Genomic DNA, 72,089 nt, shown 5'->3' on the forward strand with positions numbered 1-72,089 from the left:
GTTTCCAAGTATGGAAGAAATATATATGATTAGATAAATTAAAGCTGATGTTGAACAAGAAAAACATTCTATTTTTAAAAGACATTTTCCAAGCAACATATTCTAGATTATTAGATGGCTAGGAGAATATGTCCTATGTTTTACATGAATAGGTTTTTTTAAGCCCTATTATGCAGAATGTAATTATATTTAATTGGGGATGGGGGAAGAGGGATACCAGTGAAAAGGTGTGATTATGTGACCAAAAAAAGGATAATGATAGCAGTGAATTTAAAGAAAAAATGGAAGGAAAGCTTGCCTGCAAATGAAAGTACATCACAATGTAGGAAGACTTCAAGAGCTCATTTAGTCCATCAGCCTATGACTGACAAGGTAACCCAGCAGTGCTACAGAGCATGTGAGCTACTTACCAAATAATTACATTGCCTATTTTTTCTGTGCAGGAAGTATTTAACTGACGTATTTAAGAAGGATAGGATTTAAGACCAGTACCAATCTTGTTTTGTTTGGGTTTATCAGTGGAAAGAGAAACTGACCCAAGTAAGCTTGTAACAAATAAGAAATGGTGCTGTTATAGATATGTGAGTATCTTCCTGGGTGGGAATCTACCCTGTATTCTGGCAACATGCTGATCCACTGGGAAGGTAGACAAGAGAGCAACTGTGGTACATCTGTATCTATTACCCCCCTCCTCAGACCCCAGCCCCAAAAGACAGCTCAAGTAGTGGGGGTTAAAAAGGTATGTTTGTAATAACAAGTTGATGCATATACGACTCAGGTTATATAATGGATCAGAAAACTGTTCTGAGGCTGCTCCATTACCCCACTCAAACTAACCCACGGGTGAGTTGGAGAGCTATAGATGTTACATCCAACTTTAAGTGAGACTGAATTCAAACCATCCCATAAAGATAGATTTTTAATTTGCTTAAAATCCCTATAGAGTCATATCCTAATTAGTGATGCTATCTAAGACAAATGTTTAGAACATAAATCCTACAATATTCAATACCTTAAGCATTTATAATTTCCATTTTCAGTTCAAAACATACTCTGTTAGAATTATTTAAAAATAATTTGAAGATTAAAGAATAGTGTTCTGTTAAAATAGAATAATAAATAGGAGACTAGCCAAGGTAGCAGAGTAAAACAAAGAACAACGAAGTTGTCCACTATGACGACTCCATAGAGTTCTAACAAGTGCACCAACCCAAATCTTCAGCAGTAAATCCAAGAAAAAAAATCATAAGAGTCATTTTTCCAACCCTGGTCAGCACAGGGAGACAAAAGTCTGTGGACAGAGTCTGGCCAGGGGCATGTTGCACGGTTTTCCTGAATGGAAGCTGAATGAGTGCCTTCCCATTGCTGTACCCAGGAGGAAGAGGTCCCGGATCTCAGAAAGCAGCTGGACCCTGTACAAGAACAGAAACAGGTGCCCGGTGCTGACTTACAGATCCAGAGCAGATCAAGGAGGGGAAATGCACCTAGGAGTGCCAGTCCAAGGTGTGTGGGATAGAGACCATCTGCCCAAATTAAAACTGGAGTCTTGACAAAAGTTTGCAAAAAGGAGAAATCTCTTTATTGACTTTCTCGAGAAAGGACACTCACATCAGCCCAAGAGAGTGCAAGAGCTCTTTGTTTAAGGCAAGAATATATAGACCCTAATGCAGCAGCCCACCCTAACCCCCTTCCCGTCAGCTCATTGGCTGAGCCTCAGGGGTACAATCTTTGCACATAAATCTACCCCCAGCAACAGAGAGGACAAAGAGGTATAGAAATTATGTTAGCATGTTCCCCTTTTCAGGGCCTCACAGTTTAGGCAGCCTTTTACCCAAGGTCATATAACTAGCTAGAGGATGAGATAGACAGGATGTTCTTACGGCTCAGGAATCTCTGCTAACACTATCTAAGAGTAGGGGAGGGGATCTTGTGTTCTGAGGGGTCTTCACTTAGTGCTGGTACGCATGTACCACCCAAAGGCAATTGGGGGGAGGGAGGGTCAGAGGCCCTAAGCTGTGTACTGAGTAAGGAGTAAGTACCCAAGAAAGTAACAGCTGTGTAGCTCTGACCTAGGGAGCAGAACGAGATCCCAGATCCAGTCCCCAGGTCATTTTAAATCTTGAAGAATAACCCAGACATGAAGCCCAGACTAAAAGGAACCCCCAGTTCTGCCACTCTGGACCTGCTAAGTCTGCCATCTAGGTGAGAGTGGCTTAGTCCAGCAACAGTATGCTAGAGCTCCAACCAGGTATGAGACCACAGTTGTGGTGTTCAATCCCAAATTTAGGTCAGGAGTTAGCAGAGCTCAGACTAGAGGAGACAATGCTCAGACCACCTCAGATCTGACAACTTTGGGTATCCTGAAAGCTTTCGGGTCACTATTATGAGCTAACTCTGAGATCCTTGAATAACACAGTACTCAAAGCTCTGAAAAAGCAGTAGCGGGCTCCAAGAGGAAAAAAAAACCAGAACCAAATACAACCCAGATATTTGCCCTAGAAGTGCTCAGAGTTTGGCCCCGAAACAGTCTGAAGCCAGGAAGTAAGACGAGAAGAATGAGCAAATAACAACAAAAAGTATCCCACCATTAAAAGCTATTATGGGGAGAAGTCAAAATGGAAGAGTGAGAAGTATCAACTTTGCCACAGCTCCCTCAAAATCTCTTACACAATGACCACAGAAAGTGTGCCAAACTGAATTCTGAACAGGAAAGCCAAGAAAAAAGACACCATGGATCATTTTTACCAGCCCAGGGCAGGTTAGGAAGAAAGAGAGAGAGGTCTGTGGACAAGGGGATGGGGGATAGCCAGGAGCACAGAGCAACAGCAGAAGCAGCACCAGGGGCAGCAGCAGTGGAGAATAGCTCAGCATCCACTGACCATAAGAGTACTGAACACCTGGCCAAAAAGAGATCCCAGGTGACCTGTGTACTGGAATTGAATGTAGGATAAGGTGCCATTTGGCAGCTCTGTCACCTATTACCTAGTTTCAGGTCACAGCTCCACAGTGGAGAGGAAAGTACATAAGCAACAGAGCTTGGACTAGGAGGGCAGGGGATGGACTTCTCCTCAAATCACAACATGTCTGAAGTACTGAAAATTTACAAGCCCTTAAGTGAGCTGTGAAAGCAGCAGCATGGCATGAAAGACAATTTCAGACCAGACACCCCTTCCCTACCCCCTTCAAAAGACTTTTATGAACTAATGCAAAGTGAAAGGAATAGAACTAGAATACTATACCCAGTAACAACAATATCATAAAGATAATCAATTGTGAAAGCCTTAGTAACTCTGATCAATACAACAATTTACCACAGTTCCAAATGACTCATGATGAAAAATGCTTTTCCATCTCCAGAGAGAAAACTGATGAACTCTGAGTACAGATTAAAGCATATTTTTTCACTTTCTTTGTTTTTCTTGCTTTTTTTTTCTTAACATGGCTAATGTGGAAATCTGTTTTGCATGACTCCATATGTATAATATTATTGTATTTCTCACCTTCTCAATGGATGCAGGCAGAGTGGAGGGAGGGAGAAAATTTGGAACTTAAAATAAAAAATTTAAAATATAAATGAAGGGGATGGTTTCAGAAAAACCAGGGAAGACAAGTGAACATAACCAGGAATACAATTTATACAGTAATAGTAATATTATAAAGATAACCAGTTGTGAAAGATATAGTTACTCTGATCAATTCAATGATCCATTACAAAGTAGACTCATGATGAAAAATTCTCCCCACCTACAAAACGGAGAACTGATGGACTCTGAGTGCAGAATGAAGCATATTTTTTTCCTCTTTCTTTTTTTTTCTTCCAGAAAATGGCTAATGAGGAAATACGTTTTGCACAACTTCATAAGTATAACAGCTACTGTATTTCTTGCCTTCTCAATGACATGGGTAAGGGATGGAGGGAGAGAAAGAATTTGAAACTAAAAGTAAAAGTGAAATTGAATTTAAGAAAAAGCTATTATGGTTACACAGACATTCAAGACACAATCCTAGAAGAGGAAAATGACTCAAAATCTTCTATAAGCAAAGGTTCAGAGAAAAGCACAGCTTAGGCACAAATTCAACTAGAATTCCTGGAAAAGATGAATTAAGAGTTTTAAATTTTGTAGATGAAATGAGTGTGCTAGATGGAAAAAAAAGAAAACTAAAAGAAAGTGCTGGAGAAAAAAATGGTAAAAGAAATGATAGTTATGAAAGAAATAATTGGAAAAGTGATTAACAGCTTGAAAGAACAAATACAAACCCTTACTCAAGCAAAAGACTCCTTGAAAATTAGAATGGACCTACTAGATGTTAATGAATCAATGGCATAGCAGAAATATTAAAATAAAGTCAAAAGACTTTTAAAAATAGAAGAAGATTTAAGGCAACTCACAAAAAACTGACCCAGAAAACAGGTCAAAGAAAGATAATTTAAGAATCATTGGACTATCAGGAAAACATCATCAAAAAAGAGCCTAGACGTACTATTTCAGGCAATCATAAAAGAAAACTGTACAAATTTCTTAGGACTAGAAAGAAAAGAGAAAAAAGGTATAATCCACCAGTCACCTCCTAAAAAAAACTCCAAACTAAAAATTCCCAGGAACATTATAACAAAGACCCAGAGCTTCCAGGTCAGTGAAAAACTATTTCAATCACCTAGAAAGCAAGAATTCAAGTACTATGGAGCCACAGTAAGAATCACACAGGATGACAAGGAATTGGAAATTGAAGGGATGACCATCAATTGGGGAATGGCTGAACAAGTTGTGGTATATGAATGCAATGGAAAACCACTATGCTGTAAGAAATGATGAACAGGCTGACTTCAGAAAAACCTGGAAAGACTTGTGAAGTGAGAAGAACCAGGAGAACACTGTACACAGTAACAGCCATGCTGTGAGATGACTAATTTTTATAGACTTAGCTCTTCTCAGCAATGCAAGGATCTAAGACATCTCCAAAAGACTCATGATGGAGAATGCTATCCACATCCAGAGAAAGAACTATAGTCTGAATGCAGATCAAAGCATACTATTTGCTCTTTTTTTTCTTCTGTTTTGTTTCATTTCTTCTTTCCTGTGGTTCCTCCTAATAGTTCTAATTCTTTTTTACAACATGACTGATGTGAAAATATATTTAATAGGAATGTATATGTAGAGCCTATATCAGATTGCACACCATCTTAGAGAGGAAGAAGGGGAGGGAGGGGGAGAAAATTTGAAACTCAAAAGCTTACGGAAGTGAATGTTGAAAACTAAAAATTAATTAATTAAAAAAGAGAGAATCACATATGATTTAACAGCCAGCACTATAAAGGAGTGGAGACCCTGGACTACAATATTTCAGAAGACAAATGATATAGGCTTATAACCAAATATAACTAACCCAGCAATACTGACTATACTTCTACAGTGAGAAAAACAGTCTTTTAATGAATGAGGACTTCCTAGCATTCCTGATAAAAATAACAGAGCTGCATAAAAACTTCAAAATATAAATATAGGAGTCCAGAGAAACATTAAAAAGTCAATCACAAGAGACTAAATAAAGATGAACTGATTATATTGTAATATAGAGAGATGATATGTGTGTCTCCTGAGAGCCCTATTGTCAAAAGTCATTAGAGAAGATTAGAAGACCTTGGAGTACTTTTTAACCCAACTCTCAGCTATGGCTCCAAGAAGCTGTAGCTTTTGCAGTGGCCACACCCCAGTAAACTGTCTCAGCAGATGCGCTAAACCAAGTTAAAGGTAACCTACAGGCCTCAAACCTGGCAGTGAGTTGGGGGAGGGGGAGGTCTCTACCCCAAGCACATGAAGACTTCCCCAGTGGAATGGGCACATGAGAACAATTTGTCCCAATGGCCATGAAGGTGGCTGAAGCAGACCCTGTGGTGAGCTTAGAGTTTTGTTAGACATCAAGGATGTCAAGTTCATTCATTGCATCTGAGGCCATCACCATTCATCCTGTCTCTGCACAAGTCAATACATCACCCTGTGATGTCACTGATCCTCTTTGAAAGTGAAGGACAAACAACAACAACAATAATATTTTGATCTTAAAACAAGAAAGGAAAATGAGGAGAAAAGGAATGGGAGGGTAATGAAAAGGAATGGGGAAATAATATATATTTGAGGTGTGAAAGTCATAGACTACATAAACAAGAAGGAAGGGGAGGTAATGTGTAAGAACAATAGAAATCACATTATTATATCAATAGATGCAGAAAAAGTTTTTGACAAGATAAAACATTTATTCCTACTAAAACACTATAAACCATAAGAATAAATGGATCTTTCCATAATAAGTAATATCTAGCCATCCAAAATTAAGATCCAGAATAATATATAATATAGATATATACAATATACAATAAAGATAAATACTTTTCCAATAAACTCAAGAATAAAAGCAAAAATGTCTATTATCAGCATTACTATTTGATACGGCACTTGAAATGCTGGCAACAACAATAAGACAAGAAAAAGAAACTGAAGGAATAAGCATAAACAAAGAAAAAAATTATCAGGTTTTGTAGATGATATGAAGGTTTACTTAAAGAACCTAAAGAGTGAATTTCAAAAATTATATAATTAACAACTGCATCAAAGTTGCAACATATAAAATAAATCCACATAAATCATCAACATTTTAATATATTACCAATAAATACCAGACAGAAGAGCCAGAAAGAGAAATTTTATGTAAAATAACTACAAAGTGTTTAAAATACTTGACATTCTACCTCCAAAGACACACACAGGAACTACATAAATAAACTACAAAATACTCTATACACAATTTAAGAAAGACCTAAATAATTGGAGAAATATTAATTATTCATGAGTAGGCCAAGTCTATATAATAAAAATGGCAATATAATTAACTTATTCAGTGCCCAAACAACCAAACTACAAAATGATTACTTCATAGAATTAGGGGGGAAAACAACAAAATTCACATGGAGGAACAAAAGTCTAAGGATCTCAAGGGAAATAATGGGAAAAAATGAGAATGGGACCTAGCAGTAGCAGATCTCAAGCTATACTACAAAGCAGTACCGTCAAGATGATTGGTAGCGATTGAGAAACAGAGAGGTCGACCAACAGAACAGATTAGGTATACAATATTGAAAAATAAATGATAAATAGAGTAGTCTAATATTTAATAAACCCCAAAATTCCAGCTGTTGGAATAATAACTTGCCATTCAACAAAAACATGTGTGAGAAAGCTGGAAAACAGTTTGGCAGAAATTAAGTATAGACAAACATCTCACACAAACGTACCCCTGTCTCAAAGCCCACTGATATGAGACTCTCTCCTTACCGGTAGAGATAAAGACTCTGCCCTGTGAAAAAGGTGAAAGAGCTTTAGCCTTCACCAGTCCCCTTCAGAACTCTTCAAGCTTCAAGTACTCTTCAAGTAGTGAGTTACTTCTCATACTTCCAGTTTCCAGCTTTGGGAGAGAAGATGGAAGAGACCTACCCCAGTTCAGGTTGCTGAAGAAAAAGAATCTGGAAAGACATGGAAAGAGTTGGCAGGCTTCATTGCGTTTCCATCTCCAGCTTGTTACACTAGAGACTGTGGAGAGTTTCCCCTTAGGTATGATCAAGGCTTTCTCTTGGTTGAGCTGAGTTATCTCACTGCCAATGAAAAAATTCTTTCACTCTGTATTATTTTGTATGTGTTTTCCTATGTAGACCTCTGATTTCTGTTTTGCAACTAATTTGGATAAATGGGTTTTCTTTGCTATTTACTACATGTGTTCATTTAGAACTGGTATTTGGTGGGAAAGGGGTTAAGCCCTGGATATAGAGTTTGGGGGTCCCCTTTCACTCAGAAATGACAATGCAATTAGAAGTTATATTGAACTCCTAAATCATATTCCCTAGACTAATAATATTTAAGGAAGCAGACAGATATAAACCTAGCCCAGTACCTCCTCTCTCTAAGGAGAGCAAAGTGGCCTTCAGCCCCAACTTCCTGCTTCCCCTACTGGTAGGAAAGAAAGTCTCCCTTGGAGAAGGATGGGGGGAGAAAAGGCTAGAGATATCTATTCTGCCTCACTTCAAGCTACACAATGAACAGCCCTCTCCTTATTACACTTGGGGTCTTTCCCTACATTAAGATAAGTTCCAAATGAGTATGTTGATTAGAAAAAAAGGATGACATCATAAACAAATTAGAAAAGTAAGGAATATAGTGCCTATCAGATCTAAAGATGGGGGAAAGTTAGTGACAAAACAAGGGAGAGAGAGCATCACAGAAGGTAAAACAGGTGTTTTGGTTACATAAAACATAAAAGCTTTTGCACAAACTAATTTAGCTAAAATTAAAGGGAAATGGGAAAAAAACTTTGGTAGTAAGTTTCCTTAATAAAGTTCTCATTTCTAACTGAATCAAATTTATAAGAATCCAAGCTATATCCCAGTTGATAAATAGTCAATGGATGTCAAAGGGCAGTTTTCAGAGGAAGAACTCAAAACTATCAACAGCTATGTGGTAAAAAATGTTCCAGATCATTAATAATTACCCCTACTAGGTCTATACTCCAAATATTAAGTAAAGAAGAAAAGGACCCATATGTACAAAAATATTTATGGCAGCTCTTTTTGTAGTGGCAAAGAAATTAAAACTAAGAGAGTTTTTATTAATTGGGGAATGGGTGAACAAATGATGATACATGAATGTGCTGTAAGAAATGATAGACAGGGGGCAACTAGGTGGTGCAGTAGATAGAGCTCCAGTCTTGGAGTCAGGAAGACATGAGTTCAAATCCGATCTCAAACACTTGACACTTACTAGCTGTGTGACCCTGGGCAAGTCACTTAACCCCGACTGCCTGAAAGAAAGAAAGAAAGAAAGAAAGAAAGAAAGAGAGAAAGAAAGAAAGAAAGAAGGAAAGAAATGATGGCAAGTTTCAAAGAAACCTGAAAAGGTTTGTATGAACTGATATAGAGAAAAGTGAACAGAACAAGGAGAACAATTTACAAAAGGATAACAATACTGTAAAGTATAAAAGTTGAAATAACTTTGAAGAACTTAAGAAATCTGTTCAAAACAATGACCAGCCATGATTCCAGAGAACTCATGATGAAGCATGACACCTAAGTCCTGACAGAAAGATGATGGATTCAGGGTACAGAATCTGGAATGTATATATATTTTGGGGTGTAGTCATTGAGAAAAAGATTGCTCTACTAGACATATTTGTTACAAGGTTTTTGTTTTTCTTTTTTTTTCATTAAAGGAAGGAGAAGTGGGAGAGAAAGAAGATGGATTTTCATTAATTGAAAAAAATTAAATGAAATAGATGCATGTATATAATTTTTGTATATAGGTATATTCTATATACAATTTATTTATTTTAATTACACACTCATATGTATATGTATGGGTAGAAACATAGTGAGATAGTCAGTCTAATTTTCCTATAAAGAAATTCAAGTTTATAAAGAGAGTTCCAATATAGCCAGCTTTTAAATTGTAATCCTAATATATCTTAGACTTCTTGGTTCAAAAAGGTTGTCTGAATCATTTTTGCAACATTTGACACTTCTGTTTATTTTACAACTACGATGTCTATGCCCTTTTCCCTTAAATACACTACATCATGCCAATTGATAGGGAAGTGAAAAAAACCTAAATTGGTCATAAGAGCATAGATATACATGTGGAAGAGACTTTAGAGAGTATATAGTCCAATTCCCTCATAGATAGAAAAACTGAGTCCCACAGAGAGGGAGGAACTTGCCCAAGGTCACACAGTTAGTGCCAAAGCCAGGCCCAGGGGCACTGATTCCAAATCTAACGCCCTTTTACTATATCACGAACTCTCATTCTTGTTTTGCCTACACAATATTGTGACTATTTAAGGATATCTTATCAATAGATGTGCTGTTTAATTGAAACTATTAAATCAAATTGTATAGCATTATGATGTAAAGACATTAGGTATCACAAACTCAGAATGGTGGAGCGTTGCTTTGAAATTATATGAAAAAAGATCTTATTCACTTTAAGGCACTGCCTTTCAAATTCTATGCGTCTACACTTCCCTCATAATTTTGCAATTTATAAAAATAACAACCATAATATTATGGTGAGAGGTGGGCTTGTTTTTCAGGACAAAGTTTCTCACAGCAGTGGGGTCACTCATAATATTGCTCTTCATAATTCTTCCTGAACCACTAATCATCAATATTTTATTTTTGTAATGGAGACTGAACAGGATACATGCTTCTGGCCCACCATGTATGAGTATCTCAGCATCAAGAGTCTTGGCACTTGGGGATGCCAAACTCACTGGCTGCTTCTTGCCAAACAAGTATGGGTCAGCACTTTTTGAGAGAGCAAAGTATATCCTTACTGACAATTAAGAAGGAAGAGCCAATGACTAAATAGATCTTTAAAAAAGAAAGTAAACCATACAGATGGAATCAAGTAATGCTGAGACTTTTTAGAGGGCTAAGAGAAGAGCTGACTCTTCTCTATTCCAGAAGAAATGGCAACCTGAAGGACAGATGACAGCTAAAGCACTTGTCCTGTCTAAGCAGCCTAAGCCAGGGTTTTAGGTTGTCACTTTGGCGTTTCCTCTTTCTTGACCTTAGGTGAATGAGCGTTGATCTGAGATGGACATGTGCAGGCTTGAGGCCACTTTGTGAATTCCAGGCATCTGGTGGATCATCGAGCAGAACTGACTGGCAACAAAAAAGTTCCTACATCAGAGAGGATAACACAGGAGAAGGAAGTTTTTGCATCTGAGAGGATTCACAGACTGGAAGAGCTCAATGCAAGGCCTGCCTTACCAGATAACATGGACTTTGATGTAGACAGTGCAGATCAGAGGCAAAATACTAATTGTTGATTGAAATCAGGTAATTTCCACATCCATGACTGGGGAAAATTTTCAACAAAATAAAAGCTAAAGACCATAAAGTATGAAGTAGACAATTTTGACTACACACATAGCTTTTGCATGAATAAAGTCAATATAGACAGAATTAGAAAGGAAAAGATAAAGTAGGGGAAAAAATTAGATCAGACATGATAAAAACAAGGATAATAGTTAAAATACACAAGGAATTGACCCAAGCACCATTCCACAATAATAGATATGAATGTAACGGAATATTATTATGCTGTAAGAAATGACAAGATAACTCAAAACAGAAGCTGTCAACCAGGGGGGAAATTTTTTATACCAAACATAAGGGAATGATAACCAAGACACAGGGAACAAATATGAACATAACACTAAAAGTCATTCTTCAATGGATAGGTGATAAAAAGATATAAACAAACAGTTCTGATAAATTTCAAATTGTTAACATCACTATAAACAATTCCTCCAAATCATTAATAACCAGAAAAAGTAAAATTAAAACACCTTAGAGGTTTCACCTCATACTCAGCAACTCAGCAAAGATGATAAACCATGGAAACAGTCAATGTTGGAAGGGTTGTGGAAAGATAGGCACACTAATACACTGTTGGTGGAGCTGTGAATTGATCTAATTGTTGTTTGAAACTATGCCCCAAAAGTTACCTACATGTGCACATCCTTTAACCCATCAGTACCACTACTGAGATTATATCCTCAATGAAATCAAAGAAAAAAGGAAACAAACCATATATACAAAAATAATTATAGCAGCACATTTTATTTTAGCAAAAAACTGGAAACAAATAGAATGCACAACAATTGGAGGATAGCTGAATAAATTATAGTATACAAATATAATGGAATATCATTATGTCACGGAAATTACAAAAGAGGTGGATTCAGAGAAATCTGGGAGGGCTCATGTAAACTGATAGTGAAGTGAGTAGAACAAGGAGAACAATTTATACAATGACTACAACACTGAAAAGGAAAACAACTGTGAAAGACTTAAAAACTCTAATCAATGTAATGACTAATCAGTACTCCAGAAGACTGATAATGACTCATGCCTCTCATCTCTTGGCACAGAAGTAATGAAATAGAGGTGAAAACTGCTATACATTTTCATCAAGAGCAAATGTGGATTTGCTTTGCTTGACTACACCTATTTCTTATACAGCGGGGTTTTTGAAGGTCTGGGAGAACAGAGAGGAAGACATATAAAGAAAAGTAGGAAAGAAAGAAAATATTGTCAATGAAACATTTAGGAAATACAGAGTGGAGAGCAGAACAAGTTCAGAAAATGACATAGACAAACAGAGTAGTGTAGAAATTACTGACTTTAACATATGCTTTAAAAAAGTTGTATATAATAAAGATTTATAGTGTCGAATACTGTCCTTTTCTATTTTATTTTGTGCAATAAAATGTCCATGTTTATATTTATCATGTAAATGATAATAATAATAGACAAAAGTCATTAAGTAAACAAAAATTTATCAAGAACCTACTATGCATTAGTCGGTTAAAAAAGATGATTCCAAGAAAATGACCAAAATGTTGATATACTATGACTCAGAGATATCAAACATACACTCTAAGAAAGTCAATTTTTAAAAAATGACCTATGTGCTCCAAAATATTTATAGGAGCACTTTTTAACAAAGAGCTGGAAACAAAGTACATGACCATTCATTGGGGAATAGCTAAATTATGCTGTGTGAAAGTAATGGAATATTACTGTGCCATAAGAAACAATAAACATGAAGAGTATATAGAATTTCACAAAAAGAATTAGATGAATTGAGGCAAAATGAAGCTATCAGAACTTGGAAAAAAATATTCACAATGACTCCAATAATGTAAATGGAAAGAATATAAATAACAAAAAAATTTAAACTGAATGCTGTGATATTTAATGACCAAACTTGGTTCCAGAAAAGAGATATGAGAATGTACCTTCTCTTATCTGCAAAGAAATAAGACACTCTGGATATTGAATCCTACATGTAATGTCAAACTTGCTTGATTTGTTGCTTTGTTTTGCTGACTAGTTTTTAAAAATTATTATTTGTATTTCTCACTACTATTCACAAGCACTAATACCAGCGGAGGAAAAAGACAGCTATGTTTGCTCTGTATGAGTGCTTTAGCTGCCAAAAGCATTAAATGTAATAAACTCAAATGACATCTTGAATGTATATGTATGTATAAATACCCAGGCAAGTGAATTTTTCCAGAGAAAACATGATGCTTTTAATAAACATCAAATTTTTTAAAAATCCCATTTATAAAATCAAAAGTACTGCATACATCATATAAAGTTGCTTAAAAATTAGAAAGAATAAAATGCCTTATAGAATAAAAGAAACATTGATGCTACCTGAAGTTAATGATACAATTGAAACTTTGGCTTTGAATGGCTCCACTTAAAGATAAGAAAGCAGGAAAGAAAATTTGCCCATGTATCTAAAAAGCTTTGCCATCGACTGAGAAAGTAAAATCATCTTATTTTGTGTCGCAAATAGATGAAGCAACAGATGCAGGTAAAGATGTTCACTGGATTAAATATATATAATATAATAATGAATATATAACAATAAAAAATAAAAACATTATAGAAAGTTAATTATTTTACATAACAAAAAAGTGGGAGTTGTGAAAGACTAACAGATTTAACACACACACAAAAATGAAACAAATTAAAAATCAATGGAGAAGAAACAAAAGCCAACAGTATTAAAAGAGCACATGATCTAGTAGTATAGTTTAGGATATCAACCACTAGGCTAAGGCCTTTCTATTTGACAAAAACTACTGGGAAAACTGGAAAGCAGTCTGGCCCAAATAAGGTATAAACCAACAACTCACACCGCCTTACCCTGACCCTAACTATATTCCAAAACAAACTACAAATTGATACATCACCTAAATATAAAAGGTCATAAATCATAAACAAATTAAGAGGAAAATAGGAAACACCTTTCAAATCTATGGATAGGAATAAAGTTCTTAACCAAAAAAGAGAAAGAAATAATCATAAAAGATAAAATGGACAATTTTGATCACACAAAATTGAAAAGGTTTACACAGACAAAATCACTGTAATTAGAAAGGAAAAAATACAGTGGAGAAAAAAAAATATAGCAAATATCTCTCATGAAGGTCCACAAGCAAAGAAATATAAGCAATTGGTACAAATAACTAAGGATAATAGCAATCCTCCAATAAATGAATGGTCAAAAGATATGAGAGGTAGTCCCCCCCCCCAAATGCAAGCTATCAATAAATGAAAATGCACCTTATTAAAAATAAGAGAAATGCAAATTAAAATAACTCTGAGGCTCTACCTTACACCCATCATATAGAAAAGATGACAAAAAAGGAAAACAACCATTAGAAGGACCATGGGAGGAAAGTCACACTAATTCACTGTTGGCAGAGCTGTGAATTTGGATTAACCATTCTGGAAAGCAATATGGAACTATCAATAAGCAAACATTTATTAATTATCTATTATGTCCCAGGCACTGTGCTAGGCACTGACGTCATAGAAAATGAAATAATCCCCACTCTCATGGAGCTTACATTCTAACGGAAGAGACGAGTACATATACAAGTGCATATAGAATAAAGAGAGTAAATACAAAGTAGTTAACAATAAGATAGTGTGGGAGGGAGGAAAAGATGAAGGGCAACTGAATTTAAGGGGCTCTGCAAAGGTTTATATGAAAGGTAGAATTAGAGCTAAGTCTTAGATAAAGTGTTTGTTTAAGCATATCAGGCACTGTGCTAAATGCTGGATATACAAATAGTAACCAAAATAGTCTCTGCCCTTAATGGGTTTATATTATAATGAATGAAGACAATATATAAAGGAGAGCTAGAAGGTGTAAGAGGTCAAAGGCATGGTGTGGAAACGGTCAGTAGTGTCATAGAGGTCTGGTTCCAGCCAAAATGAGCTGGAAATTCACCTATGAAAGCCCAGGGGATTTCCAGGGATAAAACACAGGATTCCTGTGAAGAGGAAGTGGGGATAATGGCAGAGTGGTGGTAGCGTTGTGTGGACATGGCAAAAGAGAGAGATTCTATGATATGGAGGTGAGGGGTGGGGTGGCCAGTGCAAAAAGACAAGAGATAGTAGTACCTTGTGTGAAGTACAGAGAGAAGGCCAGTTATGATGGATTACAGAATAAGGGAGGGGGAATAATATACACACAGGCTGGAAAGATAGGTTGGGACAAGGGTGTGAAAGACTTTTAAAGATAAACAAAGGAATTCCTATTTTATCCTAGAAGCTGTAAAGAACCTCTGGAGATGACTGATTAGAGAGCAACCTGCCTGTTCATATCTGCACTTACAGAAAGTCCCTTTAGTAGCAGTACATAGGGTAGCTTGGAGAGACTAGACCAATTAAGAAATCATTACCAAGGCAAGATGTGATAAGGGCCTGAACAAAGGTGACAGTTAAGAGAACACTAAGAAGGGGTTGGATGGGAGGAATGCGGCAGATGTAGAAATGGCAAGATGAGACAAGTGATGAGATAGAGCTTTATGCAGTTTTTCACACTGTTGATCATTTTTTCCTTAATACTACCTTCTCTATATATCAAGATATATATTTGCCATATATCAATATATGTATTCCCTATATATCAAGACACCACTCCCTCCTGGTTCTCCTCCTATCTATCAGATGACTCCTCAATCTCCTTTGCTGGATTCTCATCCAAGTCATGCCCTCTAATCCTAGGAGTCCCTTAGGGGTCTATCCTGGGCCCTCTTCCCTTCTCTTACTATACTACTTCATTTAGTAGATTTTAGATTTTAGTGATCTTGTCAGATCCTACGAACTGAAGTATCTTTGCTGATGATTCTCAAATTTACCTATCCTACCCTAACAACCTGGCTTATCTCCAGACTTATATTTCCAATTGCTTTTCAGACATCAACAGGTTCAAAACCGAATTCATTATCTTTCTTCCCTCCTCCAAACTTCTTCAATACGGTCCAAGGCATCACCAGGGAATCCGGGAGGCAAAGATGAGGAGACAGAGCTTTCCAAGCATGGGGGACAGCCAGAAAAAAAATGCCCAGAGCAAAGAGATGGAATGAAAAAGTAAGAACTGCAAAAAAAAAAAAAAACCCTTCAAATTTGGCAATTAAGAGATTTTTGGTTAACCTCAAAGAGAGCAATTTCAAATGACTAAAAGGTTAACCTTGGTAAAGAGAATGCTGGATATACAAATCTGTCAGAGATCGAAGGAAAGGAAGAGAAATAGGAAAGAAATCAAGAGGCTTTGAAAACATGAGTAACGGAGATAAGGAGATAAAAGGAAAGATGAGGGAAAAGGGGAAAGAGTGAGGTGTGGATAGATACTCTAAAAGTCACTAAACTGTTCATACCATTTGACCCGAGACTAGGAACATACCCCAAAGACTTCAAAGCCAGAGGGAAGGGACTTGTCTGTACATATCAGCAATTTCTGTTGTAGTAAAGAATTGGAAGTAAAGTGGGTACTCATCAATTGGGGAACAGCTGACAAACATACTATATGAATGTAATGTAATATTACTACACCATAAGAAATGAAGAAAAGGACAGATTCAGAGAAATCTGTGAAGACATATAATGAACTCTTGGAGAGTAAAGTGAACAGAACCAGAACAATTTATACAAGGACAATATTCATGCAAAGGGAACCAGCTGTGAAAGACTCAAAAACTCTGAGCAATACAATAACCAATTGTGATTGCAAAAAACTGATGATGAAACAGAACTCTGATCTCTTGCCAGAGAGCTGAAGGAATAGGAATACAGAATAGAAAGAGACAAATATGTTCAGGCACGGCCAGTGTATGAATTTGTTATGCTTGACTATACCCATTTATTTTAAGAACGGTCTTCTTTGAGGGGGGAGTAGGTACTGATAATTATACAGAAACAAAAGGAAGAAAGAAAAAAAGCATCAATAAAACATTAAAAATACACAAAAGAAAACAAACAGAAATTCATTAGGGGTATAGAGACAAGAAAGGCAATTTCACATCACGTTAAACTTAATACATATTTAAAAATATTTAACAAGTTAAGTTTCATATATAATAATTTCTTCTTTGTATACTGAAATGCTCATGCTTGTTGTATGTCAAGTTCATGATAAAAGAGATGTTAATTTAAAAATACACAAATTCTACACAAACTAAAGAAATTTATCTTGAAGACAGCATGTGCAGAGGTAACAGCAATCATAGATCTCCCAGAACATGACAAATTTTTAAAAAACTGAATACCATAATGCAAGAAAAACCAAAAAAAAGTTTAAAACTTATTAATAAGGGTAACAAAACATCAACTGAATCTACAGATCACTGCCAGAAATAAATCCCAGCTCTTCAAACTCATAAACACATAGTGTTTAAACTAAATAAATCAATGACAAATATTAATTTCAGAAGCAGCCATGAGAAAGACTTTCAATTGTGAAGAAATGTGAATAACACAAGATCATTTTGCTTTTATGAGAATCCTCAGGAGGGAATGAACTATTTTTCCAAAAAGTTAAGGCACATAAGCTGCAACCCAAAAATGACACACCCTACAAATGCAAGCCTAATTAACCTCAAAAATGAGGGATTTTCACCAAAAGGTATTTGAGGCATCTCAGCTTTAAAAAAAAAGAGAGACACACAGGCATGAATAGGTTATCTGACTTGAAAACACCCCAAGCAACAGAAGCACAACTTTAAAAAGTCTAATTATCAAGAAAAGAGTAAATAATGAAATCAATTATTTACCTTTACAAGTTATTTATTTAAAACAGAGAGTGACTCATGTGGTAAAAGAACAAAGAACTATCTGAGGAATAAAAAGGTTATAAGGGTCTAAAGATGTAAGGTGAATTTAAAGAATTCAGAGAAGCTTGGTTTCTCCCACTGGTTCTAACTCTTCTTTACAATATAACTAATGTGAAAATAGTTTTAATATGAATGTATATGTTGAGCCTATATCAATTCACACGCTATCTTGGGGTGAGGGGAGGGGAGAGATGGGGAGGAGATTTAGAACTCAAAATCTTCTGGAAGTGATTGTTGAAAAGTAAAAATTAATTAATTAATTAATTGATTGATTAATTGATTGATTTTTTAAAAAAGATTTCAGAGAAGCTAAGATGGAAGACTTAGAAGCGGATGTTCCATGGACTAAACTGAATTCCCTGACCTCTTACAGATGAATCAACGTTTGTTACAGGAAAGAGTTGCAATGTGGGAGGTTGCATGAATATGGGGGAAAGGAGGAAGACAAGGGAGTAGGTAATGTGCCCCAACCATGGCCATGAGCAAACAGTGAAGGAAGGGAAGATAGGTCTCTCAGCAAGACGGGGATAACTAAGGGAGAATGGGAAAGCAGAAGGACAAAATTGGAACCAAAAGAATGAAAGGGGGAGGGGAATCTTATAATGTAAGGGGATAAGAGATATCTTTCTAGAGTAGTAGAGGGGAGGAGAAGAGATGAATATTTTCATTGTGGTAGGTTTGATCTTAGGAGAGTTCGTGCATTTGGAGGCTACAGTTGTCTAAGAATGTACTAGGCCTCCATGAGCTGCATTTGGCTCCAGAAAAAGTGACTTAGAAGTTCCTAGGTGCAGAAGAATATAGTACAGCTAGGAAGACTGATATGAATTGATGCTAAGTAAGTTGAACCAGGAAAATAAAAAACACAATAACAACAATAATAAATTGAAAGAATGAACAAAATAATTAAAACTGAACGGTGAAGGGCTAGTGCACTACACTTGGAGTCAAGAAGAACTGAGTATAAACCCTGCTTTAGACACTTTTACTAACTGTGACCCTGGACAAGCTGCTTAACTTCTGCGCCTCAATTTCCTCATCCTTAAAATATGGGGGCTAGACTGGATGACCTTAAAATCTATGAGCCTATGAATGTTGTGTACTGTAATTATAATGACCAAGATGGGCCTTGAAGATGAGATGAGAACGTACCACCCTCTCTTGTTTTTTTGTTTTGTTTTGTTTTTGCTAGGCAATGGGGTTAAGTGACTTGCCCAGGGTCACACAGTAAGTGTTATGTGTCTGAGGCCACATTTGAACTCAGGTACTCCTGAATGCAGGGCTAGTGTTCCTATCACTGCACCACCTAGCTGCCCCCACCCTCTCTTCTTTGCAGAGGAAGGAAGGAACAAACATCTATTAAGTGTCTACAACATGCCAGACACCGTGCTGAACGCTTTACAAATATTATCATATTCAATCCTTACAGCCCTGAGGAGTAGGTGCTATTATTACACTCATTTTACAATTGAGGAAACTGAGGCAGAGAGAGGTTAAATGACTCATCCAGGGTCACAGATCTAGTAAGTGTCTGAGGCTGGATCTGAACTCAAGAGTTTGAAGACTCCAGGCCTAGCACTTTACCCTCTTTACCTAACTACCATTGGGATAGAGATGGCATACTAAGTCAAGCCAAAAAGCATTTATTAAGCCCTCTTGCTGTTGTTACTCAGTTGTATGCAACTCTTCATGATCCCGTTTGGGGATCTTGGCAAAGATACTGGAGTAGTTTGCCATTTCCTTCTCCAGCTCATTTTACAGATGAGGAAAAAGAAGCAAACAGGGTAAAGTGACTTACCCAGAGTCACAGCTAGTAGGTATGAGAGGCCACATTTGAACTCACAACAATGAGTCTTCTTGACTCCAGGCCTGGCACTCTATCCACTGTGCCACCTAGCTGCCCACTTATTACATGCCAAACACTGTGCTAAGCACTGGGAATGTAAATACAAACAGAAAGACAATCCCTGGTCTAAAGGAGCTTACATTCTAATAAAATAGCACATTAAAAGGAACTGAAAAAGGGGAGAGCAGATACCCTCCAGAGCAGGAGCATAATAAGAGTCAGGAAGAAAAAAGACAAGGTAGGCCTAGTCCTTCTCCTTAAAATGGAGGCTCTAGGAAGAACTAGCTATGAGACTATGGATATAGAAAACTTTATATATTACTATACACAGTTGCTTTGTTAGTTATTTATGCTCAACTGCTTTTATTTTTCTTTTTTCTATTTTATTCATCATAATAAAGGACAGCTCTCAGTGGTTGTGGAGAGTAGGGAGGGAAAGTAATATATTTTAGGAATGAGGTGATATAAAAACAATATACTAATAAAATTTTAAAGGAACAGATGGTAGAGATTTGTTACTTTGCAAACCTATCTATAGCTATTTCACATCAAAATAAAATTTCAGTATAATTAACAGACTAAAAATGATATCATATGGGAGAGCTGAATTTAACTAAAAGAACTCAACCAGTGCCAGGTTAAAACACAGCTAGCTCTACAAGCACTAGTGGCAAATGTGGCCCCTTGCTCAATCTGCTTGACAAATCACCATTTATACTAGGAAAGATGAATGAGATTAGTGTTTCAAGTTGTTTACAAAAATAATCAACTTTATTAAAAACAGTCCATAAAAGGGAAGGCATTTTAAATGTAACAAACTGCATGATGATATCAGAGCTTTATTGTGTCTTTCTTGCACCAAAGCATTTTGATACATATTTGTACTAAAAGAAGAAAATGTCATTTTTCTCAGTGATGATAAGGATGGAGCAAAATCATTTTTAAAAAATCCTCCTGCAACCTTCATATTTGGTAGATATTTGTGAAAATCAAAGTATTCTAAATAAGGGAAAGTAAGCTCTTCAAATTCATTACCTGATAAAGTGATTATACTTGTGAAAGAGCTAGGGCTACCACACATTTGTTATGTTTCCCAATTTAAAGTGAAGGCAGGAGAAGCAGCTGGGCATAGTAAAAGCTGGCCTTGGATAAAGGAATGGATTAAAGTCCCACCAATGACATATAAAGGCTGTGTGGCCCTGGCCAAGTCACTTAACTTCTCAGTGCTCTAGGCCAGAGGTGCCAAACACACAACCACCAGTACATAGCCCACAACACTTCCAAGTGCAGGCTAAACCAGATTAAAATGTAACTGGGAGATATTTAACAAAATAAATAAAAATACAATAAAATATAGCTATGTTACATTCTAAAACTAAGTCAATATGCAGCCCGCAGGGATCTTGATCCATACTATACTACATGCCCCAAGATCTAAACCGCTGCATTCAACTGGTATTCTCAATCCTCTCTATGACAGTGGAAATGAAATATTACCTAAATGAATGGGAAATATCCCAATTACAGGTCAAAGAAAGATATTTGAGTTATGGGTTACATGTTAACATTACCTTTACATTAGTTTATTTCATATTTAATATCTTGTAAAGAAATAAACAGCAAAAAGGCAGGACCAGTTAGAAACTGGAAAATTACCATCTTTCATTTCCATTGCACTGAGACTATAATTTCTTTTCCATACAAAAGTTTACCTTCTGGAATTGGTATATTGGATTTAACTACAAACTGCCATATAAGAGAAACACTGTTGAGCATTTCCCTTTAATGGTTTTTTTCAACTGCAAATATCAAAATTAGCAAAACTATCTCTAAATAAATGTCTCACTAAATTCCTGCCTATAAATAGTCTCCCTAACATATATTCTTTTTTCTTTATAGACTCCTTATTAACACTCACATGGGGAGATTGTAACATCACTGAAAGCAAACCAAAATACTACTCTGTATGCCATTAATTCTTGTCTTGGTACTACTCTCCACGGGACAACTGCATTTTTACTTAATTCACTGCTCCAATAGAACAGCAACTTGTCTGTATCTACGACCACTCCAAGATGTAAAATTTGATAGAATTTCACAGACCTCTTCTCATTTTCCCTAGCCATAAATTTCAGTTTAACATAAAAATTTAATTATATCATAAAGTATTATGGGAGGGCCCACCTCAACTGTAGTAATGGTTTAGTTGGGGAATTTCAGACCTCATAAAACTATGCATCATAACAGAGATAAAGTAAGAGTTTCTAGAAAGCATTAAAATGTTCTTCACAAGACTGGGCAGAGCTATTTTAAGGATTTGAATCTTACAATGTCTTAACAGCTAACAAGTATAGAAGCTAGAGTCAAATGCCTTTTTTTTCCCCAGCATACTGAAAGATATTTTATAAAGTCAAATAAAAACCAAAGTACACACAAAAGAATATCATTTTTAGCAGAAACATGCAATTTAACAATTTAATGCAGTCAACAATTATGGAGCACATACTAGATACATCAAAAACTTTTTGGAAAGATTTAATCTGCTGAATTCAAAAACAAAGTTCCTACAAGCGATGATATCTAATGTCTCTTCCAGTGCAGGAATTTCAATGATCTCATGTTACATTACAGTGCATCCATGGACTGTTAGAATTGGATGAAACTTCAGAGATCATCTAATCCACCTTAAATTTATAGATGAGAAAATTGAGGCTCAAAACAAATAACTCCTCCAAGGATACAGAGCTTGTAAGTGTCTGAGCAGAAACTCACACATAGGGCTCTTGACCCCAAGATGAGAGTTCTTTTTACTCTACCACACAAAACCACGCCTCTTCTTAAAGGTAGAAGTGAGAAAGAGTGAAAAGCACGCAAGAGTTTCCACTATGCAAATATAAAAATAAATTTTCCCCACTAGTTTGTGTTTACCAGACATTTAAATTAATGTTCAAATATTTACAAATTCAGCTGAAACCACTCTTGTTTGTAGGCACTAAAAATATTTCCTGAAGAAAAAAGAAAACCCAACAAACTACATTTTATGTCCACAGGAATAATCCTTTCAGATTTAGAAGTTCAATTCTTCTAATGTCTTATTTCTCATTTTAAGTGATGTCTGTGTGCATCATACATATATGGAAATAATATTTACACAGAGACATTCCTGAGCCTGCTTTTCATCTCCCAATCCACACTATAAAATCTCCGAACTTTGAAAAACAAAATATATTCATCAAATTTTCAAGAGCAAAGAGATGCACTGGGGAAATCCTTTAAAATAAACAAATTAAAAGTCCAGGAATAGAAATCCAAAGAGCTTTAAATTTGAATTAGCTTAACTACTTTTGACACGTTTACACATGAAAGACATCAAGATTGGATGTAGTACTTGCTGGCTTTAAGAAGTTTCATTCTGGCTAGCTATATAAGAAGTTTCAGCCAACACGAGACAAATGCCCACTTTTTTTTTTTTGAACCCTGCTTTCAGCCTGACTTTCTCCCAATTGAAATTCAAGGCTCAATGGCTGGTTTTTCTTGGTTCTAAATGTAGATAAAAAAGGATTTTCTCCACTCCCTCAATTTGATGTGACAGGCTTCTGACATGAATAATGGAAGCGTTTCTTTCACAGGCAAATCAACTTAACTTAGCATGCCTTTATACTCTTAGCGGGCAAGCCCCAGTCCTGCAGATTCCACTGGAGCCTTTAAGGTGGAAGAAATCTTTAGAATTCACAGAAAACGGTCGAAAGTAAACAGTACTTATTTTGTCACAATACGCGAATAAGTCTGATGCCAGAGTCCCCGATGAATATATCACTTCCTAATCAGATCATGATTTACAAGCAATTTGGGATGAGCCCTGGCCCTCCGCGCACCCCTCCCCCTCAGCCCAGGGACAATGACCGCCACTGGGGTACCGCGAGGGCTGATCTATTGGTAGGCTGTGTCAGACTGCCCAGCCTCCCCAAGCAGAGGTGGGAAGGAAAGAAGTTCAGCGCAGGAGACGGAGGAGGAGATGGCGACGCTGCCCTCAGAGGCAGCGTCAGGTGGGAAGAGGAGCTCAGAAACAGGGACAGGCCCGGGATTCGAGTGTTGCCTCCGCTACTTACCTCCTGTGTGCCTTTGGGCTACGCCCTTGCCCTCTCTGGGCCTCAGAGTCCTCCCTCCTAGTTCCTAAACTCCCTTCCGGCTATAAATCTCTGAAGCGACTTCCTAGTCCAGTCACTTTCCCCATCTGACTGGGATACACAGGCCTCAGCTGAGAGACAAGGCCTTCTTCCCGCCCCCGGGCCCCCCCCCAAGTTCCCTTTTTACCTCACCTCTGTCACCCAGCTGGGGGGGAGGGGGTGTGTGAAGAGCCAATGGGAAACGAGTTAGCGGGAGCAAAGGTCGTGAGACTTGGCGGTCTTCACACTATCGTCATACCACACGTGGGGCTTCGATGCAAAAGGACGGAGAAGGTAGGGGCTTGGGTAAAATGCTGGACAGGGGGCGGTGGGGGCAGAAACCTGGCCCAAACAATAACGTAGTGGTCTGCTGGTCTCTCTGTCTCTCAAAAGGGCCTATAAATGTTTGGGTTTTTTTTTCCTAACCAAAGGCCTGTTAAATTAATATCTTCAAGCCCCTTTCGGCATCCATCTCGGAAGTGCTTGTGGCCTGTGCCCTCACACTGCGCGTCTGAGCCATGTAGAAGGAATCCAAAATAGGGAGAGATAACGGGTGAAGTAACTTGATGAGGAGATAGTGGGTGATTTGATGCAATAGAAAGGGCACTGGATTTGAGGCATAAGTCCTGGCTGTGAATTTTGATACTATTCTAAATTTAGCTCTCTGCCTAGTTCAGGGGTGGGGAACCTTCCGCCTCCAGGTCACATGTGGCCCGCTAGGCCCTCCAGTGCAGCATTTTGACCGCGTCCAAGTTTTATGGAACAAATCCTTTTATTAAGGGGATTTGTTCTGTGAAGTTTGGAATCGGTCAGAGGGCCATACTTGAGGACCTAGAGGGCCACGTGTGGCCTCAAGGCTGCAGGTTCCCAACCCCTGGACTAGTTTCTTCCTTTGTAAAATGAAGGTGGGGGAGGGTGGAATTAATTATTGTAAGGGATATAGTAGCCTTCCCAACCAACAACATGATGAAGGCCTAGGAAGCAAAAAAAAAAAAAAAGACTATCACCCTGTCAGAGTAAAACCAGAAGGAACCTCCTCAAACCCCTTTTTCCCCATTAGCAGGAAATATGAATATCACATAGCTACCAATTTTCCCCATTTCCCCCCTAGCATGAGTCAGCACCAGTCCTGAACCCTGGCCCCAGTCCACAAAGCCCAGGCCTACTTGACCTAAAAAAGACCCCTATTAAAAACTCCTCTTCTTTCTTTTAATTATTTTTTTTTATTTTTTCCGCCAACTACATGTAAAAACCATTTTTAACATTCATTTAAAAAAATTTTTTTTGAGTTCTAAATTCTCTGTCTTTGGTGCCGCTAGGTGGCGCGGGGGATTGAGCACCAGCCCTGGAGTCAGGAGGACCTGAGTTCAAATTCTGCTTCAGACACTTGCTAGCAGTGAGACCCTGGGTGAGTCACTTAACCTCGATTGCCCATGTAAATAAATAGATGAATGAATCAAATAAATTCTCTCCCTCTCTCCCCTTCCCCTTCATGAAGAAGGCAAGCAATTTGATATAGGTTATATATGGTACATTCATGCAAAACATAGTTCCATATTAGTCATGTTGTGGAAAAAAAAAAACAGATCACTCTACCCCCCAAAAAACCAAGAAATATAAAATTTTTTAAAAAGTGTGCTTGGATCTGCATTCAGACTCCATCAGTTCTTTTTTCTGGAAATAAATAGTATTTTTCATCATAAGTCCTTCAGAATTGTTTTGGATCATCGTATTGCAGAGAATAGCTAAATCATTCACAATTGATCATCATCTTACAGTATTACTGTTACTGTGTACAATATTCTCCTGGTTCTGCTCATTTCTCTTTGCATCAGTTCATGTAAGTTCAGGATTTTCTGAGAGCATCCTGCTTCTCATTTCTTATAGCACAATAGTATTCTGTCACAGTCTTACCACAACTTGTTCAGCCATTCCCCAATGGATGGGCATCCCCTCATTTTCCAATTCTTTGCCACCACAAAAAGAGCTACTATAAATATTTTTGTCCATATATGCCCTTTTCCTTTTAGTTTTTTATCTCTTTGGAATATAGACTTAATAGTGGTATTGCTGGGTCAAAGGGTATGCATGGTTTTATAGCCCTTTAGACATACTTCCAAATTGCTCTGTAGAATGGTTGAATCAATTCACAATTCCACAAAAAGTACATTAGTGTCTCCATGTTCCTACATCTCTTCCAACATTTCCATATTAGCTTGTCGTAAATGTGGGATGGTACCTCAGAGTTGTTTTAATTTGCATTTCTCTAATCAATAGTGATTTACAGCATTTTTTTCCCTATAACTATAAATAGTTTTGATTATTTTATCTGAATACTGACTCTTCCTGTCCTTTGACCATTTATCAATTGGGAAATTGTTTTTATTTTTTATAAATTTAACTAAGTTCTATATATATTTGAGAAATGAGAAATTAAAAAAGTTTATCAGAGAAACTTGCTGTAAAATTTTTTCATAGTTATGATCATATATTATAACATTATATCATATTGTTATATATTGTTATATAAAATATGTGGTTTATTGTATGACATGTTATTGTATTATAGTAATTTATTGTATAATAAATTATAAAATATAATGGTATAATGATATAATAAAATAATATATTATTAAATTAAATTAAACTGTTATCATATAGTTGTATTTCCTTCCATCCTATTCCCCCCCCCTTTTTATCCTATTCTCTCTCTTATTTCACCCTGTCCACTCTCAAAACTGTTCTGCTTCTTTTACCTCCCAGAATCCACCCTCCTTTCTATCAGGCCCCTCCCCCTTCTTTTATCCCTTTCTCCTCCTACTTTCTTATATGGTAAGATAGATTTCTGTTCTTAACAGTGTGTATGTTACTCCTTCTTTGAGCCAATTCCAATGAGAGTAAGGTTCACGTGCTTCCTCTGTGCCCCCACTTCCTCCATCTTCCCCTCCACTGCAAAAGCTCTTTCTTTTCTCTTTTATGTGAGATAATTTATCCCATTCTGCCCCTCCCTTTCCCCTTCTCCCCGTGCATTCCTTTCTCACCTCTTAATTTTATTTTTTTTTAATATATCATCCCATCATACGCAACTCACACCCATGTACTCAATATATACTTCTTCTAACTGCCCTAATAATAAGAAAGTTCTTAGGAGTAATAAATCTCATCTTCCCATGTGGGAATATAAGCAGTTTAACCTTATTGAATAGCTTAAATTTTCTCTTTTCCTTTTTACTTTTTTATGCTTCTCTTGAGTTTTGTATTTGAAAGTCACATTTTGTATTCATCTCTGGTCTTTTCGTCAAGAATATTAAAAGTTCTCTATTTCATTGAATATCCTTTTTTCCTGTGAAGAATTATACTCAGCTTTTTTGGGTAAGTGATTCTTGGTTGTAATCCTAGCTCCTTTGCCCTCCAGAATATCATATTGCAAGTTCTCCAGTCCTTTAATGCAGAAGCTGCTAAATCTTGTGTTATCCTGAATGTGGCTCGATGATATTTAAATTGTTTCTTGCTGGATGCTTGCAATATTTTCTTCTTGATGTAGGAGCCCTGGAATTTGGCTATAATATTCCTGAGTTTTCATTTTGGGTTCTCTTTCAGGAAGTGATTGGTGGATTTTTGTTTGGTTGTTGTTGTTGTTGTTGTTTTTGATTTTTGGTGAGGCAGTCAGGGTGAAATGACTTGCCCAGAGTCACACAGCTAGTAAGTATCAAGTGTCTGAGGTTGGATATGAATTCAGGTCCTCCTGACTTCAAGGCCATACCTCTATCTACAGCACCACCTTGCTGCCCTAATAATTTATTGAAAGATGATGTCTAAGCTGTTTTTTGTCATGGGTTTCAGGTAGTCCAATAATTCTTTTCTTTGTCATTTCTTTTTTTAAGCATATTATTTTTTAAAATTTTATTTATTTTTTTCCTACATTTTAAGTTCTGAGCGCTCTCTCTCCCTCTGCACCTCCCTCCTCTCCCAGAGAAGGTCACCATTTGAATTAGATAGATAGATAGATAGATAGATAGATAGATAGATAGATAGATAGATGTAAAATCATACTGTACATACATCTATTTATCAGTTCTTTCTCTGGAGGTGGATAACATCTTCCATCATAGGTTCTTTGTAGTTGATTTGAGTATTTCTAATACTCAAAATAACTTAGTCATTCACAGTTGTTTTGGGGCAATTGTGGTTAAGTGACTTACCCAGGGTCACACAGCTAGTAAGTGTCAAGTGTTTGGTCTGAGGCCGGATTTGAACTCAGGTCCTCCTGACTTCAGGGCCTGTGCTCTATCTACTTTGCCACCCAACTGCCCCCCACAGTTGTTTTTCGAGCAATATTTTAGAATATATAGGTTCTTTTCCTTTTTCCCTGATCACCTTGGGAAATAGACCTAATAGTGGTATTTCTGGGTCAAAGAGTATACACAGTTTTATAAGTCTTTGGGTATAATTCCAGATTGCTCTCCAAAATGGTTGGATCAGTTTGCAACTCCACCAACAGTGTATTAGTGTCCCCAATTTTTCCACATCTCCTCCAACATTTGTCATTTTCCCCTTCTAACATATTAGCCAATCTGATAGATGTGAGATATCTCAAAGTTGTTTTAATTTGCATTTCTCTAATCAATAATGATTTAGAGCATTTTTTCATATGACTGTATATAGTTTTGATTTCTTCATTGAAAAACTGCCTGTTCACATCTTTGACCATTTATCAATTGGGGAATGACTCATATTCTTATGAATTTTTTCAAATTCATAAGAATATGAGTCATTCTCTAATTGATAAATGGCCAAAGGATATGAACCTTTGAGAAACTGTCTACAAAATTTTTTCCCAATTTTCTGCTTTCTTTCTAATCTTGACTACATTGGTTTTATTTGTACAAAACCTTTTAAATTTAATGTGATCAAAATTATCCATTTTACATCTCATAATCCTCTCTATCTTGTTTATTCATAAATTCTTCTCCCATCCATAAGTCTGGTAGGTAATATGATCTATGTTCTTCTGATTTTCTTATATCTCCCTTTATATGTAGGTCGTGTATCCATTTTGACCTTATCTTGTGAAATGGTGTAAGATATTGGTGCATACCAGGGGTAAAGAACCTGCAGACTCAAGGCCGTATGTGACCTTCTATGTCCTTGGGTGTAGCCTTTTGATTGAATCCAAATTTTACAGAACAAATCCTTTTATTAAGGGGATTTGTTCAGTGAAGTTTGGGATCGGTCAGAGTGCCTAGAGGCCCTTAAGGACATAGAGGGCCACATGTGGCCTTGAGGCCACAGGTTTCCACCTCTGGTCTATACCCAGTTTCTGCCAGACTACTTTCCATTTTCCCAACAATTTTTACCAAATAATGAACTCTTATCTCAAAAGCTTAAATCTTTACATTTGTCAAACATAAGGCTACTATAATCATTTACTAGCGTGTATTGTATGTCTACTCTGTTCCACTGATCCACCTTTCTATTTCTTAGCCCGTACTAGACAGTTTTGATAATTACTGCCTTATAATATAGTTTAAATCCAGTACTGCTGTCTCCTTCTTTTACATTTTTTAAATTAATTCCTCTGATATTCTTGAACTTTTGTTCTTCCAAAAGAATTTAATTATTTTTTCTAGCTTAATAAAATATTTCTTTGGTAATTTAATTGGGATAGCATTAAATAGGTAGGTTAGTTTACTCTTAAATCTCTCCTCAATCTGTTTCTAGGTCAGTTGTTTTTACATTGAGGTATTTCACATTTTCTTCTATTTTCATTCTTTTGATTTTGTTTTATTGCTTCTTGATGTCTCATGGAGTCATTAGCTTCCACTTGCCTAATTCTAATTTTTAAGGCATAATTTTCTTCAGCGAGTTTTTATACTGCTTTTCCATTTAGCCAATTCTAAATTCTCCCCTTATTCATAGATCTGACAAGTAAACTATTCCATAATCCTTTAATTTGCTTATGGTATCACTATTTATGTCTAAATCACATACTCATCTTGACCTTATCTTGGTATAAAGTGTGAGATGTTGGTCTATGCCTAGTCTCTGCCAAACTGCTTGCCATTTTCCCAGCAGTTTTTGTCAGATAGTGAGTTCTTGTCCCTAAAGCTTGGACCTTTGTGTTTATCAAAGACTAGATTACTATGTTCGTTTACTGTTGTGTATTGTGTACCTACTTATTCCACTTATCCCCCACTCTGTTTCTTAGCCAGTACCATATTGTTTTATTGATTACAGCTTAATATCTGGTATGGCGAGGCCACTTTCCTTCATATTTTTTTCATTGATTCTCTTGATAGTCTTGACCTTTGGTTCTTCCAGATGAATTTTGTTGTTTTTTTAGCTTTATAAAATAATTTTTGGTAATTTGATTGGTATTGCCTTGAATAAGCAAATTAATTTAGGTACAGTTGTCATTTTTATATTTTATATATTGGCTTGACCTACCCATAAGGAATTAATGCTTTTCCAAATGTTTAGATATGATTTTATTTGTGTGAAAAATGTTGTATAATAGTGTTCATATAGTTCCTGGATTTGTCTTGGCAGACAGACTCCCAAGTATTTTATATTGTCTACAGTTACTTTAAATGTAATTTCTTTCTATCTCTTGCTGCTGGACTTGGTTAGTAATATATAGAAATTCTGATGATTTATATGGGTTTATTTTATATCCTACAATTTTGCTGAAGTTGTTAATTATTTCAACTGGTTTTTCAGTTGATTCTCTAAGATTCTCCAAGTATACTATCACATTATCTACAAAGAGTGATAGTTTTATTTCCTCAGTGCCAATTCCAATTCCATCAATTTCTTATTTTTCTCTTATTACTATGGTTAGCATTTCTAGTGCAAAACTATATAATAGTGGTGATAATGGATATCCTTGTTTTATCCCTGATCTTATTGTGTGGGATTCTGGCTTATCCTTGTGTGGGACAGCTATCCTTATTTCCCAAATTAAACTCAGAGGCTTCTCAAGGTAGAAAGTGGAAAGGAATTTATTACTTTCTCATGAGAAAGGCGCCGTTGCTGGCCAGGAGAGTACGAGTTGAGAGCCGCACCCTTGGCTTTTTATCCCTTTACGCGATGCCCTCTCCCACCCCTCTTACTCCTTTCTCCCTTGACTGGGTACTCAGGGCATACATTCTAAACCCGGCAGCTAATACCCAAAAGAAGTAAACATGCCGTGTTTGGACTAGATACATATGTGTACTAGAAAGTAGGAGCGACCAGGCAACCGAGCTCCCCCACCCATGCTGACGTGGTGCTGGAGAAATAGAAACTTATCAGGGAAAAATGGAAACTTAATTCAAGGCTTTCTGGAGGAATGAAACTTAGGCCTGTGGGAACTGCACTGCAGGCCATCTCTCACACTCAGGCCATCTCTCACACTCAGGCAGAGTGTAGAAGAGAGGAGTGTAACAGGGAGGTAAGAGTGTAGCATGAAGATACTAATGAGGGAACTTCACTGTGAGCCATTCCTCACATCCTCATTACAGATAATGCTTGCTGATGGTTTTAGAGGGATAATATTTATCATTTCAATGAAAGCTTCATTTATTCCTATGCTTTCAAGTGTTTTTTTTAAAAATAGGAATGAGTGTTGTATTTTGTCAAAGCTTTTTCTGCATCTACTGAGATAATCTTATGATTTTTCCTGCTTTTGTTATTCATGATGTCAGTTATGCTGATGTTTTTCCTAATATTGAACTAGCCCTGCATTCCTGGCATAAATCTCACTTAGTCATAGTAAATGATCTTTTTAATATATTACTGAAATCTTCTTGCTAGTATTTTATTTAAATTTTTGCATCAGTATTCATTAGAGAAATGGATGTGTAGTTTTCTTTCTCCATTTTCACTCTTCCTGATTTAGGTATCAGCACCATTTTGCGTCATAGAAGGAATTTGGTAGGACTCTTTCTTTGCTTATTTTTCCAAATAGTTTATACAGTATTGGAATTGATTGTTCTTTAAATGTTTGGTAGAATTCACTTGTGAATTCATCTAGCCATGGGGATTTTTTATCTTATGGAATTTATTGATGGTTTATTCAGTTTCTTTTTCTAAGATGGGATTATTTTAGTATTCTAGTTCTTCTGTTAATCTGGGCAGTTTGGATTTTTCCATCTCACTTAGATTGTTAGATTTATTGGCATATGATTGGACAAAATAGTTCTTTATAATTGCTTTAATTTCATCTTCATTAGTGGTGAATTCACCCTTTTCATTTTTGATGTGGGTAATTTGATTTTCTTTTTTTTAATCAAATTAACCAGTGGTTTAATCTATTTTATTGGGTTTTTTCCTTCATAAAATCAGCTCCTAGTTATATTTATTTGTTCAATGGTTTTCTTACTTTCAATTTTATTAATCTCTCTTTTGATTTTCAAGATTTCAAATTTGGTGTTTAATTGGGGATTTTTAATTTGTTCTTTTTCTCGTTTTAGTTGCATGCCCAATTCATTGATCTGCTTTTTTCTATTTTATTTATGTATGCATTCAAAGATAAAAATTTTCCCTTAAGTACTGCTTTGGCTGCATCCCATAAATTTTGGTACATTGTCTCATTGTTGTCATTCTCTTTGTTGGAATTAGTTATTGTTTCTATGATTTTTTCTTTGACCCACTTTTTCTTTTGGATTAGATTATTTAGTTTCCAATTAATTTTTAATCTGTGTTTCCACGGCCCTTTGTTGAATGTAATTTTTATTGCATGATGTTCTGAAAAAGATGCCTTTAATATTTCTGGGTTTTTTTTTACATTTGGTAGTTAGGTTTTTATGCCTTAATACATGGTCATTTTTGTGTAGGAGCCATGCACTGCAGAGAAAAGATACATTCCTTTCTATTCCCATTTAGTTTTCTCTAAAAGTCTATCATATCTAATTTTTCTAAAATACTATTCATCTCCTTAACTTCTTTCTTGTTTATTTTTTGGCTAGACTTATCTAGTTCTGAGAGTGGAAATTTTATGTACCCCACTAGTAAAGTTTTGCTTTCTGTTTCCACCTGTAGCTCATTTAACTTTTCCTTTAAGAATTTGGACACTATACTATTTGATGCATGTGTGTTTAGTATTGATATTACTTCATTATATAGGATACCTTTTAGCAAAATGTAGTTTCCCTGCTTATTTCTTTTAATTAGACCTATTTTTGCTTTTGCTTTGTCTGAGATCATGATTGCTACTCTTGCTTTTTTTTCTTCAGCTGAAACATTATAGATTTTGCTCTAGTCCCTCACCATTACTCCATGTGTGTCTCTCTGCTCCAAGTATGTTGCTTCTAAACAACAATTTGTAGGATTCTTGTTTTTAATTCACTGCTATCACCTTTCTATTTTATAGGTCAGTTCATCTCAATCACATTCACATGTATGATTACTGACTTTGTATTTTCCTCTGCCCTATTTTTTGCCCTATTTATCCCTCTCCCCTTTCACCCTGTCTTTCCTCACCAGCGTTTGGCTTCTATACACCACCTCCTCCAATACTGGTTCCCTTCTATCAGTTCCCTCATTCTCTTCTCCCTCTCCTCTTACTTGCTTGTATGGTAAGATATATTTCTATACCCAGCTGAATGTGTACATTATTCTTTCTTTGAACTAATTCCAGTGAGAGTAAGGTTCAAGTGTTTCCCCTCTCATATTTCTCTCTCCTCTCCTTTCTCCCTTCTCCCAGTGCATCCCTCTTTCTCACCTTTTAATTTTTTGGGAGGATATCATCCCATCATAGTTAGTTCACACCTGTGCCTTCCATCTATACGTACTCTTTCTAACTGTCCTAATAGTGATAAAGTTCTCAGGAGTTATAAGTATCATCTTCCCATGTAGGAATGTAAACACTTTAACCTCATTGAGTATCTTATGATTTCTCTTTCCTATTTACCTTTTTATGTTTCTCTTGAGTTTTGTATTTGAAAGTCACATTTTCTATTCAGCTCAGATCTTTTGAACAGCAATGCTTGAAAGTCCTCTATTTTATTGAATATCTATGTTTTCCCCTGAAAGATTATAACCAATTTTTCTGGGTAGGTGATTGTTGGTTGTAATTCTAACTCCTTTGCCCTAAAGTAGAAGCTGCTAAATCTTGTGTTAGCCTGACTGTGGCTCCACAGTATTTGAGTGGTTTCTTTCTGGTTGTCTGCAATATTTTCTTCTTGACATGAGAGCTCTGGAATTTGGCTATAATATTCCTGGGAGTTTTCATTTTGAGATCTCTTTCAGATAGTGAATGGTAGATTCTTTTAATTTCTATTTTACACCACGGTTTTAAGATATCAGGGAAGTTTTTCTTGATAATTTCTTGAAAGATGATGTCTAGGCTCTTCTTTATCATCGGTTTCAGGTAGTCCATTAATCCTTTTTTTTTGTGGGGGGGTTAGGCAGTCGGGGTTAAATGACTTGTTTAGGGTCACACAGCTACTGTCAAATGTCTGAGGCTGGATTTGAACTCAAGTCCTCCTGACTCCAGGGCCAGTGCTCTATCCACTGCACCACCTAGCTGCCCCAGTCCATTAATTCTTAAATGATTTCTCCTGGATCCATTTTCCAGGTCGCTTGTTTTCCCAATGCAATAGCTCACATTTTCTTCTATTTTTTTGTTCCTTTGATTTTGCTTTACTTTTTTCTGGATGTCTTATGGAGTCATTAGCTTCCACTTGCCTAATTCTAATTTTTACAGAATGATTTTCTTCAGTGAGCTGTTGTACCTTTTTTTTCCCATTTGGCCAATTCTTCTTTTAAAGGAGTTCTTTTCTTCAGTATTTTTTTGTGCCTCCTTTACCAGTGTGTTGACTCTTTTTTCATATTTTCTTGCATCACTCTCATTTCTTTTCCTATATTTCCTGTCCTTCTCTTATTTGATTTTGAAAATCCTTTTTGAGCTCTTCTAGAAATTCTTTTTGGGCTTGAGATCAATTCACATTTTACTTTAAGGCTTTGGATGTAACAGCTTTTATTTTGTTGTCTTTTTCTGAGTCTGTGTTTTGATCTTCCCTGTCAGCATAGTAACTTTCTGTGGTCAGGATTTTTTTTGTAATTTGTTAATTTGCTATTTCTTGACTTTTAACTTTATATTAAAGTTGGGCTCTGTTCACAGGGTGGAGGGGACCCTGTCCCAAGCTCCATGTTTTTTGTGCAGCTATTTTCAGAGCTAGTTTGGGGGAGCTGTAAGTTTTCAGTTCTTCCAAGGTGGTATGATCTAAGGAGAGGTGTGTTTACTACTCTCCTGGCCTGTGTGCTGGTCTGTGAGCAATCACAAACACTCTTTTGTGCTCTGAAACTGTGACCAGGACCCGCAGTCCCTTTTTCCACAAGCTCTGGTGTTCTAGTGCTCCTCCTCGCCCTAAAACTGTGACCCAGGACTGACTCAGATCCAAATGTGAGTAATACAACAGAGTTCTGCACTCAGTGCCAGCAAAGGGGCCCCTATAATCTCCTTCTGACCAGTTTTCCTACTCCCCTACAATCTGTAGTCTGAGAGCTCCAGATGTATCTGCTGCAGCTGCCAATTCAGTTGTCCCCAAGGCCTGTTGCTGGTTTTCTGGGATGCCACCTGTGCTGGACTATGCTCCATTCTCACACCAGTATAATAGACCTTTGCTATACACCTTCTAAGTTATCTTCAGCTGGAAAATTTTTTCACCCCATCTTTTTGTGGATTCTTCAGCTCCAGAACTTGTTTTGAGGCATTACTTAAAGTTGTTTGGAGGGTAATTTGGAAGAATGCAGGTGAGTCCCTGCCTTTTTTCTGCCATCTTGATTCCACTCCCTTTAAGACCCATCTTCTTTTCCTCACATTAGGTGCCTGACCATCCAGGACTCCAGAGGACAATCCCACTTGTCCACAAGTCCTTCAGTTTGTCCATTCCCTCTGATTACTTCTACACTGTGTGAGTATCCTCCATCAAAAAAGCTTGCTTCCTGAACTTTCTTTCTGCATGTACCCTTCTGCCAAGTTTTGGGTTGTTTTGGAAGTACTGTGCCTCCAGGCCTCATAGTTTTCTTCTTAGAAGCCCAATAATGTGACCAAAGATTAGTAGCCACACTTAAAATTCAAGTCTTTGACTTAGGGAATATAAAAAGCAAGGGCTAAATTGGGAGCCATGTGCCTCAATAGCAGGTCCTTCCAATTCCCTGACATCAGGGCTGTTACTATCCACTCCTAACTGTGTGCCCATTAGATTTTTCCCACTGGCAACCCAAGTGGAACATAATGGAGGTTGCTGCCTACAAATTCTGTGTTAAAATAGTGGCTTAAATTGTATTATAAAGCAGCAATCATCAAAACTGCTTGGTACTGGCTAAGAAAAAGAGTGGTAGATCAGTGGAATAGGTTAAGTATGCAAGACACAGTAGTCAACGACCATAGTAATCTATCATTTGATAAACCCAAAGGCCCCAGCTTCTGGGATAAGAACCCACTCTTTGACAAAAACTGTTGGGAAAACTGGAAAAGAGTATGGCAGAAACTAGGCATAGATCAAAATCTCACACCATGTACCATAATAAAGTCAGAATGGGTTCATGATTTAGATATAAAGGCTGCTACTGTAAGCAAACTGGGAGAGCAAGGAATAGTTTACCTATCAGATTTATGGAGAACAGAAGAATTCATGACCAAACAGGATAGAGAACATTATGAAAAGCAAAATGGATAACTTTGATTACATTAAATTGAAAAGTTTTTGCACAAAGCCAATGCAACCAAGATTAGAAGCGAAGTAGAAAATTGGGAAAGAATTTTTACAACCAGTCTCTCTGATAAAGGCCTCATTTCTAAAATATATAGAGAATTAAGTCAAATTTATAAGAATACAAGCCATTCCCCAATTGATAAATGGTCAAAGGATATGAACAGGCAGTTCTCAGATGAAGAAATTAAAGCCATCTATAGTCATATGAAAAAATGCTCTAAATCACTATTGATTAGAGAAATGCAAATCAAAACAACTCTGAGGTACCACATCACACCTATCAGATTGGCCAACATGACAAAACAGGAAAATGATAAATGTTGGAGAAGATGTGGGAAAATTGGCGTTGTTGATGGAGTTGTGAAATGATCCAGCCATTTTGGAGAGCAATTTGGAACTATGCCCAAAGGGCTATAAAAATGTGCATACCCTTTGATCCAGCAATTGCACTTCTAGGGCTATATCCCAGAGAGACCATATAAATGGGAAAAGGACCCACATGTACAAAAATATTTATAATAGCTTTTTGTGGTGGCAAAGAATTGGAAGATGCCCATCAATTGGGGAATGGCTGAACAAGCTGTGGTATATGAATGTAATGGAATACTATTGTGCTATAAGAAATGATGAACAGGCTGACTTCAGAAAAACCTGGAAAGACTTGTATGGTCTGATGCTGAGTGAAGTGAGCAGAACCAGTAGAACGTTGTACACAGTTAACAGCCACGTTGTGCAATGACCAATATTGATAGACTTAACCCTTCTTAGCAATACAAGGATCTAAGACATCTCCAAAGGCCTCGTGATGGAAAATGCTATCCATATCCAAAGAAAGAACTATGGAGTTTGAATGCAGGTTGAAGCATACTATTTGCATTTTTCCCCTTCTGTTGTATTTTGTTTACTCTTTCTGGAGGTTCCTCCTATTGGTTCTAATTCTTCCTTACAACATCACTAATGTGAAAATATGTTTAATAGGAATGTAAATGTATAGCCTGTATCAGATTGTGCGCCGTCTTGGGGAGGGAGGGGGAGGAAAATTTAAAACTCAAAAGCTTATGGAAGTGATTGCTGATGATTCAAGATAAATTAATTAAAAAACTAACAAACAGTGGTTTAGAAGGTTCCTTCCAGTTCAGATCCTGTGAATCTAGGCCAGCTCACCCAAGTGAAAATGAGCCCCTTGGAACTGTGAATAGAGGAGGTACCTACCAAAAGCACTTCCATTAGACTTGATGCTACCTGCTGGAGGGGCGGTGTGAAGTGGGGGGATTGAACCTGTTGCACAGAGTTAGGAAAGACCCAGGTTTAAAACCTCCTCTTCCCCCACCACACGTACAAGTTAGCTGTGTGACCCTAAGTAACCGGTTTCTCTCTAAGTCCCAATTGCCTCATTTGTCAAACCCTAACCCTAAATAATCACAGGTAAAATTGTTGAAGACCAAATAAGAAAATTTATTTAAAGCATTTTGTAACTCTTAAAGTGTGGTATGAACTTGAATTACTATTTTTATTAGAAGGTCCTTGTGGTATATGTTGTCTAGGTGCTGTGTAAGGGCACTGCCAACATAACAATGGCCCTTGGTTCCCCAGATGTTCTCCCTTCAGGCCCCTGACAGGGTCATTTTTACTCCTCTTGGAATAGATGATGGCGGCAGCAGGTGCCGGTGGTCAGGAGCTGCTTTTAGGGGGCAGGCATTTCATCTGCTTTTTTTCAATAGGTGACTTTGAATTTCCTTTTTCTTTTTAATTTGTAGTCCCATATTGTGGACCAGCTTATACGCTTTCACCAGGCCCTCCAGCATGATGTTTGGCAGTGGAGCCACCAAGCAGGCTGCTGAATATGTCCCAGAAAGAGTGAAGAAAGCCGAAAAGAAATTAGAAGCGAATCCATATGACCTTGTCTCTTGGAACATTCTGACTCAAGAGGCACAGAATCATCATATAGACAAAGCACGAAAGACATATGAACGCCTTGTTACCCAGTTCCCCAGTTCTGGCAGATTCTGGAAACTATACATTGAAATGGAGATCAAAACTAAAAATTTTGACCAGGCTGAAAAGTTATTTCAGAGATGCCTTCTAAAGGTTTTACATATTGATCTGTGGAAATGTTATCTTTCATATATCAGAGAAAACAAGGCAAAACTACCCGATTACAAAGAAAAAATGGCACAAGCATATGACTTTTCTTTGAATAAAATTGGAATGGAAATTCTGTCTTATCAGATTTGGGTGGATTACATCAATTTCTTGAAAAGCATGGAAGCTGTTGGGTCTTATGCAGAAAATCAAAGAATAACAGCTGTCCGTAGAGTTTATCAACGAGGTTGTGTTAATCCAATGATCAATATTGAGTATCTTTGGAGGGATTACAACAGATATGAAGAAAGCATCAACAGACATCTAGCTAAAAAAATAATTGAAGAGAGGAGTAGAGATTACATGAATGCAAGGCGTGTAGCAAAGGAGTACAAAACAATAATAAAAGGTTTAGACCGCAGTGCCCCTTCAGTACATCCACAAAATACTCCCCAAGAGGCTCAACAAGTAAACCTGTGGAAGAAATACATACGGTGGGAAAAAAACAACCCTCTCCGAACAGAAGACCAGATACTTCTAACAAAAAGAGTTATATTTGCATATGAACAGTGTCTCCTGGTGCTGGGCCATCACCCAGATATTTGGTGTGAAGCTGCCCAGTACCTGGAGCAGTCCAGTAAGCTGCTGTCTCAGAAAGGGGACATGAATAATGCTAAATTATTTAGCAGTGAAGCTGCTAACATGTATGAGAGAGCTATTAGCACTTTACTGAAGAAAAATATGCTTCTTTATTTTGCATATGCAGATTATGAAGAGGGTCGAATGAAATTTGAGAAGGTACATGGCATATACAATCGACTTCTGGCCATTGAGGATATTGATCCTACTCTGGTATATATCCAGTATATGAAGTTTGCAAGGCGAGCAGAAGGCATCCAATCTGGAAGGATGATATTTAAAAAAGCAAGACAGGATACTAGAACACGCTATCATATCTATGTTACTGCAGCATTAATGGAGTACCACTGTAGTAAGAATAAATTAGTGGCCTCTAAGATTTTTGAGCTGGGGTTTAAAAAATATGGAGACATTCCAGAATATATATTAGCCTATACTGACTACCTTTCTCACCTGAATGAGAACGATAATACACGAGTTTTGTTTGAACGAGTATTGACCTCTGGAAGCTTACCACCTGAAAAATCTGCAGAAATGTGGTCCAAATTCCTAGCTTTTGAAAGTAGCTATGGTGATCTGGCCAGTGTCCTGAAAGTGGAGAGAACACAGTTCACAGCATTCAAGGAAGAATATCAATGCAGGGAAACAGCATTACTGGTCAATAGGTACAAGTTCATGGATTTGTATCCCTGCTCTGCAAATGAACTGAAGGCTCTTGGCTATAAGGACATCTCTCAGGCCAAGCTCATTCCCGACCCTGTGGGAACTCCTTCCATATTGCCTGTCTTTAAAGATGAAGCGGATAGAAAAGCTAAATACTCCAGGCCAGACGTCCAGCAGATGATCCCCTTTCTGCCAAGACATTTAGCACCCCCAGGCTTATACCCTGTGCCTGGTGGAGTGTTTCCAATACCACCTGCTGCTGTACTTTTAATGAAACTCATCCCTCCTCCCATCTGTTTCCAGGGTCCTTTTGTGCAAGTGGATGCATTGATGGAAATTTTCCAAAGATGCGAGATCCCAAACTCTGTTGATGAAGCTGTGAGGATCATTACTGGAGGAACACGAGATCGAGCTGTGGAAGGGAACGGCCCCTTAAGAAGCAGCACCATGCTCACCAGAGGGGTCAAACGACCCCATGAAGATTTGGAAGAGGATGAAGAGAAAAAAGGCACAGTGAAGCCACCCATCAATGACATCTACAGAGCCCAACAACTGAAGAGATTCCAGTGAAACAAGTGTAGAATTCTACTGCGAAAGACAGACTTGTGTACAGACATTCCTTTTGCCTCTTAAGTCATTTGTTTAAAAGAGAAAACGCTTTGTCACAAACATCTTGGGAATAAAGTTATGTTGTCACCAGTGCCACTTTTTATCAAATGGTTCTCAGTAAAACTTTCAAAAGCAAACTAGAAGAGTGGGCCTTAAAATGTTGAATAGATTTGTGCTTTAAGCAAAATAAGTTTTCGAAAATGGGGAAATAGCTCAAAATTTCTGAACCATATTTTGTTTGCTCTTTAGATGTATGTAGGTGACTCACTTGAAGCCTTGTTGGCTTTCAAATTTTATTTTAAAAAATGAGTGGCTTATGGTTGTGAAACATTTTAATTTACTTGTTCTGGAAGTTACTCTGTTTACTCATGTAAAGTCCTGCCTAATTGTTTGTTTTTATTTATGGCAGAATGTACAGAATCTGTTTTATATTCAAAAACGGGGGGGGGGGGAGATATCAGTTCTTTTAACAATAGAAGGATCTCAAAAAAAAAAATACAACAACGGGGCAGCAGCTAGGCGGCACAGTGGATAGAGCACCAGCCTTGAAGTCAGGAGGACCTGAGTTCAAATCCTGCGTGAGACACATAACACTTAACTAGCTGTGTGACTCTGGGCAAGTCACTTAACCCCAATTGCCTCACCAAAAAGAAAAAAAAAAGGACCTTGTGTTCTTTGTGTTAGAGAGTCTCTCCTAGGCTTTGCTTGATTCTTCTTCAGAAAGGCCCAAGGCTTTCCTGAAATGAACAGTGAAATGGCGACCCAACAGGATCCCCCTCATGGTCAGGTCTCAGTTTTGGAAGAACAGAACATTTCTAACTCTGGCCATGTGCTGTTAGTTTAGCAGCTCAACCTTGAGAATTTTGCCTGGCAAGCTATGAGCCATTTCCTGTTTTCCCAAATCTAAAGGGCTGGGTGTTTTGCGTTTACAAAAGGGAAAAACAAACCAATTGTAAACTCCTGGGGACAGGCACAGTGCCTTTTGTTCTGGGTTTTCTCTTCTTATTGTCCACTTCTAGGGATGCTTCCAGAATAATGAGGTGAAGAGAATCTTGCCTGTTTATGTTTTATGCTTAGAGTCTTAACTAGATTTTCAAAAGAGATTACAAAATAGCAATTCTAGGGTAATAAATGTACTTTCAATAAAGCACACTACTGTGATCTTACTGTTTGGAAATCCAAGCACTGGAAAGAAAAAAGAATTAGCCATCTTAATATCATACTTCTTACCTCATATCTCAAACTCCATTTGTATTTTAAGATTGTAGAATAAATAAGATGACCAAATTTGTTCCATTGAGATATAATGCATTAAAAATCAGATACCAAAGCCCATGAATAGAGAACTATTTGTGCATATTATTTCAGCCATTTTTTTTAAAAAGCAAGAAAAAAAAGATCTCACATCTCTCTTAAGCCTGTCTTTAATAACTAGTTAATTAGCCAGTTAGGGCACTCAACAATTATAGATGGCAGGACAGAAAAGAAGAAAAGGGTAACCGATAAAGGTAGAGCAAAATCTTTTTGATTTAAAGGGCTTCTAACACCAGCCTGCAAAAATTGTGCTCCACCTTGACCAATTTACTATTCTATGCCTCCCTTGTGCCCAACCTTCCTTCCCTGTTAAGTTTTTGGGTTGGTTAATGAGCTGATTAAAGACACTATCGCATTTTATTAACTAGCAATTAGAGTCAGTCACAGAGGTGTGTATAGGCTCCCCAAATGATGATGTTGCTTCTGTTACCAAGCTAGAATCAAAAGTTGTATGAATTTTAAGATTCTGGCTGCTTTCATTCATTCAAAGGTTTATTGTATGGCTATTTTCGTGCTGCAGTGCTCTAATAAAATCTGAATCTCTTTGAAACATTTTGCTCACAAGAGTGGAAATTATTTGATCTTCAAACCAGATAAAGTACCTTTGAGAGTCATAAATGTCACAATAAGCTGTATGAGACATTGGGACTATCTTCAGAAATTATTAATTTTTTGCCATCCATATTAAGTGACAGTAGGTCCAATGTTACCAAGTCTTAAGTCCTGAGAGAATCAGATAACATACCTTGATCACCATGGCATATCCAAATATTTTTTCCACATCCCTAAGACTTTCTTTTGGCTTAAATGAAGATATTTTAGCATATTGATTGAAATTTCCCCAACATCACCAAGTATGGCTTGTATAAAACTGGAGTTCAGCTTATAATGTATCTCTCCTTGTTTTTTTTACCCCTTTCAAAACTACCCTATTGGAGAGGTATGCCTCTATTTGATGGTGGCTTATGTTTAGATCAATATAGTCTCTTTCTAGGGCTGGCAAATGCTGTTTTAGAACCTAAAGGTTTGGGGTTTATTAAGAGAATAGTATACCAATATTTAAAAGAAAAAAACCTGATACTGATCCCCCAATAGTGCCAATTACTAATATTGCTGTTAAAGTACCCACATGAGAGTGCCCCCAATAGTGCCAATTACTAATATTGCTGTTAAAGTACCCACATGAGAGTGCCAGTTCTATATGTGCCTGTATGCATGTCACTGGAATTGTATGGTTCATCGCCTTCAGAAACTGAGGGGCAGAGAGGGGAAAGGACTGTAGTTCAATGACCAAATCTATTTTTACTTCCCAATGCTCTTGTGATTCAGCATTCCTGTATCAGGCCACATTTACTTAAATGCTCAGATTCTTTGCACTTTGGCGTGGTTTTCAAGAAAGCCAAATGACACTTCATGAGTTCTGGTTTGCATGAAACATTCCAGTGAAAATTGAGTACCTTGGTAATAACATCTTAGTCTTGCTCTTGTCCTAGATTGACGTGACTAATTTATGCAAGTTTCATCCTATTCAGGGGCATCTGAGTGGTAAAATTACATAGGAAATTCACCTCTTCCAAGGTCCTGGTTTCTAACTGACAGTTTCATTATTGGATCTAGTTATTCCAAAGCTACATTTCTAAAACAAATTCAAATGTAAACCTGAAAGACTGTTGGTGATCTGACCAATAAATGGGTAATGTGGTGGTCAAGCATTATAAGAGCCAGAAAAGGATCTTAAAGATTACTTCGCTACCTCTGACCCCCTGTTTTGTAGATGGAGGCAACAAGCCCAGAGGGGTGTAGTAGTTTGCCCAAGGTCACACAGCCCATTAGTGGCAGAACCCAAGTCCATGCTGCTCGTAAGCCTCTGTTTATATTGAAACTCAAACACTGACCACAGGGCTTGAAGTAGTGTAGGAAAACATGGACAGTCATCCTACTTTTCAGGATGGCTAGAAGTCATCCTATTTTATAAAAGCTGTATTGCTAGCTTCTGTTTTCTGTCACCTTCATTTCTGCATCTATCTCTTCACCTACCCAGTGAACCATCCTGTGTAACATGGATTAAAAAGTAGGAGAGTCAAGAAGAGCAACTCAACAAAATTCAGGACATCCATTGTACCTGTCAGTATATGCAAATGTTCCATGCTCCTAGTCTCCCACCTGTAACTAGTTTGTAATAGGGTAAAAAAGTGCTCACATCCTATAGATGCAAAAATAGGGATTCCCTACAAATGTTTATCCTGTGATAATAATTTTAAGTTCCTCTTCTGCCACTAGTTGAGTAACTTCAGACTAAAAAGTCATTTAACGTCACTGACGTTCAGTTTCCTTATCTATAAAATGGAGTAAACAATATTGGCATAATCTAAGACCCCAGGATTCTCATGAGAATCACATATGTTAAGATGTAGAAAGTGTTTTGTAATAATAAAGTAGTATGTAAATTGTGTTTTACTTATATACTAAAGATTTGAATGAAAATCGGGTAAGATACTATCAATCATTTAGTCCAAACCCTTCTTTGAAAGATGAGGAAACAGGCCCAGGAAAGGTAGAAAGGAGCACAGCTGGTAACAGAGCCTAGGTCTTTTGTTTCCAAACTCAATATTCATTCCACTACTGTGATGCCTCCAAAAAATCACTATATGATTGTCACTTACTGTCTGCAAAATGAAGAGGTTGGATTAGATGTTTGGGAACCAAAGTGTTTTATAAACATTAGCTGTCATTTTTTATTTCAAAAACTGTGTAATAATCTATATCCAATAGCTTGCTGTCTCAGGGAGGGGGTAGGGGTGGAAGGAAGGGAGAGAATTTGGAACTCAAAATTTTAAAAAACGAATGTTAAAAATTCTTTTTTCATGCATTGAGAAAAAATAAAATATTTTAAAAAATAAAATTGTGTCATTCTGTGTCCAAATGCCTAATTGTATAAATTGCAAAGTAGATAGAGCCTTTGTTAGATAAATATATTTAGAGAAATCACAATTATATAGAATTACCAGTCAATAATAAATGCTTTTAATGTAATTTTCCTCCAGAGTTTTCTCAGTTATCTGCTGATTAATTAGTCTGGAAGAAACATATGTTAACATTACTCTTTAGGGGAAAAAAGAATAACATTTACTTCCATGTTATAGGTCAATGGTTAATGTAGCCTCAGTTATATTTTCTCCCATTAAAAGTGCTCACTTGGCTCATCTGATTGTATATCAGATGGTAATAAGATCCTCAGCATATAAGGTTGTGACCCATGCCAGTAGGTTTTGCTGTTTCTAGGGTTTTCTTATTAATTGGTTGCATTGGATGTCAGATCTGGTTCTCATATGCCTTTGTTAAGGTTGACACATCTTCAAAAAGCCATTGAAGGTTTGGGGTGAGGGGAGGGAGGGAGGGAGAGAGAGAGAGAGAGAGAGAGAAGAGAGAGAGAGAGAGAGAGAGAGAGAGAGAGAGAGACTTTTACCCAAGCAAAAACTGAATCCCTGTTGCACAGCACAATTTTTATTTTTATGAGTTGAAAAAATAACATTGCATTCATTTGAAATATGTTACACATCAAAAACCATGTGTTTTATGGAGAAAATGTCCCCAAAATTTAATTCAAAATGAAACTAAATTTAGTCTTTAGAGCACATATTTCTGAAACTTGAAAATGGATTTAAAATGTTTAAATCAACCTTGCTAATTCAAAGTACTGATCACCTCTACACTAATGGAACCTTACAAAGATGTACTTTTTCTCTAGTGCTATAATAACAATGGTTGAGCTTTCATAAATCAATTTTGAATCACCCTCAGAGAGTCCTTGCTTAAAAGAAGCTGGTAAAATGAATAGTCACTGACTAGTGTATCTATTTTATAAAGGCTGGATTTTGGAATATCAGATTTTCTTAAAGCAATGAATACTTTGCATGGCTTTTTCTAGAGTGCTACAGCAACAGTACATAATAGAAGAATAGAAAGATACTCAAAATGATCATTAAATTGGGTGAATTTGTGGCCACTTAAGAAGAGACTTTTCAGGAAAGAAAACCAGTTTAATCAAGAATTCAGTGACAAGATCCCTACTTGTTAAAGGAAGGAAAAGAATGGAATCATGTCCTCTCAGAAATGCCATAATTTGGGGCAGCTAAGTGGCACAGTGGATAGAGTACAGGCCCTGGAGTCAGGAAGATTTGAGTTCTACTTCGGCCTCAGACACATAACACTCAGTAGCTGTGTGACTTTGGGCAAGTCACTTAACCCCAGTTGCCTTGGAAAGAAAGAAAGAAAGAAAGAAAGAAAGAAAGAAAGAAAGAAAGAAAGAAAGAAAGAAAGAAAGAAAGAAAGAAAGAAAGAAAGAAAGAAAGAAAGAAAAAGAAAGAAAGAAAGAAAGAAAAGAAAGAAAGAAAGAAAAAGAAAGAAAGAAAGGCCATAATTAGTCCATCATAACCTGGGTTCTTGTTGACAATGTCCTCAGAGGATGGGATGTGGCAATTTCACTCCATGCTGATTTGGGTTGAGGAGGGATCTCTTAGCTCCCTTAAGATTCCAAAATATAAATCTAGCCACTGATGAGATTCTTAAAATCTATTAATAATAACAATAACTGTGATAATAATAGCAGAATTATCAAAATTAAATGTTGGCAAATTATAAAGAATAAGGTTGCTCAACCCCAAAAAGATATTATAAGATATTTCCTCCTGCTTCTTCAAAAGGGTGGGATACTAAGGATGTGAAACACTATATATGACATAAAATTCTTTTTGATTTTTAATTAGTTTTGCTAACCATTTTTATGCCTATTTTAAAATTCCATATTATTAAAACAACTTTTTTATGAATTTTTGGGGAGATAACACATTGGAAAATAATGTAAAAATAGAAAATATATCAACAAAAGTTTATTTCAATAAAATAAGATAATGTATTTAAAGTAAAAAAAAAAAAGATTCCAAAATATATCTATGGTCTGGATGATAGCATTTATTTAAACTCCCTGAGCCCCTTTATATTTATAGCCTATGCAACATCTTGAAGTAATAGGTGCCATATATTTATTATGCAAAGAAATACATCCTTTTATTTGTCTTTAAAACTCCTCCTTTAAGTTGCAAGTAGTGTTCCCTCGTCTTTGCTATAATGCGACATTGAACTGTATATATATTCCTCAGAAAAAAGTGGACAAGTCAGTCATTGGCAGTAGAATTCTATCCCTATCCCTGACGCGATGGAACCAGTGACCTCATCATGATAGCAGAAACTCCTAGCCCAGACTTAGTTGTTACAGCTATGTCTGTAAGCCCATAAAGAAAGGCCAGCAATGAGGAGCTATCTGTATTACAAGTAGACAGCCCAACTGGGGGCAATCTAGAACTATCAGAAAGTGCAGGCACTTCCTCCTTAGCATGCTAGAAGTCACTTGCCTTTTCTCACTGCATACAATTTAGATATTTTACGAAGTGAAAGTAGAAATTCCAAATATCATGCTCCAAACAATGAGTAGGAAGACAACAAAGTCTTGTCACAAAGCATGAGTGTGGAGCAAAAAACTTAATACCCAAAACACTTCTGAAAGCCTAGGAATACAAGTACAGAACAAAGTCTGCTAAAGCATAAGAAAGATTCACAAAATTTTGAGATTAAAAAAAAGGTTTGCATTTCTTTAAGAGAAATGATCCTCTTAGTTTCTAAATTTTAAACAGCCAATATTTACCATATTTAGGTGGTCGGCATACAATAACTAATTAAAAGGTTTTTAAGAGGCATACTAATGCATTGTTAGTGAGGCTATGAATTGGTCCAGCTGTTATGGAAAACAATTTGGAATTGTGTGCCCAAAGTCATTAAGCCATGCATATACACCCTTTGACCTAGTAATACCACTTACTAGACATATATCCCAAAGAGATTTCAAAAAAAAAAAGAGGAAAAGACCCATGTGTACAGAAATATTCATAGCGGTGGGCAGGGAGGGGGCACAGTGGATAGAGCACCAGACCTGGATTCAAGAGAACCTGAGTTCAAATGCGGTTTCAGACCAGACACTTGACACTTACTAGCTGTGTGAGCCTGGGCAAGTCACTTAACCTCAACTGCCTCGAAAAAAAAACAAACAAAAAACGAACAAACAAACAAACAAACAAACAAAAAAGAAATATTCATGGCATCTCTTTCCATAGTAGTGGAAAAATGTAAAATAAGGGGCTGTCCACCTATTGGGTAATAATTAAACAAATTATGTTATATGAATGTAATAGAATATTGTTGGGCCATAAGAAAAAACAAAATAAGTGGTTTCAGAGGAGGATCTGTATGAACTGATTCAGATTAAAGTGAACAGAACCAGAAGTATTTATGCAATGGCAGCATTATAAAGAAAAACAATTTTAAAAGACTTGAGGACTCTGATCAGTGCAATTTTGTTTGGTCATTTCAGTCGTGTCCAACTCTTCATGACCCTTTTTGGGGGTTTACTGGATACTGGAGTAGGTTTACATTTTCTCCTCCAGCCCATTTTACAGATGAGGAAACTGAGGCAAACAAGGTTAAGTGTCTTTTACAGGGTCACACAGCTTGTAAGTGTCTGAGGCTATATTTGAATTCAGGTCTTCCTGACTCTGGGCCCGGCACCCTATCTACTGTATCACTTAATTGCCTGATTCCAGAGGCCCACAGATAAAGCATGCTACCTTCCAGAGTTGATAGAATAAGACATATGTTTTTTGAACTTGGCCTGTGAGGGAATTTGCTTTGCTCGACTGTGCATATTTGTTATGAGAGTTTGTGTTTTCTTTTTTCATGTTCATTGGGGGATGAGGGACGAAGTAGGAAGGAGAGAAAATGAATGTTTGTAATTGGAAAAAATAATAAAATTAAGTTTTAAAGAAGAGAACAGAAGGAAGGCCAGAAGGAAACACAGATAAGTAAGACAGCTTTAAAAGTTACATTTTTTAACATGTTACATACTTAAAAGGAAAAGTAAGCTTTGCATAATAGAGATTCACAGTTTCATGTATAACTCACTTTTCCTTCCACTTCCTTACTTGAGCAGGCCTCCTTTTCTTCATCCATAAAAATGAGGGTGTTGACTCTGAGGCACTACCTCACACCTATCAGATTGGCTAATATGACAGAAAAGGAAAATGATAAATGTTGGAGAGGGTGTGGGAACATTGGGACACTATTGGTAGAGCTGTGAACTGATCCAACCATTCTGGGGAGCAATTTGGAACTATGCCCAAAGGGCAACCAAACTGTGCATACCCTTTGACCCAGCAATACCACTACTAGGTCTGTATCCCAAAGAGATGATAAAAAAGGGAAAAGGACCCACATGTGCAAAAATATTTATAGCAGCTCTTTTTGTGGTGGCAAAAATTAGAATTTGAGGGGATGCCCATCAATTGGGGAATGGTTGAACAAAGTATGGTATATAAATGTAATGGAATACTACTTTGCAACAAGAAATGATGAACAGGTGGATTTCAGAAAAACCTGGAAATGTATATGAACTGATGCAAAGTGAAATGAGCAGAACCAGAACATTGTATACAGTAATAACAACACTGTGTGATGATCAACTAATCTTCTCAGTATTACGAAGATCCAAGACAATTACAAGGGATTCATGATGGAAAATGTTATCCACATCCAGAGATAGAAATGATGGACTCTGAATACAGATTAAAGCATACTATTTTTACTTTTTTTGTGTTTTTTTTTCCTTTTGGTCCATCTTTTCTTTTACAACTGTAATATGGAAATGTTTTACATAATTATACATATATAACATATCAAATTGCTTACCATTTTGGGAATAGGGGAGAGGAGGGAGGGGGGGAGAAAAATTTGGAACTCAAAATTTTGAAAAAATGAATGTTAAAAATTGTCTTTACATATAATTGCAAAAAATAAAATACTATAAATAAAAAAGTCTAAAAATTGAGATCGTTGGACTAGTCTTTAAGCTTTCAGCTTTGAAATTATCTATGTAAAGTGTAATCACCAATTAATGTCAAGATTTTAAAAGTGCAAGAAATTATAAGAACTCATTTCATCCTATGGGAAATGTAAGTGCTGAAATGAAAACAACGTTCAGTTGCACAACTCACCTTCAAAAATGAAAAGACAAAGGTAAGGGTCACACAGCATCAAAACAAGTGACCAGTTCAATTAATTCACCAGTTACTGGCAGTTATTTTTTTGATCATTCACTTTAGACATTTAGCACTGCAAAACAAGATAAGCTGATGGACTTTTTCCACTTCTCAACTGGTTATGTTGGCATCATAACAGTAAACACAACACAATTACCTCTGCTTCTGTTGCCTAAGTGAGGAAAAAAAATCATGTCGAATTATAGGAAATTTGAGATAGTCATCTGCCTCTTATCTGCCTCTGCTTAAGTTTGTACTATATTAAGCTACTTTTAAATTGAATAGTTTTAAAAATGATATCTAAATTTGTTTATACCAGGGGTGGGAAACCTGCAGCCTTGAGGCCACACATAGCCCTTTAGGTCCTCATGTCGGCCCTTTGACTGAATCCAAACTTCACAGAACAAATCCCCTTAATAAAAGGATTTGTTCTGTAAAACGTGGACTCATTTAAAAGGCCGAACCCAAGAACCTAGGAAGCCACATATGAACTTGAGGCTACGCCACCCCTGGCTCATACCTTTTCCTTTTCTTCATTATCAGGACCTTATTGCAATGTAGTCACGGCCCTTCTACTTGTCTAGTTCAAATCCTTGTTCATGCTGTTTGCTAAGTACTTGTTCTTTGTGACAGCTTTCAGCCAAAGAGAGCACACTGAATGGCACATTCCAAACTCCTTGGTCCTGCTGGGCTCTGAGTGAAACAAGCCCTTCAAACTCCATCATGTGAACTTTTCACAAAAAACAATTTCTCTCAGACAATTCCTTTCAGAGATACTATCCGTGAAATGGGGACTCAGGGAAGAGGTGACATCACCGGCCTCTTCTGGCAGGGGTCATGACCACCAAAGTTGTGTTTGTTAAGAAGCTTCTATGTGCTTTGGCACATGATTTTCTTAATTATTGAATGCTCTTCTCAAATCTTCCATAACCTTTCAATGTATAATTTCCCTATTTAAAGGTGCAAAGTAAAATACTGGCACCTAGAATGGTCAGAAATGAGAAAACTTCTCACAAGAGATGTCTTGCCAGTTCTGTGAGATACTTTGGAATTATAGGATAAGTAGAAGATACAGATTGCAATATGTATTGTGAATTTATATACAGATATATCCTATACATTTGGGGATAATCAAAATATAAAAGTTGTTGAAAAAATTACATCTACCAAAAGTTTCAAAATTAGGAATTATGAAGAAAAATAGGAATCATAGACTTGTAAAATGTCAAAGCTGGCAGCTCTCTAAGAAATCACCTCATCCAATCTGCATTTTGCAGGTAAGGAAGTTAAAAGCCAAAGAAATGAAGCGGTTGGCTCAAAGTTACACAGCTCCTTAGCATCAGGACCCTTTCCCCTTGACAGTTCAGTGGCCTTTCTGGTGTATCATGTTTAATGAATGCTTTGGTTTTGGTTTTTCAGTGCCCAAGGTAAGTATGGAAGAAGGTAAGAAGACAGGTGGGTTTAGGAGAAAAGATAATGACTTCTGTTTTGGACATAAAGAGTTTAAGATTTCTATTAGACATCCAGTTTGAGATATCTGAAATGTAGTTGAAAATGTGAGCTTAGCAGGGCAGCTAGGTGGCTCAGTGAATAGAGCTCTGGCCTTGGAGTCAGGAGGATCTGAGTTCAAATCCAACCTCAGACACTTGACATTTACTAGCTGTGTGACCCTGGGCAAGTCACTTAACCCCGATTGCCAAGAAAGAAAGAAAGAAAGAAAGAAAGAAAGAAAGAAAGAAAGAAAGAAAGAAAGAAAGAAAGAAAGAAAGAAAGAAAGAAAGAAAGAAAGAAAGAAAGAAAGAAAGAAAGAAAGAAAGAAAATGTGAAATTGGAGATCAGCAGAAGAAAGGTAGATTTGGGAATTGTCAGCAGAGAGATGGTCATTAAGTCCATGGGAGCTGATGAGCTCACCAAGTGAAATAATATAGAGGGAGAAGAGAAGAGGGCCCAGGGGAGAATTCTGAGGACACCTACAGTTAGAGGGCATGATCTGGAGGAGTATCCAGCAAAGAAGACAGAGAAAGTGTGATCAGATAGTTGGAGGAAGACCAGGAGAAAATGGTATCCAAAAAAACTAGAATGAAGAGAGTATCAAGGAGGAGAGAGTGATCAGCAGTGTCAGAGACTTCAGAGAGGTCAAGGAGAATTAGGACTGAGAAAAGAGATAGAAGATGAGAAAGAGGGGAGGAGACAGAATTCATGGTGAATGGCCTCAATTTTTTCTATAAAATGTGAGGCAAGGTTCTCAGCTGAGAGAGCAAGTGGAGGGGGAGTCATGAGAGGTCTGAGGAAGGATGACAAGATTTAGAACAGCTGCTGTGGAGAGTGGGATAGTGAGTTGATAATAGAGATTACCTAGCAGCAATGAGGGCCCAGTTGAAGTTATGTAACATAAATTTGTACTGGATTCAATCAGAACATCTGCCTAATGTTCTCCACCTTTGTGGAAGTACTGAACTGAACACTGGGAATACAAAGAAAGCCCCTACTTTCTAGAAGCTTTCATTCTAACAGAGTAGACAACATGCAAATAACTATGTATATGCAAGAGATATACAATGTAAACAGAAAGTAATCCTGGAGGGAAGGTACTAGCAGTGGGAAGAATCAGTAAGGCCTCTTGTAGAAAGTGAGGTTTAAGCTGAGTCTAGAAGGAAGCCAGGAGGCAGATGTGGAGAGGAAGAACATTCCATGCATGGAGGACAACCAGGGTAAGAGGTGGAAGTTGAGAAACAGAATGTCATTTGAGTGGAGTAGCAGCAAGAAGGCCAATGTCCTAGATCTCAGAGTATGTGGAGGGAAGTGTAAAAAGACTGGAAAGAAGTGAAGGGTCCAGGTTGTGAACAGCTATGAAAACCATAGGATTATATGTTTGATCCTGAAGGTAATAAGGAGCCTTTGGAGTTTATTGTGTAGTGGGGGGAGGGGACAGCAGTTGACATGGTCAGACTATTCTTTAGGAAAATCATTTTGGCAGCTGAATGGAGGTTGGATTGGAGTGAGGAGAGACTTGAGGCATTGAGACCAAGCAGAAGGCTATTGTAATAATCTAGGCAGTATGTGATGAGAGCTGACACTAGGGTGGTGGCAATTTTAGAGGAGAGAAGGAAGTTTAGAAGAGAAATGTAACAAAGGTAGAAATGGCAGGATTTGGGTAGTAGATTGGATATGTGGGGTGAGTATGAGTGAGGAGTCAAGAATGACACCATGGTTTCCAAACTCAATGACTGAAAGGATGGTGATGCTCTCAACATTAATAAGGAAGTTAGGGAAAAGAGGAGGGTTTGGCAGGGGAAATAATGAATTCTGGTTTTTACATACTGAGTTTGAGAGGTCTATGGGACATCTGGTTTGAGATGTTACATAAGACTAGAGGCCAGAAGTGAGGTAAGGACTAGTTAAGTAGATCTGAAAATCATCTGCATAGATAATTGAATCCATGGAAGCTAATGAGCTCTCCAAGTGGAATAATATGTAGGGAGGAGAGAAGAGGAACTAGGACAGAGTCATGGAGAACCATGGTTAGTGGGCATGATCTCAATAAAGAAAAGTCAATAAGGATGAAGATGGAGAAAAGACTATTAGCTTTGGCAATTAAAGGATTATTAGTAATTTTGGAGAAAGTTGTTTAATTTAAATGATGAGGTTAGAAGCCAGACTGCCAAGGGTTTAGAAGAGAGTGAGAGGAGGGAAAGTGAATACACTAATAGTGGATAGTTTATTCAAGAAGTGTAGTCCTGAAAGGGAGGACAGATATAGAATGTCATCAGGGATGGTGAGATCAAGTGAGGATTTGTAAGGATGAGGAAGACATGGATGGGAAGCAGCCACTTGACAGATAGGAAAAGAATGAAAGTTAATGTGAGTGGAGATGATGGAGGGAGGGAATCTGCTCAAGAAGATAGGATGGAATGGGATCAAGAGTATATTTTGAAGGGTTTTCCTTGGTGAGAAGGGCTACCTCTTCATCTAGGTGACAAAACTGAGTTCCTTAAAGATGAAGTGATTTACTGAATGTCCTGCTAGTAGTGAGTGGTAGAACTGCAATTTAGACCCAGGTGAGTGGTACATGTGTACCAGCACTAAGTGAAGACCCTTCAGAACACAAACCCCTCAGAACACAAAACCCCCTCCCCTTTCCTTCTCCCTCCCCTACTCTTACATGGTGTTAGCAGAAACTCCTGAGCCATAAGAACATCCTGTCTATCTCATCCTCTAGCTAGTTATATGACCTTGGGTAAAAGGCTGCCTAAACTGTGAGGCCCTGAAAAGGGGAACATGCTAACATAATTTCTATACCTCTTTGTCCTCTCTGTTGCTGGGGGTAGATTTATGTGCAAAGATTGTACCCCTGAGGCTCAGCCAATGAGCTGACGGGAAGGGGGTTAGGGTGGGCTGCTGCATTAGGGTCTATATATTCTTGCCTTAAACAAAGAGCTCTTGCACTCTCTTGGGCTGATGTGAGTGTCCTTTCTCGAGAAAGTCAATAAAGAGATTTCTCCTTTTTGCAAACTTTTGTCAAGACTCCAGTTTTAATTTGGGCAGATGGTCTCTATTCCACACACAGGTTCTCATCAATCTTTCTTTTGTACCATTCTGTTTCCTGTGAGAAGATGAAAGAAAAAATGGAACTGATGTGCACTAAGCTGGATCAGAGTGAGAAAAGGCTTTTATATGAATGTGGCAAGTATGGAATATTCCCATAGCATCCTAGAAACCACCTCCTTCTTGGAGAGAAAGGGCAGGGACTGTGAGAAAACAAAACAAAACTAAGGTTCCAAAGACCAGAAGTATTGGTGCTGGGAAAGAGCTATAACCCTATCAGATGAAGCACTGGGGTAATCTTGCTCTGGGCCAGGTTCTGCAGAACTGGCAACTAGTCCTAGGATTGAAGGAAATCTAGACTGTGGGAAATAGCATAGCAGAGCTGAGTAATGGGATTAACAAAAGGGGCTGCAGAGGACAGTGACATCAGTGAGGGCAAGGGAGGGATAGGGACCTGGAAAGCCTCTGGCAAAAGAGTAATTTCGACTTCTGGCGCCAAGATGGCAGAGTGAGGAAGGAAACTTCTGAAGCCCTCCCAAATTCCCCCTCCAAATAACTCGAAAACCACCTCAGAATGATCTAGGAGCAAGGATGCAGCTTACCATCCTGATAAGAAAGGTCTTTTTTACTGGGGTGGGAGGGGAGTGAGGTCCAAGAGCAGCAGCAGGAGTGAGCCTCACAGCAGGGGGCCTGCAGCAAGGCTCCAAGCAGGAGGCAGTCCACCAGGGAGGCGTGCCCCCCCTTGCAAACCAGCAGAAGCCAACTACCAGCACAAGTCAACAGTGAAGCCTTGACCCTGCTGCTGACCAGTAGTAAAGTCCTACTCCAGGGCTAGCCTAAAAGCAGAGACCCTGTTTCTGTAGCAACCCAGCAGCAACCTCCCACCCCTGGAGCAGACCAGCAACTAAACCCCATACCTGGGGGAGGCCAACAGAGAGGCCCCACTCCCCAATACAAGCCAAAAGGGAAGCCTACCCTCCAGAGGAAGCAAGAAGCCAAGCCCTAAAGCCCAGTGAAAGCCAGCAGAAAGACCCAGAGCCTCGGCACAAAAAGCTTGGGACAGTGCAGGACCAGAGCCCAACTCTCACATAAAAACACAAAGACATACACATAAAGGCAGAAAAATGAGCAAAAAACCAAAAAAAGATCTTGACTGTAGAAAGTTACTGTGGTGACAGGGAGGATCAAGACACAATAGCTACATGTGAAGCCTCAAAGAAAAGTGTAATTTGGAGTCAGGCCCAAAAAGAATTCCTGTAAGAGCTTTAAAATAATTTTAGAAAGCGAATTAGAGAGTAGAAGAAAAATTGGGAAAAGAAATGAGAGTAATTCAAGAAAATCATGAAAATATTGGGAAAGATATACAAAAATTTACTGAGGAAAATAACTACCTAAAAAATAAAATTGGACAAATGGAAAAAGGAAGTATAAAAACTCACTGAAGAAAATAATTCCTTAAAAATTAGAATTGAACAAGTGGAAACTAATGACTCTATGAGACATTAAGATACAATAAAACAAAATTTTAAAAAGTGAAAAAAAAATAGAATAAAATGTGAAATTTTCTCATTGGAAAAACAACTGATCTAGAAAATAGATCCAGGGGAGATAATATAAGAATTTTTGGACTACCTGAAAGCCATGCTTAAAAAAAAAAAAGGCTGGATAAAATCTTTCAAGAAATTATCAAAGAGGGGGCAACTAGGTGGCACAGTGGATAAAGCACCGGCCCTGAAGTCAGGAGTACCTGAGTTCAAATCCAGCCTCAGACACATAACACTCACTAGCTGTGTGACTCTGGGAAAGTCACTTAACCCCAATTGCCTCATAAAAAAAAATTATCAAAGAGAACTGCCCTGATATATTAGGACCAGAGGGAAAAATAGAAATTGAAAGAATCCACCAATCACCATCTGAAAGAGATTCCAAACTGAAAACTCCCAGGAACATCATAGCCAAATTCCAAAGCTCACAGATCAAGGAGAAATTACTGCAAGCAGCCAAAAAGAAACAATTCAAATATCGTGGAGCTACAGTCAGGATTGTACAAGATTTGTAGGCTTCCACATTAAAAAACCAGAGGGCTTGGAATATGATATACCAGAAGGCAAAGGAGTTAGAATTACAACCAAGAATCACTTACCCAGCAAAATTGAATATAATCTTCAGGGAGGAAATGGATATTTAACAAAATAGAGAACTTTCAAGCATTTCTAGTTAAAAGACTAGAGCTGAATAAAAAAATTTTACCTCCAAATACAAGACAAATGCAAACCAGAATCCTACAATATGTTGTTTACAAGAAACAAATCTGAAGCAGAAAGATACACATAGAATAAAGGTAAAGGGCTGGAGCAGAAACTATTATGCTTCAGCTGAAGCAAAGAATGCAGGGTTAGCAATCATGATCTCAGACAAAGCAAAAGCAAAAATAGGTCTAATTAAAAGATATAAAGAAGGAAATAACATCCTGCTAAAAGGTACCATAGACAATGAAGTAATATCAATACTAAACATATATGCACCAAATGGTATAGCATCTAAATTTCTGAAGGAGAAGTTGAATGAGTTACAGGAGGAAATAGATAATGAAACTGTGCTAGTGAGAGACCTCAACTTTCTTCTCTCACAACTAGATAAATAACCCAAAAATAAATAAGAAAGAAGTTAAGGAGGTGAATAAAATTCTGGAAAAATTAGATATGATAGATCTCTGGAGAAAATTGAATGGGAATAGAAAGGAATATACCTTTTTCTCAGCAGTAAATGGCACCTACACAAAAAAAATTAGGACATAAAATCTCACAACCAAATGCAGAAAAGCAGAAATAGTAAACATGTCCTTTTCAGATTATAATACAATAAAAATTACATTCAATAATGGATAATGGGAGGGCAGCTAGGTGGCACAGTGGATAGAGCACTGGCCCTGAAGTCAGGAGGACCTGAGTTCAAATCCAGCCCCAGACTAAACACTTGACACTTACTAGCTGTGTGATCCTGGGCAAGTCACTTAACCCCAATTGCCTAAAAAAAAAAAGAAAGAAAAAAGAAAAGAAATCATAGTAGAAATGTTAGCTAAGCAATAAGAGAAGAAAAACAAATTAAAGGAATTAGGAAACAAAACTATCACTCTTTGCAGATGATATGATGGCATACTTAGAATTAACTAAAAAGACTACTTCAAAGTGTTAACAACTTTAGCAGAGTTGCAGGATACAAAATAAACCCACATAAATCATCAGCTTTTCTATATATCACCAACAAAGTCCAGCAGCAAGAGATAGAAAGAAGAATTCCATTTAAAATAACTGGAGACAATATAAAATACTAGGAAGTCTAACTGCCAAAACAAACCTGGGAACTATATGAACATAATTATAAAACACTTTTCACACAAATGAAGTCATATTTAAACAACTGGAAAAATATTAATTGCTCATGGGTAGGCTGAGCCAATATAATAAAAATGACAAATCTACCTAAATTAATCTATTTATTCAGTGCCATACCAATCAAACTATCAAAAATTATTTTATAGAGCTAGAAAAACAATAACAAAATTTATCTGAAAGAACAAAAGCTCAAGGATGTCAAGGGAATCAATGAAAAAAAAATGCCAAAGAAGGTAGTCTAGCCATGCCAGATCTCAAACTGTATTATAAAACATGAATTATCAAAACAATCTGATACTGGCTAAGAAATAGAGTAGTGGATCAGTGGAATAGATTAGGTACAAATTACATTATAGGTAATAACCACAATAATCTAATATATGATAACCCAAAGATCCAGACTTTTGGAACAAAAACTTATTATTTGATAAAAACTGCTGGGAAAACTGGAAAATAATTTGGCAGAAACTAGGCATAGACCAACATCATACGCCCTATGCCAAGATAAAGTCAAAATGGGCATATGGTTCAGATATAAAGGTTGATACTATAAGCAAATTAGGAAAGCAAGAAATAGTTTACCTGTCAGATTTATGGAGAGGGGAAGAATTTATGACCAAAGAATAGGTAGAGAACATTATGAAATGTAAGATGGATCATTTTGATTACATTAAATTGAAAAGTTTTTGCACAAATAAAGCCAATGCAACCAAGATTAGAAGGGAAACAGAAAGATGGGAAACAAATTATTATAATCAGTGTCTCTGATAAAGGCCTCATTTCTAAAATATATAGAAAACTGAGTCAAATGTATAAGAATACAAATCATCCCCCAATTGATAAATGGTCAAAGGATATGAACAGGCAGTTTTCAGATAAAGAAGTTAAAGCCATCTATAGTCATATGGAAAAAAATGCTCTAAATCACTATTGATTAGAGAAATGAAAATTAAAACAACTCTGAGGTACCACATCACGCCTATCAGATTGGCTGACTTGACAAAAACAGGAAAATGGTAAATGTTGGAGAAAATGTGGGAAAGTTGGAACATTAATGCATTGTTGGTGGCATTGTGAACTGATCCAAGCATTCTGGAGAGCAATTTGAAACTATGCCCAAAGCTATAAAATTTTGCATACTCTTTGACCTAGCAATACCACTTTTAGGGTTGTGTCCCAAAGAGATCATAAAAATGGAAAAAGGACTCACATGTACAAAAACATTTATAGCAGCTCTTTTTGTGGTAGCAAAAAATTGGAAATTGAGGGGATGCTCATCAATTGGAGAATGGCTGAACAAGTTGTGGTATATGAATGTAATGGGATACTATTGTTCCATAAGAAATGATGAGCTGGTGGACTTCAGAAAAAACCTGGAAAGACTTACATGAATTGTGTGGTGACTAACTTTTGTAGACTTAGGTCTTCTCAGCAATGCAAGGATCTAAGACAGCTCCAAAAGACTCATGATGGAAAATGCTATCATCCAGAGAAAGAACTATAGAGTCTGAATGCAGATCAAAGCGTACTATTTGCTCTTTTTTTGTTGTTGTTTCTTCTTTCTCATGGTTCCTCCCATTGGTTCTAATTCTTCTTTACTACATGACTAACATGAAAATATGTTTAATGTGAATGCGTGTGTAGAGCCTATATCAGATTGCACACCATCTTGGGGGGAAGGAGGAGAAGGAAGGGGAGAAAATTTAGAACTCAGAATCTTATGGAAGTGAATGTTGAAAACTAAAAATAAATAAATTAATTAATTTTAAAAAACAACTCTGAGTTACCACCTGTCAGAGTGGCTAATATGACAAAAAAGGAAAATGTTGGATGTTGGAGGGGATGTGGGAAAACTGAGACCCTAATATGCTTTTGGTGGAGTTGTAAACTGATCAACCGTTCTGGAGAGCAATTTAAAACTATGCCCAATTTAAAACAATACCACTGCTAGGTCTATATCCTAAAGACATTCAAAAAAGGGAAAAGGACCAATTTGTACAAAAATATTTTTAGCAGCTCTTTTTGTGGTGGCTAAGAATTGTAAATCAAAGGGATGCCCATTAATTGGGGAATAGCTAAATAAGCTATGGTATATGATTGTAATGGAATATTATTGTGCTATAAGAAATGATAAGCAGGATGATTTCAGAAAAACCTGGAAAGACTTACATGAACTGATGCACAGTGAAGTGAATACAGCCAGGAGAATGTTGTACACAGTAAAAGCAATATTGTTCAATGAAGAACTGTGATTGACTTAGCTATTCTCAGCAATACAATGATCCAAGACAATCCTAAAGGACTCATGAAGAAGCATACTTCAGAGAAAGAACTGATATTGACTGAATACAGACTGAAGCATGCTATTTTTCACTTTCTTTCTTTTTTTCCTTTTATTTGAGTCTCTTGTACAAAATGACTAATATAAAAACGTTTTACATAATTGTACATGTATAACCTATATCTGATTGCTTACCATCTCAGGAAGGGGGTAAGAGAGGAAAGGATAGAATTTGTAACTCAAAACTTTAAATAAAAAATGTTTAAAAATTGAAAAACAAAAGTGTAATTTAGTACATACAAAGGAACTTAGAGTGGGAAAGTATCTCTAACCCTCCTCTTGCTGGAGTTCTCTGGAAATAGGTAACCTACTCATGAGAAGGTTGAGTTCTTAATTATATGGCATTAGAAGTGAGTCTTTTCTGTGCTACTTAATGTGTAAATAAACTTTCTGTATTTTACAACCTAGTGCTTATAAGGTAGCATGTGACTATTCTAAAGGCACTATCAGATTATGAATTTTATAGATTGTAAATGGGTAAGGGCAATGAACTGCCAAAAGTGAAACATTCCCAAAATGTACATGGCTCTTTCAGGTCAAGAGGGAATTTTTGATACAAAGGTTACATACACAAACTCACTGACATTGGTACAGGAGTATTCAATGACACCTCATAAGGAGAAATACCTACCTTGCTTTCAGGGAAACACCCTAATACTTAGCTCAAGCCTTTCTCCCCATGATCCCCTCAAGACTGTGCACAGGTACCCTTGACCTTCTCATACTCAGCCTCATCTTTTATCTTCCTTGTACCTCCGCAGTTCGGTTTTCTACCACTCCACTAGCCCAGAATAGGTTGGTAACCTATGGTATTTTATGCCCTCCTTTTTGTTCTTTGCCCCTCCCTTCATTTCAGGGCATAGTGTTATGCTTTGCTGAAGAATTTCCACTGCCATCGTGATGTTAGCAGTCAAGCTTTGGGTTGTGGAAAAAATGAGAAGCAGGACCAAGTCATAACCCAAATGAGTGACTGTTAACTGTGAACTTATTGATGTAACTGCAAGAAGTATAACCCTGTATAGAAGACCTCAAATAAAAAGCCAAATGTTTATAAATTAAGTAGAGGTATTTTCACACTTTTGCTTCTTGGTCATACTGTATTTCTGAACTTTTTAATAGACTTCTCTGTACAAGAGGGCTATCCTATAAATAGGGACTAGCTCGGTGACATAGTGGATAGAGCTCTGGGCCTGAGTCTAAACCCAGACTTTGACACATCCTAACTGGGTGACCCTGGGCAAATCACTTCACCTGTTTCTCTCTCAGCTTCCTCAACTGTAAAATTGGAATAATAACAACAATAATAATGACACCTCCCTCCTTAGGGTTGTTATGAGGATTAAATGAGATAATATTTGTAAAGTGCTTTGCAAGCCTCAAAGCACTATGGAAATGCTAGCTAGTATTGTTATTATTCACTATAGGGCTATATGTGAGTAGAAGATAAAGGGTGCCATGAAAGGCCCTTAACTTTGCCAAGCCTTAGTTTTCCCACCCATAAAGTGAGAGAATTTGACTGGGCAACTTCTTAGGTTCTTTCTAGCTATAAATAAACCTATGATCCTTTGGAGCCTTTTAGGTAACACTACACAAAAGTAGAACCAAGGATAAGTGAGGTGTTGGGGCAACGTGGGGAGGGTTAGGCCATTTCCATGCCAAGAAAAACACAGTGTTTGAGTGTGGTAAAGACCTTTAATGTGAAAGAGACCAATCGACTTCTTGACAAAATTTAGCAGTGAGTTTGCTTGTCACCCAGGAAAACGGTGGATGATATGCTCAGTCACATAGAAACTGGGGCTTAGAGTCACACCCCAGTAGAAGATTTCCACTTGAATCTTCCACTTGAAGATTTTTAGGGATGAGGAGTTTACTGTCTCCTTAGGCAGTTTGTTCTCTTGGGAGGAGGCAGCTCTTGCCGGTATGAAATTTCTCCTTCTATCAATAAGAAATCTCCATCTCTGAAATGTCTAATCATTAATACTAGTTCTGTCATCTGGAGCCAAGCAGAATAAGTCTAATCTCTCTTCCATGTGGCAAACCTTCACACACTTGAAGATGGAAATCATGTTCTACCCTCACAACCCCACCCCTCATATTTTCTCTTCAGGCTAAACACTGTCATTTTTTAACCGATATATTAGTAGCATAAACCATAGGATCATAAATTTAGAGCTGGAAGGTACCTCAGGCTGTCTATTCCAACACCATTTTACAAGTGGGGAAACTGAGGCACCAGGATTTTTTTTTCACTTGCCCATAGTCATAGAAAGGTAGTTAAGTGGTCAGAGGTAAGATATGATCTCAGGTTGTCTGACTTTAGAGCCAGTCCACTGTACCTTCACCATCCTGGTTACTCTTCTCTGGGCAATAGAGTTAGTCAATATACTTCCTAAAATGCATTGCCCAGAGCTGAACATTCCAGATGTGTTCTGACCGGAGGCACCTTCTTTTGCTCTGGTGGTCTAGATCAGTGGTCTTCAAAGTACAGGACATATAGGACTATGCAGGAGCCAGCTTGTTCTGCTTCCCAGAAGAGCTAATTGTTCAATTTTCTGTGGGGGTATTTACACCTTAGACATAGGAAAATGCTACAAATCAGGGCTTCATTTACTGTTTTTTTGATTGTCTAGACTTAAGAAAGTGATGAGGAAAATGTTAAGAAGGCATATTTAACTTAAAAGTATGTTGTGCATACTTTTTCCCCAAAAAAGTCATCTGGAGATGATCAGTGGGGGTACCAGATCAATCACTTGGAAGACGGGACACATCCCGCCCTCACCAAGATAGCCATCATGAGATATGTGTCAAATACAATCCCAACATGCTCTCATTCTGTAGCTGCCCAGGGCACTTAGAATTAAAACTAGGGCACTTATAGTAGCTACACAGATTCTCATATCCAGAAATTCCCACCTCTAAGGAATACATTGTAATCCCCAGATTGCCATGTGGTGCTCTGTACTCTGAGTTAGCAGCCAATGAGTAAGAGTCTCTCCTACCAGGGTTTCTTTTTCAAAGGGAAAGAGTGATTTTTCAGAATTAATATTCACCTATTTGGATAGCCACATTATTCAAATTAACTGAATAATTAATTTTTAACAATTATTTGCTTACAAGTCTACCTATTCCCTAGGACATAAACAAAATTTTTTTAAAAAATAATGAAATTAGTATAGCCACTGTAGCTTGTAGTTATGATGCAAGCAGGAATTTCTCAGACTGCCGAATGTACTTTTAAAAGTTTACTGTTTTTGTTTTCTCTTGTTTAAACAATTAGTGAGAAAGTAATTGCCTTTCAGAAGAAATATGCAATGGAGAATGCTTTTTGAAAACTGATGTCTGGAAGTGTTTCCATCATTATATGATTTTTATTGCCAAAAATAATATAAAAACTCTGAAAACCATTCTTCTAACCTATTTAAAATTCTTCCAGATGAAGAATTCTGGATGGGTTTTGAATGCTTTTGTCAAAAATATGAAAATAGAACACCTAATGAATTTGCAAGAATGGTTGGTTGACCTCAGGGAAGATAGAAATTTATTAAACAATTTTTAACAAAAAAGCTTTACATAATTGGTGGATAGAATGGAAATACGAATATCATGATTTAGTATGTGTAGCCAATGATGTACTTTTTCTATTAGGATCTATAGATCTTAGAATCCCATATTTAGAGCTAAAAAGGACCTCGGAGGCCATCTAGCCCAACCCTTTCATTTTGAAGTGACTTGCCCTAGGTCACACATAGGTTCCCATATCTAGAGCTGGAAGTGACTTTGGAGGCCAGCTAGCCCAACCTCTTCATTTTATAAAAGAGGAAACTAAGTCACAGACAGGTAAAGTGATTTGCCCAAACTCACACAGCTAGTAAGTGACAAAGGAAGGATTCAAACTCAGGTCCTTAGACTACAGATCTCAACACACTTCCACTGTATCTCTGTGATGTATTTTTTTCAACTGTGATAGCCATTAAAACCAAGCTTCACAATAAAACTGACCTTAGGACGAGGCCTTTGAATCCCTGTATCACCGAGTATCGAACTAGAATCTCAATATGCAATGACCTTGCTCTTATAAAAAATATTAGTACTACTGTTTTGTAACATAAATAAAAATGTAACAGTACCATGCTCAATGTTTGTTTTATAATTTGTATAATATTTTAGTACAATAATACATTACATAATTTATAAATATACCTGTACTGGGAATGTGTGTTCAAAACTTTTTTACTGCTAGGAATACAGCATCAAGTACATATGGAAACCCTTGGTCTGAACTACTCTGGCATCCAACCTGACTAGTTCCACCCTATGCAATGTTGAGGTAGCTCAGCTCTAGGCTGTGGAGTTCTGCTTGTTGATAGGGGCTGTCAGGAAAAATCAGAAGACAGCTGCAGCCACCCAAAGCAGATGAAAGAATAGTGCACCCTGTCAGCAGTCTGTAAGGAGTTTGCCTGTGTGTGGATTTCCCCATCATTATTCCCACTACCACCTCCCCTAACCCTTGGAGGCAAAGGACATGGGTCCAACCTCAATTACTCCCTCAGATCCCTGAGGCTGGTGGTGATTTTTTGGGGGTAGAGAGAGTTCTGCCTAAGTAATCCCAACATGATGGCAGGGCTGAGGTTTACTTTTTCCCCATGTTCCCCATCCCTATGAGTCAAAACTACGTAATACTATAAGGTTGCATTCAGATATTGTATAGGCCAGATCTGGGGGAAAATATTGCTCATGTCTGGCATATTTTAATGTAAGGTTGAAACGATATTCTTATTTTATTCCACCGTTATGAGATCATACTATGCACACAGAGGTCCAAAAATCAAAAGGATAGAAAATAGGCCAGGAGTTCTTAACTTTTCTTGTGTCATGGACTCTTTAGGCAACTGGTAAAGCCTATGGATGGACTCTTTGTAATCATTTTTGTAAATTCATAAAATATAAGCCATAGGATCACAAAAGAAGCCAAACATATTGCAATAAAGTTATTTAAAAAAAACAAGTTCACAGACTCCAACTTAAGAATCCCTGTAATAGATCCAACTTAACTAGAAGTTTTCATTGGGATGCTACAAGGCTCTATGTCTTATTCTAGTCAATATTTTTATCACCTTGGATAAAGGCCTAGATGTCAGATTTGCTTGGGGTCACAAAGCTAAGAGGGTTAGTCAATATGGCAGGTAACAGAACTGTGATCCCAAAAGATCTTGACAGGCTAGAACAATGATCCAGGTCTATTAAGATAAAATTTAGTAAGGCTGAATATAAAATTCTTCCTATGGGTTCAAAAAGTCAGTTGCACCAGCACAGAATGGAAGAAGTGGTTAATCCCTGGATTTCTTGGGGGAAAGCCCTTAGGGGAGGAGAGGACTACAGGTTGAAGAGAACCTGTCAAAGTCAGTCAGAGTAGCTAATGTAGTCTTAGGTGGTATGAATAGAAGTATAATGTCCAGCATGAAGAGAGTGGCAGTTTTGCAGAGTACTTTGTCCTGGGTAGAGCACATCTGGTTTGTTGTGTTTAATTCTCAATGCTAATAGAAAAAAATATGGTGCCTTTTGTTCTTTTTTTATTTCCAACATCATAATCACTTCTTGATGTACCCCTCCTGTTACATTATGTTGAATCATTTGTACATTGGAACCAAAATTGGCCATCTATTCATTCAGATGAATTCCTTTGGCATTCAAGTGCCAAAAAAGCAGTTAGGTGGTACAGTAAATAGAGCGCTGGGCCAGGAGTCAGGAAGATCTGTGTTCAAATATAGCTTCAGACATTTACTAGTTGTGTGATCCTGGGTAAGTCACTTGACCTCTGCTTGTCTCAGTTTCTTCATCGGTAAAATAGGGATAATCATTGTACCTCTTTCCAGGGGTGTTGTGAGGATCAAATGAGATAATAGTTGTAAAGTACCTGACACAGAGTAGGCATTCAAGAAATTATTTCCTTCTATTTGTTGAGCTACTTTTTTTTGAGCTACTTTTAGTGCTACTTCCAGCTACAATATTATAATCATCACATATCTTGTTCTCTTGGTTACACTTTCTTTGCTTATCAATCTGTCCAGGTCTTCCCATGTTTCTTATTCTAGCTGTAATGCTTTTGTATGTACAAAAGCTTTTTTATTTTATGTAATTGAAATTTCATTATCCCTTCTATCCCTTTTTTGGCTTAGAATATTTCTCACAGTTGCTCAAGATACCTTCTTATATTATTCAATTTTCCTTTTATGTGTGGCCTTTTATATTTAAATTATTACCTTTAGTCAGCTATGTGGTCCAGTGGATAGAGTGCTGTACTTGGAAGTAAGAAGATCTAAGTTCAAATCCTTCCTCAGTCACTTAATTGGTCTATGACTCTGGGAAAGCCACTTAACTTCTCTCAGCATCAGTTTCTTCATCTGTTAATTAGGAACTTTAATAGCACTTAAGTCCAGGGTTAGTGTAAGGGTCAAATGAGCCAACATATATAAAAGGTTTTGAAACTTTAAAGCATTATATAAACGCTAGCAATTATTACTAATCCATTTGCATCTTACTGTGCTATATGATGTAGGGTGATGGGTTAGACCTGTTTTCTATCCAATTCTTTTGTAGTTTTCCCATCTGTTGTCTTAATAGAGAGTCCTTCCCCAATAGTTTAGATTATTATATATATCAAATAGTGGACTATTGTGTTCGATTGATTTTGAGTCTTGGTTATCTAGTTGTTTATACTGTTAATACTGTTCTATTTTTAACCCGTACCAAATAGTTTTAATGTTTGCTACTTTATTATTTAATTTGGAAATCTGGTAATGCAATACTTCTTTCCATCCTCCTTTTTCTCCTTGAGATTCTTGGCCTTTTGTTCCTCCAGTTGCATTTTGCTATTTTGTCTTTTAGTTTGACATAGCATTAAATCCAAACAGGAGTTTAAGTAACATAGATCTCCTTTGGCTTGATGGACGATGAATATTTCTCTAGTTCTCTAATTTTGTTTCTGTGAAGAATACACTGTAGTTTTCTCAGAGATAGAGCCTTTTAGAGAGGATATTGACAAGTTAGAATGTGTCCAGATGGATCTGCCAAGATTCTGGGAGGACTCAAAAATGTGCCATATCAAGATCAGTTGGAAGAACTGCTCATGTTTAGCCTGAAGAAGAAGAAAGGACTTCAAAGTTGGCCATCTTAACTTATTTGACAGTTTGTCATATACAAGAGCAATTGGACTTCATCTGCTTACCTTAGAGAACAAAACTACAGCCAATGTAGAAAAGTTGGGAAAAGTAAGGTTTTCATAGTTCTAAAGTGGGAAGGGACCTCAGAGGTCATTTCTTCCAAAGCTTTCATTTTATATTTTGGCTCAGGGTAAGGCAGGAGTGGGTAACCTGAGGCATCAAGGCCATATGTGGCCCTCTAGATCTTCAAGTACAGCCCTTTGACTGAATCCAAGTTTGGACTGAACTTCAAGTTTGGATTCAAAGGGCTTCACTTGAGGACCTAGAAGGTCACATGTGGCCTTGAGGCCGCAGGTCCCCCCCCCCCATCTGTGGAGGTCCTCAAACAGAGACTGCATAGCCACTGCTTAGAATCTTGCAGAGGACATTCTTGCTAAGATACAGGTTGGACCTAATACTTTATCAGTGCAACAATTATAGAACAGTCTGGATAAGAGGATGGTAAGCATTATTTGTATCTGGCTAAACTTGTGAGGAGAACATTTTGTAAAAATAAAGAACTATACTGCTGATATTAAGAAAGACTCATCTTTTTGACAAATATATTAAAAGTTATCTTGTATATTTTTGTTATAATTTATTTGCAAAAGCCCCAGAAATAACTGCAGTGTAAAGAAGGCATAAGAAGTTAATTCATTTGGAAAGGTATATTTCATAGTCTACAAGTGAAAATTAAGAAACAAAATAAAAATAACCTCTGTTATTTTGCCATTTTGCCTAAAATGAGAAATACATGTTTCTAAGTTAAAAAAATAAAAAGATAAGGGGGGAGGGGAGGTAGAGTGGTTGTGCCCTTTTTCTACAAACTGGGCCTTTTCACGAGTCATTAGACCTTTTTCCCATATGTGTAATTGGACTCCTCTCATTTACATGCATGAGGGATGAGGCAAAAGAGTGAAGATCAGCCCCAAAGGGGAGATGTTTCTTGTTCGGATTCATTAAAACACACACACACACACACACACACACACACACACACACACATCACAACCACCATTTATAGAAGAAAAACGTAAAGATACCTGCTCTCTTCTGTCTTCAGAGAGGCATTGCTACATTATATTCTAGTAGTCAAAAGGGTTTCCCAAGCTTTGGGTTTTACCCATCATAGATTCCGCCTTAGTATCAGTGGCCCATGTTTTTAGTTTATATTCCCTAATTTAAGAGACTTGGGCTGAGATGAATGACAGTAGGATACCATATTCTCCTTTCCATTTCTGAATGGCTTAAATACCAAGAAGAAAGGCTGTACTGTCTTTTAATAATACAGCCCTCTGCTTAGGCTGCAGTGGTCTGGCTGAGATACTCTATTCAATTTCAGCACCTGATTAATTAGTTAATTAGTACTTATAGCAGACTAGCACTAATATGTAATTTTCATTCCCTCCTTAGTGAAATGTTGAATCCAACACTGAAATTTTTAAAAACAGGGAGGGACAAAGAAATACCTCATGCCCTAGTTATCACTATGTTACTAATACCTAGACAGAAGTGTAGGAATACATTCTTCTTGAGAAATATTTTTTTCACTTTTGTTCTTCCAAGTTTATGTAAAATATTCTGAAGAAAAATTATGTTTCAGTTTGCTTTCAACTCATTTACAGGGCAAATGGGGGTGGAGGTGGGGGGGGAGGGGAGGCGGGAAATGGGAATGATTTCATAGAGTTGAGATGTGGGGGGAAAATGTCCCCAAACCATTTGAATGCTTTATGTGATCCTCAGATGCCAAAGACAGTTCGCTTCTGTTTGCATTGTAGTGTATGCCCCACTTGGCTCTCATCCAAAATACACTAAAACAGTAAAAAATGAAAGTTAAACAAAATAAAAATAAAAGGCCACAGTCAAGGTCATTAACCTTGCTGAAAAGAGTCATTTTAGAGTCCCTTGGTATTTAAATGAGGTGAAATGTTTTCAGAATGTTCCTCTTGTGGAAAAAAAAAAAAGCATTCCTGGGTCTGGGTCCTCATTCTTCTATCAATTTCATGTCATATCGAAGGTGAAATATCAAAGAGGGATAAAGAAGGTTTTAGAAAAGTGAATTACAATGCAAAATTAGTACCAAAACTTTGTGTTTTGCGGTATGTTTCCCAGAAACTCCTAGTGTGTCCTTGATTCTTCAATATTAACAGTAGTTGTTTTCACAAGACAACAATCCCTATATATTTGGAGTGATCGCCTTCGATTGTAGGAGCTCAATGGTACACAAAACTGGATCTACAACCAGGCTGACCAGGAAATGAGGAGCACTGAAAGCAAAAGCAAACATGGACCTTAGGGAATGAAAGAAGTTAAAAGATAAGTGTTAAGGACCTTATTCTTTTTGGAGAATCAAACAAGATTTAGTAGCTTTCCACTTAATTTCAATGAAAAGAATCACTACCTTACATATTGCAGTGATAATGTAATGGGGAGAGAAAACAAAGAGGTCTTTGTGCAAGTGACATCTACTAGAGTTGTTGTGAAGAAACTTTTCCCCTTGGTATCTGCTAACAAATTCTAATGAATGCTGCACATTCCTTTACTGAAATCATTTAATGCGGAACAAGGGGGAAAAAACAGAAATTCTGAATGCTCATGATTGCCCCGGTTAGAATGATGGGAGTGAGAGCCTGGGGCCCCAAACTTACTGTCTATGAAAGCCGAGCTTTGAAAAAAGAAAGGCAACCTACAAAAGCTGTCAATCTTCCTTGCCCCTAAAGCCTGGGTTCACATGGATTCAAGTGACAGCCCTCCTCCCCCGTGCACAATACATCAATCTGTCTCTCCCACAGGCACCCACAGCCCATTGTGCTGGCTGCAGGTGCTTATTATAGCACCCATGGCTGCCTCCTGCGGCTCCGCCCCTGAGAAACAGGAACTGCAGACAATAGGGCCCTGTGGGAAGATGGAGGTGGGTATTTGGAGGGATAACAGACAGATGGTAAAGGGTATAGGATAGTAAGGTAGTTTTAAAACAAATGTCAAACATTCAAAATTCTCTCCTTGTTTGCCTCTGCTTCAATCACAATCTGTAATAATTGCAATACCACTTACCTGTCATAAGGAATATCTTGCACTGTTTTTTGCATTGTGTGTGTGTGTGTGTGTGTGTGTGTGTGTATGTATGGTGGTGGTAAAAGGGAGGGGGCTTAAACATGAAAGCCTCCTCTAACCTTGGGGTTTCACAGGCTTACCAACTGAAGAGTTGTCTAAACTACATCAATAAAAGCCACAGAAGGTGGAGAGAAAGATTTGAAATATCTTCTTTTTTGTGTGTGGAAACAGAGGTTGTGGTTTTGATGAATACTTCCTTTCTTTGTGGAAGTGAGGGCTGTGGTTTGCTTTAAGGGACATTTAGGGGGAAAGTTGGGGAAAACTAGTTACTTTTTGGCAAAGCCCCCAGACTAAAGCACCTATAAAATCTTATGATCATTATCATAACTAGCAGTTGGAATTAAGCCATTTATGTTGCACCATAGTCAAGAAAGAACAATTATGTGAAATACAATTGAAAAGTACTCTCCCTTTCTCTTTACTTTATTCATGTCAACAAGGATAAAATGAAATTATTTAGAAAAGCATTTTTTTTTCTCCTTCAAATATCATCAACTAAAGAAGATTACTTTTGGAACACTGTTTTACGAAATGTCCTTTGTAATACATGAGTTTTTAATCCTCAATACAATTTTGATTCTAGAAAAAATTAATAAGATGAATTGAATAATTAAAGTACCAGACAAAAGTACATACAGTTAAGCATAATTACTTAATTTGATGTAGGCATTTTCCCTCTCACACTGCTATCACTTGTTTTCTTGATAATACGCCTGTTTCATTTTTCCATGCCCTTTCCAAGTCATCATCATTAGAAAAAATCCTCACCGGTTTGAAACATTTTCTTAATAATATAGCTGCCACACATAACAAAAAGTCATACATAAGTTGTTGTGATTGGCAGTCATGATTATGGCATACTGGAGGGTGAAGGTTAGGGCTTGAATTTTTTAAAATAATGTCCAGAAGCAAAACCCTCTAGTTCCCTTAGATCTTCACAAAGTCGTTCTTCACTGCCTCATAGTGGTCTAAAGGTGACCCTGGCTTCTCAAAAGCTGTATCAGAAGAGCACACGCTCTGATGGGTTCTACCGTCCTGGAAAGATGTGAGGTATGGTCACAGCAACTCCCCATCTGCTTACAAGGACTGGCATAGCTAAGTACAAAGAGGCTTATCACCAGGTGACTGACCACTTAGTAATGAATTCTTTGGCCGTGGCAACCCATGAAACAAAGAAAAACATACAAAATGACCCTCAGTCCTTTTTCCACCCTTTCTTGTACTAATGCAGCGACGGTGGCAAAAAAGGGACCTGGGAGTGCTAAGAATCACAGATTTTAGGTCATCTACAGACAGTAACCTTTTTTTGCCATTTCAAAATTGACATTGTTTCCCCAGTGACCAATGAATAGACATGGTACTAGAGGAAGTGAGTTGAGTCAGTCTTGACACTCTCACTATAAATGAAATCAGCTGACTAAAAAGATGGATTTACCTGCTGAGAGTGAAGGATAATGAATGGACAAACTCTCATGTTCCATTGGTATCCTTGCAAAGTCAAGAGAACTAACTCCAAGAAGACCTCTAGTGTGTCAGATGGCTCACCTGTAGTGAACTTACGGAGATGACAAAGAGTTGCATAGGATGGG

At 37.3% G+C, this 72,089-nt stretch overlaps 1 pseudogene across 1 annotated transcript; it reads left to right on the forward strand.

Annotated features, from left to right (window-relative positions):
• Positions 1-35,593: 35,593 nt before the first annotated feature.
• Positions 35,594-40,854, forward strand: LOC110197727 (cleavage stimulation factor subunit 3 pseudogene; annotated as a pseudogene). Its single transcript, XR_013483538.1, has 2 exons — positions 35,594-35,651; positions 38,213-40,854. The product of XR_013483538.1 is annotated as a cleavage stimulation factor subunit 3 pseudogene (transcript).
• Positions 40,855-72,089: the final 31,235 nt, after the last annotated feature.

Source organism: Phascolarctos cinereus, unplaced genomic scaffold (assembly GCF_003287225.1).
Source record: "Phascolarctos cinereus isolate Bilbo 61053 unplaced genomic scaffold, phaCin_HiC Scaffold_8;HRSCAF=390, whole genome shotgun sequence".
Taxonomy (NCBI): Eukaryota; Metazoa; Chordata; class Mammalia; order Diprotodontia; family Phascolarctidae; genus Phascolarctos; species Phascolarctos cinereus.